We start from the raw sequence: 51,663 nt of genomic DNA, 5'->3' as shown, positions 1-51,663 counted from the left end.
GCAAAGACAGATCTTCTCTTGCGTTTGCCAAACAGCCAGCATGATCCAGAAGGCTCATTGTGCTCTGTCATCGATAGCTGGAGATCCATATACACCAGTTGTCTGCCATCAGAATTCTCGTTTACCTTTATATTTATATGGTAGTCATCCTGAAGAAATTAAGGAAAAGACTTTTGAAAGGGCTACATCATTTTATTTAATTATTAATATCATTATCATTTTTTAAAAATTTGGTTAATCAAACACTTCCCAAACCGATTTTCAGAATGATCTCTATTATTTTCAACGACAGAAATGAAATGCATGGCAATGTCGTTGCATGCTATCGCATGATAATATAAATACAAAGACCGATATACATATCTCTCTCTATAATGTATCGACATGAACTATTAGAAATATAATATTTGTCATTAAATGGTGCGTAATTACCGCTGCAAAAATGCTGAGAATGGATGTCATAGACGATAGTTGGAGGGTGAAGTCGTTGAGCTCCTGAGGCCCTCTACCTAATGCTTGTGATCAAACTCAAGTCTGATATAAACCCCTCAAATGAGCCAGAACCCCTGGGAGCCACTTGGTGGTACCCCTACAGCCCAAATTTGAGACTGGGAGATTGTAGCCCCATAGGTCCTCTACACTGCCCTGGTATTCGTTTGATGCACACTTCAAAGATAAGGTAAATAATGAACCACTTTTCACCGATGATGTGGAGATCCCTGGCGGGCTGGGGCACTGGCTGGCGTTCACCTCAACCCCGGACAGCATCGTGTTGATCTGTTTCCCGATTCCTGCCATAATTCCGGCCCAGTCCTCCGTTATTATCTGGTTCACTGTTGTACAGAGATTGTCGTACGTGCTGAAATCAGAATTGTTTAAGAAAGCTGCGTGGTCAAAAAATTATTTTACCGATCAGATCTGCCTTAAAACCTTGAAAATTATACTTTATGTCATATTAAACTATCCATAAATAAAGAAAAGAATAAAGGATAAGGGATTATTCTTTGAGTATTATAAGGATGAAATACGGTCGGTGTGACCGATTCCAATAAAGTTCGTTTCCATTTTTAATAGTATACTTGTGATTATTTATTGCATATTTTTTATTGCAAATTATGTGCCTTACTGAGGAAAGAAAATCTAAGATCTCTTTGTATGAGACTTATCTCGGTTTACATGCAGTGAGATTTTATCCTCATCACGTTCAAGCCGAATGCGAACTCAAATCGGATGTGTATTTGCCTTCTTCTAGTTAATCTCATCTAGTGTACTTGTCTATTATTTAGTACTCTAAATGCGAGTGAAAAATAAAGAGTGAGAAGGAGAAAGATATCAAATCTCATAATGATGCTCATAATGCTCAAAAAATGATTTCTTATTCTTTAAATAAATGAAATATAATGATGCGTTACAAGAATGTATGGTATTTATTTAACAAATTTGAAATAGGACTACTCAATATGACTTGTCGATTTGGTGCATTATATCAACCTGAGTGATATAATAATTTTAACAGAAGAAATAATTAAGATTTGTGTTAAAGATATTCAAGCAGTGACATAAAATTTTGAAGTTTCAGTCTTTTGCAGTGCACATTTTGAGCTTTGAAAACCACTGGCGTACTGCTCCATTACTCGTCAAGTCTTTCGTCTTCATCAATGAATTGTGAATCTGTTATTCATTTTGATTGGTGTAAAATGAATAGTACACTGGCAAATTAATATTTCATGTATTAAAAAAAATAATTTTGGGTATAAATTCCAGGAAAACATTAAATTGCAATCTATTTTAATGCATTATTTGTGATTTATTTTAATTGATGTAAATACAATGGTACATTTTGAAATGAATATTTTATAGAGAGAAACATTATTCTTTCGTCTAAAATTTAAAATGTTTTGCAACCCTATAGAAATAAGTGAGCAAACATAGCTTTGCTATTTTGCCTTATATCATTTTCTAATTGAGACTTCGACATTGAATAATTATATGTTTGAAATAAGTAATCATTTCTAATGAAATACATGTAGATGCAAAATTTGCTGTCTTTTATTTATTTTACTAATTATAAATATGAAATTAAATGTGGATTAAAAAGGAAGAATGTGTCAATTATGAGTCTTAAATTATCGGATACCTTAAATCATCTGATTCTTATATGAGAAAGCTTGTTTTAGAAGTAATGAAACATATCTTGAAGCAGACAATTAAGATGAACAATTTGTATTCTTCATATGTTTGTTAATAGCTTTGTATGTGGTGTATAATGCTTGAGACTGTTTTGTACTATGTGTGTGTGTGTGTGTGTGTGTGTGTGTGTGTGTGTGTGTGTGTGTGTGTGTGTGTGTGTGGTTTATTTTAAATAAAAGATTAAAAAATTAAATAACCCTAAAGTTTTGCCATAATTCATTGTGTTTAAAAATGCAATAGCGCAAAAAAATAATGTTTAGCATATGTTCACTTAAAACCTAACAAACAATTGATAGATTATCACATTAATTAATAAACATAGAGAAATAATGATAGTGTGTAAAACAAAATGTAGTACCAACAAATTCAACTTTAAGAGTTTAATAATACACGTTATATGTTTTTTAAACTAGATGATGTTTTAGCTCTGTCAATTAGTCTTTTTTTTACAGAATTTTAACTTACCATAAACAGGTTCTTCATGTTATCATGAATTGCAGGTATTCTTATCAATTATATATCTAAACATTTTAACAATAAATTGAATTTACCCGAAAAAGCATTATTTATGATAAAAATCGTAGATCTAACTTAAAATTCCCAAGAATATTTAAAAGTACAGTCTGCATTACTCTTAGGCGTATTACAACTTACAAGATTACGTAGTTTTTGCGTTGATCTCGATGCAAAATGTGAATGATTTTTCTGATCGATTAAAACCTAACAAAAATATATTATGATAATGTTCAATGTTTAATGTTTAAAAAAATCGTTAAAAATTCATACCAAAACGTTAGTTTGTAAATAAATAAAATTTATTTCGGAATCGTCAATCCAATACTTAAAAATGAAGTCATATTATACATACATATAACAGCACCACATCAGCGCGAAATCACTGCGCGTAAAAATAATATAACCATGTGATAAAAGTACTGCATGTTATGTACTATAATTAATGCATTCTCATGAAATCTACATCAACAAGTATTACGGTATTTCATTTTATTTGTAATTCATACATGTATATTTATTCATATTTTTCTTGGGTTTTTTCTAGCAAAACTAATGGCATTTTTTTTTTTCAAAATCAACCTTTTTAAGAGTCTGACCTTCACAAGCTTTTATGAGAAATATAGATTCACAAGGCAGTTCTAACACCTTCTGTTTTATTTTTCCGCTATATACAGAGATAAACTTGTGTGTGTGGGGGGGGGGGGGGGGGGGCAGGCAGAACTATGCAATTACAGCACACTTGTCTTGATACCAAATTTAATTAAAATTAATAAATGCACTATAACTTTGCAGTCAGTCTCTTCACATGACATGTGCACACAGTCATTTTCAGAGCCATACTATACGATGTCTCTACATAATACTTATGTAACATCGCTTCCGTGTATGACTTGCAATCAGACTTAACTATATTTTTTTCTTATTTGAGTGCATTTGCTCGAGTTTCCAATATTTTTACGGCAAAAAAACAGTTCAATCATAGCATAGCTCCATCGAGGGAACATTGTGCTATTTTTAGATCTTGGAAAACCTCCAACATTCGATAATGGCGGAGGTGTCGAAGAAGGCACATTGTTATATTAAAACAAGAAGTAATCACCCTTCTATTTATGCATTTATTACTGATTTAAAAACTCGGTTTCAATATGTCTCAATCATCAGTTCAGTCCTTTAACCGTTAACCACGTGTGCCCCTTGCTGAGATCGATGTCGATCGAAGTTAGCGAAGCTCTCTGCGGGAGCAAATGTTTTTATGAAGATTGAACGGAAAAACGACAATTTTACATCTATTTATCTCTGTTAAGATTTGAAATAATTGGAAAAAGATTTTTTGCTAATAATACATGTAAGTATGCATAACGGAAGGCATGACGGCACTTTGTGATGCATGGCGGGGGGGGGGGGCTATACCTCTTTGCAAAAAAAACATTGTATTTAATATTCATTCGCGTTATATTTCAAGTTTATCTAAATGTAGTTAATTCATATTGGTTACGATAACGTAAGTGATAATTAAGTTTTTCCTATTTCACTGAAAAAATACAAAAAAATTCGTATAAAATAACTGAAAGCCGATATTGATCTCTGTTTTGAGGAATCATGTTTCAAAAAAGATTCTCTATCGATCCATAAAATAAAATTTTGATGTGTCGAGGAACCTTAAAAAGACAATTTTAATTGACAAGTGAAGGAATCAATTACCAGAAACATGTTCTTTTGATTTAAAATTCATTTGCTGTAACATTTTGTGTTTATATTAATTGATGTTGACGCAATGGCCTATTTTGATATCAATATTTTATAGAAAAACAAAAACTTCTAAGTAAAATTCAGAAATTGTTTCTGAAAATTGCAATTTTTACGCTTTATTGCTGTACTCACAATTAAGTTCCAGGTCTGTAGCTACCGATGCAACCAAGAATATTGACTCGGGTTAAAAATGGACCGGGGTCATTTTTCAACGTTGAATATTGACTAGGATCATTTTCAACCTTGAAAATTTAGACCAAAAGTCGTGAAAGTTATACCCGGGGTTAATTTTCAACTGATTGAAATCAAAACCTCTGATAACCTCAACGCGTTGAAAATTGGCCCTTTTTTTTAGTTTTGAACTGTCTTTGAACTATAAATGGAACCTGTTCTACACGGTCTAAATGTACATGTATATGTTTGAAAGTTTCAGTTTTAAACTTTTAATTCTTTCATACATTTCGATACATATGCGGACGTTGCTGATTTGTTTTGGGTTGGTTTGTCCGATTACAATCATTAAATATTAAGAATGCAATATCGATATCCTGTCATCCAGCAGTAGTTCATTTATAAAGCTACATTTCAACCCCTGCAGAACTTTACAGCCAAACTCATTCATATCGCAACAACATAAAAATAGTTGATGGTGTTCAAAGATTTATCATACAAATCCTAAAGAACCGTATCAACATATGCTGAAATAATACTGAACTCGTCCAATCCAATATTCTGTTTGTCTCGGAAAACTTTTTTTCCCAGTGGATGCCAGGTTGCTTATTTCACTGAACTACAGATAACCATTCCATGTTACCATACTAAATCATCATTCTATAAGTTTTGAAGAGAATTTTTAGTCATTTATGGTATCTTTGTTGTTTTTTTTAATTTTGTTCTATTGTTTTTATATATGCATGCTTGACCCTATATTTGAAATTAGCCATATCGTTTCAAAACGTGTATAAAATCATGAAGGAAAACTTGATATATTTATCATTAATTTTCTGGAACTAAAATTTTCTTTTGTTATAACATAAAAATAGTTGTAATAATTTCATTGAAAATATAGTTAAAAGAAAGATAAAAGGTTTTATTCAGTATAAGTAATTAAAAACCTATCTAGGTATACCAGCTTGAATATCCGGGAGCATCACCAGCCTACCCACACACACACTTCTATACTCTGTCCCAAGAAATCTCGATTCACAATTTGCTTAATTACTTAATTACCCGAAATTTATAAATACTGTATCTCAGGGTTCAAACGATGTAATAGAATAGTGTAAGAAAATTATATAAGATTTCTTCTTTGAACACCCCCCCCCCCCTCCTCTTTAGCTTGTCGGGTTTACAAGCGACATGGAAGTGTCTAGATAACGTGAAGAAATTGTGCGAAATATTCTGAGTGACATCCATTAGAGAAAAATGTCAACATTTCCCTTTAGTGGCCATTATAACTTTCCTTAAAAACCCTATTTTCGTTTCTGTGAATTTTGAGTGTAAAACAATAATGTGTCAGTGGCGAAATCTTGGAGTTTTTCCCTTTCTTTTCGATTTTAATTGTATTTTTTTCACAGATTTATGTATCTTTATTAGAAATCGCCCAAATATGGTCAAGATGTCACGGTAACAATAATTTTGACTGATTATTGTAGATTGTATCTTAAGATTTGATTCAAAGATAAAACAATCTTTGATCCAGAAAATATTTATTGCCGGTAACATATCCTCAAACCATTCGAACAACAAAAAAAAACAGCGTTTGATTTTTCACTGTTTATGCAAAGACAGAGTCTAATACGGAGATCTTCTCTTGCGTCTGCCAAACAGCCAGCCTGATCCAAAGGGCTCCTTGTGCTCTGTCACCGATAGCTGGAGATCCATACACACCAGTTGTCTGCCATCAGAATTCTCGTTTACCTTTACATTTATATGGTAGTCACCATAAGGAAAGGATAACAAGGAAAGGATAACAAAAAGGAAAGGATTTTTTGGAAAGGTTACATTGACGGAGTGTTACTGATCAGTACCATTGAAGAATTTTTTTCTGTTGTATTTTATTATATCATTTAGTTATCAATTTCAATATCATTTTCTTTCGGTTACTAAAATACTTTCCAAACCGATTATCAGAATGATCTGTATGATTTTTAACGACAGAAATAAAATGCATAGCAAGGCTGTGGCATACTAACTCATTCCTTATTTCAAAAAGATAAAAATTCAAAGACGATATACCCATTTCTTTCTATCGTGTATCTACATGTTACTGTCAGAAACATAATATTTGTCATTAAATGGTGAGAATTTACCGCTGCAAAAAAGCTGAGAATGGATGCCATCTATAGACGGTAGTTTACGGGTGATTTGGAGGTCCCTGGTGAGCTGGGGACAATGGCTGGCGTTCACCTCAACCCTGGACAGCATCGTGTTGATCTGTTTTCCGATTCCTGCCATAAATACGGTCAAGTCTTCCGTTATTATTTGGTTCACTGTTAGACTAGCTGAAACCAGAATTGTTAAAGACAGTTGCATGGTCAACAAACTATTTACCGATCAGATCTGTCTTAAAACCTTGAAAATGATACTTTATGCCATATTAAACTATCCATAAGTAAAAAAAAAGAATGAAGTAGGAAATCATTCTTTGAGTATTATAAGGATCAAATACGGTCGGTGTGACCGATTTCAATAAAGTCCGTTTCCATTTTTAATAGTATAGCTGTGATTATATATAGAAAAAAATGTATTGCAAATTATGAGCCTAACTCGAAAAAAAAAATCCAATATCTCTTTGCATGAGACTTATCTCGGTTTACATGCACTGAGATTGCATCCTCAATCGGTTCAAGGAAAATACCAACTCAAATCGGATGGGTATTTGTTTGTTTGTTTTTCTAGTTAATGCCTCTCATCTCGTGAAATGGTACTAAACATTCAGAGTCTACCTTAGTTATTAAGTACTCTAAGAGTGGGTGAAAAATGAGAGAGAGAGAGAGAGAGAGAGAGAGAGAGCTTTTAAATCTCATAATGATGACTCAAAAAACGAATTCTTATTCTTTAAATGAATGAAATGTAATAAGACGATACAATGATGTATTGTTAGTACATGTATAAATGCAACAAATTTGAAATGAGACTACTCAGTGTGATTTGAAGATTTGATCAATCAGGATGATGTTATGATTTTAACAGAAGAAATAGTCAAGATTGGTGATAAAATATTTCAAGCTTTAATATGACATTTTGAAGTTCCAATCTTTTGCGGTGCACATTTTGAGCATAAATTCAGAGCCTTAAAAACCACCGGCTTACTGTTCCTTTACTCGTCAAGTCTTTCATTACAATCCTCCCCATTACCTAAATCTTATTTTGTGATTCATTTTGATTGATGTAAAATAAATATTACACTGCTAAATTAATATTTTATGTATAAAAAAGATAGTTTTTGATATAAATTCCAGGAAAGCATTTAATTGTAGTTTATTTTGATGCATTATTTGTGATTTATTTTAATTGATGTAAACGCAAAGGTACATTTTGAAATGAATAATTTATAGAGAGAAACATTATTCTTTCATCTAGAATTCAGAATGGTTTTGAAACCCTTTAGAGAAAAGTCATCATACATCGCTTAGCCATTTTGAAAGATTGTTGACTTATATAATTATGAATATAATATTTTGATATTGATTATATGTTTGAAACAAGGAATCATTTTTCATTGAAATAGATACGAAAACAACAGGATTAAATAATTTGCTGTCTTTTATTTATTTTACAATTTATTAACATAAATTAAATGTGATTCAAAAGGAAGATGATGTCAATTGTGAGATTTAAAATTAAGGCGAAAAACTGTCTTTGCTTAAAAAATCTAATTCTTATATAAGTTTGTTTTAGAAGTGATGAAACATATCTTGAAGCAGGCAAGTAATGTATACAATTTGTATTCTTGATATTTTTGTTAATAGCTTTGTATGTGGTGTACAATGCTTGAAACTGTTTTGTACAATTATGTATGTATGCTTTATTTTTAATTCAAGATAAAAAAAATCAAATAACACTAAGGTTTTTAGCTCACCTGAGCTGAAAGCTCAAGTGAGCTATTCTGATCACATTTTGTCCGTCGTCCGTCTGTCCGTCTGTCTGTCCGTCCGTCCGTCTGTAAACTTTTTACATTTTGAACTTCTTCTCTAAAACCGCTTATCCAATTTCAACCAAATTTGGCACAAAGCATCCTTATGGGATGGCAAATATAAATTGCAGAAATAAAAGTACGATCTGTATTCAAAGCGGAGAAAACCTTGAAACTGTAGAAAAAGGGGGGTGCATTTTTAAAAATCTTCTTCTCAAGAACTACCGAGGCAAATTCAACGTAGTTTAGCATAAATTATCCTTATGGGAAGGAAAATATAAATTGCAAAAATTAAGGTCTAATTCAGTTTCAAATCTGAGTTATTACGAAAATAATGATAAAGGAAAGGCGTGTTTCAGCTTCGGTTCGGTTCGGCATCCGGTAAAATGGGTAGGCAAGACTTGGCCTGGTCAAAACAAAAGATTGGCAGTTATTAATCTGCCAATCTCATTAAAATTTCAGGATATTTGATGGACCAGTTATATTTGTATTCGCTGTAAATATTGCCGCAAAATAATGCGTATTTGGAATTGACGATTGCCGATCTACCCCGGCTTTTATTTTGCCACGGCCCGGGTTTGCATACCCATTTTACCAAGACTCGTATTCCATACTTCTAAAACGAGGTTCTTTGTTTAAAGCAGCCATGACATTATACGAAAAAGGGTCGATCTGACTATGATGAATTTGCTTGTTTATGCAACAGTTCGTGTATGAAGGGAAATTTTTGAAACATGCAAAATATATTGGTGCCGATTTTGTGAAGTAAATTGAGGCTAAATATTTCAATGCGTTGACAGATTTCACACATGACGTTGGTGTTAGCTAGGACTGATTTTCGTTTCGTATTCATTATTTATGCTTTGTAATTTAACCTGGGAACTCTCGTATTTCGTGATTTTTACGTATCAATTCAAACAGAGACTTCGGTAGATCAAACAGTTAACTCTTTACCTGCGCAAATTAAGCAAAATCTGATGTATCAAAAAAGTACTGAAATACAATTCATTCTATCGGTAATTCGGCATTATCTTTTGCGTAATGGTAGATTAATGCAATAGGTTTTGTTGAGATCGATGCTCGGCATTTTCTCGAGTTTATTCAGTTTAAATAGAGTTTGATATCGCTGAAGGAAATATGTAGGTATATATACATGTGTATATATGATTCATTTCGAAAAAATAAATTGTGTTCTTTATTTGTTAAAGTGCATGCATGTTTCTTGTGTTTAATTGTTTACAATTTCTATTTACTAACCATATTTGAGTGTTAAGCTTCGAATTATAAGCAATTAAGATACAGAGATTTGCTCACAATTCTATGTTTGTACACAGATCTTAAAAACTAAAGATTAAAAAAGTAAAAAATTTGTCAATATTTATTAAGAAAATTTTCAAAGTCTGTTTTTCCAGAAACCAATTTTAACAACTTATTGTATTGTAAACTTAACCTTTTTTCGTCATTATTACTCCTACTGTACATGTGATCCTTGACTGTGTTTGTGTACATTTGTATAAACTGATTTTGAACCTTAAATACCAATGAACTGGTCTTGAGTGAATAAAAGAATTGAAAATCTTAGGCCATTCTTTTTTTCCATTTTAAATGCTGAAAAGGAAATACCAAGTTAAAAATCTTAAGCTGAATGTAATAAAGTCATGTCAACAAAATATGACTCAAACCTAGGGAAACTGTGAGCTCTGTATCTTGCTTATAATTCTACGATTGACGCTGAAATTTTGGTTGAACATTAGAAATTCTATATGAATTAGAGTATGTTAAATACTTGTACAAAAAAAATAAAAGAATGATATTCTGTATATACCTACTCTCTGGGGTCCCCTCATTATACAATAAATAATGTGAAATCTACATCAATTTTGATAGTTTTTCAGACACGAGTAAATAAAAACGACATCTTTAAAACAGTTTCCATAGTTTTGACACATTTCTGTTATGGGGATAAAATAATTATCGCTATTCCTAAGAAAATATCACGGCGGAAAATTATCCTGGTTTGTACGCGAGGTAAATAACAGTCATTTAATTATAATGGAAAACAAATTAAATTTTTGAATGTTTTAATTTGAGGAATTGAGCACATTGGGGTACAATTTTCTTCTTCACATCTATACGTGAAGGATTTTTTAAATAAAATACAATAACTATTATATGTTTTTTAAAAATACAATAACAAGTAAGTAGTTGATGAAACAAATGTACCTATATGCTCTCATATATTTTGATCGCTTTACAAAGTGTGTGTGTGTGGGGGGGGGTGGCAGAACGAAAATATAGGGAATTGGAAGTTAACAACTTAACAGTGTACCCCTACCAAATGTTTAGTTTTATATCTTGCGTAGGATTTTCTTATTCTGGTAAAAAACAGTATTTCATGAAGGTGCAATGTCAAAGATTACATGTATGCAAAAATGATTGTAAAATTCGAATACTTGACAATATTTATTTTTTGTTATTCTACCGAGGGACCATATGGCACAATATCTTTTGAACGCCAATTGTTGCTCAGGTGAGCGATGTGGCCCCATGGGCCTCTTGTTTGCGTTTTGCCATAATTCATTGTGTGTTAAAATACAATAGCGCAAAAAATAATTATTAGCATATGTTCACTTTAAACCGAACAAACATTTGATAGATTATCACATCAATAAACATAAAGAAATAATGATAGTGTGTTAAACAATTGCAAATGCAGTACCAACAATTTCAATTTTCAGAGTTTAATAATACACGTTACAAGTATATGCTTTTTAAAGTTGATGATATTGTAGCTCTGTCATTTAGTCTCATTTTACAGAATTTTCACTTATTTTAAACAGGTTCTTCCTGTTATCTTGAATTGCAGGTATTCTTATCAATTATACATCTGAACATTTTATCAATAAATTGAATTTACCCAAAAAAGCATTATTTATGATAGAAATCGTAGATCTAGCTTTTATTTTGTTTAAATGCTTCGAATATTTTCTATTTAAAATTCCCAAGATTATTTCAAAGTACAGTCTGCATTACTCTTAGGTGTAATACAACTAACAAATTTACGTAGTTTTTGCGTTGATCTCGATGCAAAATGTAAATAATTCTTCTGATCGATTACAACGAAACAAAATATATTATGATAATGTTCAACGAAGAATACATATTTTAACAAAATTTCCTGGAAAATTCATACCAAACGCTAGTTTGTAAAGCGACATTGATACGTTACATTAATTTTGCAATTGCTGAAATAAAATTTTGTTCGGAATCGTCAATCTTATATTTATCAGAGAGGACATATTATACATATATACATAAAAAATATATTTGAAACAAATTAAATTGTTCCACTAGTCAAATCTGAAATTTTTTTCACAAATATTGCCTTGAGACGCAGTAGCAAAGACGTCGTCCCATTTCCCGTGGTATCCAACTCTCAGTCCAATAGACAAATCATCAAGATCAGTACGACCAGGCTCCCCAGGGTACCGATAAACCTGTGTTATGGGTGTGCCATCTAAAAATTTCCATTTTCCACCAATCTTTATGCCATCGATGCGATATGCAGCTATGGAGTTTGCAACAAATAATATTGTCATTCATATGCAAGTAATTGATAAATGTGGGAAAAAAGTACAAACGAATATCTAGTAAAATCAATTACCTGTTCCTTCTAATCTTAATTTCTCGACAAGTTTCTGCTCTCTGTCTGTGTCTATTTGTAAAAGGTGCCCACCGGATTCACCACAAAACGACACAGATTCCACCAGTGTCCTTGGATCTGAATCAATTTTGTAACAAAGCGGAACGGCCTCGTTATAAATGTACCCTGGACTTTTTCCACTGCACAGGTATTGAGCATACTCTAATTGAACGAAAAATCAAATTTCTAGCATGATAAATAGACAACAATCTGCTCCAGGAAAATGATATTTAATGACAAAAATATTTCTATGAAAATTCTTGTGTGAAGCTATTGTTTTTGAAGTTGGCTGACTTGATGTATCAATAACTTCTGTTTCATCCTTTTAAAATTTTAGAAATTACAGTAACTACTGATGTTAAGACATGCGCGGACCGCCGACCTATGGGGAAGGAGAGAGGTCCGGCCTCTTAAAAGTTTAAATCAAACTAACGTAGAAAAATACCAACTATCACCCCACCCCCATGCAACCCGACAAAAATAATTATTCCTGAGAAGTCATAATATTTCCCTGACAATATAATAAATGAACAGTTGTCATGTTTTTATCTGACAGTTCGTCAACAGTTATTATTTAATTTATTCGACTAAACGATAATGCTGTGTAAACTTGCTGTATAAACTATTTTTGAAGCACCAACCAACAGTCTGCATCTGTATACAGATGATAGGTTCCAAAAAATTACAATTGATCTCTATTATTTTTGAGTTTTTGATTTCATTAACTTCATGTGGATATGAAACTTTGAAAAATCTGTAGGAAGGCATACCGCTTACTCGGACCACATCACAATATTCTTTACTCCATTTTCATGTACGATTTATTTATTTCAAAAAATCCAATTTACAATTTCATTGATAAAAAAACAATAATGATAAAAAAATTCTGTTAGCTTTATGTGATCGAAGTTATATAAAAACTACAAAAGTGATATTACGTTATTGTCATTCTGTACAGAAATTAGGTTGCTAAATTGCAACCAGAAACATTTACAGATAACTTTTAAGACACATACTTTTGACAGATCTCGTATAAAATTAACGAAATATTTATATATTAACCAACTTAGATATGGCAATCAATCGATTCCGTAGAAATCAGCAAGGGAGACCTTTAAAAAATTGTAGAATTCATATTAAAGTCGATAGCCGGATTGATGGCCTAGTGTTTTGAGTGGGATCATTAAATAAAGCAGCAGTAGTTCATTTAAAAAGCTACTTTTCAACCCCTTCAAAACTTTAAAGCGAAACTCATTCATATCGCAACAACATAAAAATAGTTGATGATGTTCAAACATTTATCATACAAATCCTAAAGAACCGTATCAACATATGCTGAATTAAAACTGAACTCGTCCAATCCAATATTCTGTTTGTCCCGGAAAACTTGTTTTTCCAGTGGATGCCAAATTGCACATTTCAGTGAACTACATATAACATTTAATGTTAACATGTTAAATCATCCTTCTTTTAGTTTTGAAGAGAATTTTTAATAATTTATGGTATCTTTGTTGTTGTTTTTTTTTATTTTGTTCTATTGTTTGTATATTTATGCTTGACCCTATCTTTGATATTGTGCATTTAGTGTCAGAACGTGCATACAATCATGAAGGAAAATTTGATATATTATTTATCATTAATTTTCTGGAACTAAAATGTTCTTTGTATAACAATAAATTAGTTGTAACAATTTTATTGAAAATATAGTTTAAAGAAAGATACACATGTAAAAGGTTATATTCAGTATAAGTAATTACAAATCTATCTAGGAATACCAGCTTGAATATTCGGGAGCATCACCCGTCTACCCACACACACACTTCTATACTCTGTCCCAAGATATCTCGATTCACATTTTGCTTAATTACTTAATAACCGAAGTTAATAAATACTGTATCTCAGGGTTCAAACGATGTAATAGAATAGTGTAAGAAAATTATAAGATTTCTTCTTTGAACACCCCCACCCCCCCCCCCTCCTCTTTAGCTCGTCGGGTTTGCAAGCGACATTAAAGTGTCCAGCGAACGTGAAGAAACTGTGCGAAATATTCTGAGTGACATTCATTAGAGAAAAATATCAACATTTCCCTTTAGTGGCCATTATAATTCTCCTTAAAAACCCTGTTTGCGTTTCTGTGAATTTTGAGTTTAAAAGGATAATGTGTCAATGAAGAAATCTTGGAGTTTTTCCATTTCATCGATTTTAATTGTATTTCTTTCACAGATATATGTATTTTTATTAGAAATCGCCCAAATATGGTCAAGATGTCACGGAAACAATAACTTTTGACTGATTATAGTATATTGTATCTTAAGATTTAATTAAAAGATAAAACAATCTTTGATCCAGAAAATATTTATTGCCGGTAACATACCTTTAAACCATTCAAACACCAAAAAAACGGCGTTTGATTTTTCACTGTTTATGCAAAGACAGACTCTAATACGGAGATCTTCTCTTGCGTCTGCCAAACAGCCAGCCTGATCCAGAGGGCTCCTTGTGCTCTGTCACCGATAGCTGGAGATCCATACAAACCAGTTGTCTGCCAGCAGAATTCTCGTTTACCTTTATATTTATAAGGTAGTCACCCGAAAGAAGTAAAGGAATGGAGTTTTGGGAAAGGTTACATTGAAGGAGTGTTACCGATCATTACCATTGAAGAATGATGTCTATGATTTTTAACGACAGAAATAAAATACATAGCAAGGCCGTTGCATACTCACTCATTCCTAGTTTAAAAAAAGAAAAAAAATACAGAGACCGATATACCCATTTCTTTCTATCGTGTATCTACATGTTACTGTCATAAACATAATATTTGTCTTTAAATGGTGAGAATTTACCGCTGCAAAAAAGCTGAGAATGGATGCCATCTATAGACGGTAGTTTACGGGTGATTTGGAGGTCCCTGGTGAGCTGGGGACAATGGCTGGCGTTCACCTCAACCCTGGACAGCATCGTGTTGATCTGTTTTCCGATTCCTGCCATAATTACGGCCAAGTCTTCCGTTATTATTTGGTTCACTGTTAGACTAGCTGAAACCAGAATTGTTAAAGACAGTTGCATGGTCAACAAACTATTTACCGATCAGATCTGTCTTAAAACCTTGAAAATGATACTTTATGCCATATTAAACTATCCATAAGTAAAAAAAAATGAATGAAGGAGTAGGAAATCATTCTTTGAGTATTATAAGGATCAAATACGGTCAGTGTGACCGATTTCAATAAAGTCCGTTTCCATTTTTAATAGTATAGCTGTGATTATATATAGAAAAAAATGTATTGCAAATTATGAACCTTACTCGAAAAAAAAATCCAATATCTCTTTGCATGAGACTTATCTCGGTTTACATGCACTGAGATTGCATCCTCAATCGGTTCAAGGAAAATACCAACTCAAATCGGATGGGTATTTGTTTGGTTTTTTTCTAGTTATTAATGCCTCTCATCTCCTGAAATGGTACTAAACATTCAGAGTCTAACCTTAGTTATTAAGTACTCTAAGAGAGAGTGAAAAACGAGAGAGAGAGAGAGAGAGAGAGAGACCTTTTAAATCTCATAATGATGCTTATAATACTCTAAAAACGAATTCTTATTCTTTAAATGAATGAAATGTAATAAGACGATACAATGATGTATAGTTAGTATAAATTCAACATTTGAAATGAGACTACTCAGTGTGATTTGATGATTTGATCAATCAGGATGATGTTATGATTTTAACAGAAGAAATAGTCAAGATTGGTGATAAAATATTTCAAGCTGTAATATGATATTTTGAAGTTCCAATCCTTTGCGGTGCACATTTTGAGCATAAATTCAGAGCCTTAAAAACCACCGGCTTACTGCTCCATTACTTGTCAAGTCTTTCATCACAATCCTACCCATTACTTAAATCTAATTTTGTGATTCATTTTGATTGATGTAAAATGAATAGTACACTGCTAAATTAATATTTTATGTATAAAAAAGATAGTTTTTGATATAAATTCCAGGAAAGCATTTAATTGTAGTTTATTTTGATGCATTATTTGTGATTTATTTTAATTGATGTAAACGCAAAGGTGCATTTTGAAATGAATATTTTATTCAGAGAAACATTATTCTTTCATCTAAAATTCAGAATGGTTTAGCAACCCTTTAGAGAAATGTCATCATACATTGCTTAGCCATTTTGAAAAATTGTTGCCTTATATAATTATGAATATGATATTTTGATATTGAATATATGTTTGAAATAAGGAATCATTTTTCATTGAAATAGATACAAAAACAACAGGATTAAATAATTTGCTGTCTTTTATTTGTTTTACAATTTATTAACATAAATGTAGATTCAAAAGGAAGATGATGTCAATTGTGAGATTTAAAATTAAGGCGAAAAACTGTCTTTGCTTAAAAAATCTAATTCTTATATAAGAAAGCTTGTTTTAGAAGTTATGAAATATATCTTGAAGCAAGCAAGCAATATATACAATTTATATTTTTGATATTTTTGGTAATAGCTTTGTACGTGGTGTATAACGCTTAAAACTGTTTTGTACAATTATGTATGTATGGTTTATTTTCAATACAAGATTCAAAAAATCAAATAACCTTAAGGTTTATTGCGTTTTGCCATAATTCATTGCGTTTTAAAATGTATTAGCGCAAAAAACAATTATTAGCATATGTTCACTTTAAATCTAAATAAACTTTGATAGATTATCATATAAAAAACATTTAGAAATAATGATAGTGTGTTAAACAAAATGTAGTACCAACAATTTTAACTTTAAGAGTACAATATATCCGCTTCTGGTATTATATAGAAATGACGTGAATTTTATGGCGAACCGTACGCGCATAATTTACGCGCATGTTACAATTCGTTGTGTTTCCCGTTTCCAAGGGTGTTGAAAACGCGGAGGGTAATAGAACAGATTATCAACTGCGTCTTAACCAATCAGATTTCAGTATTTAACATGAAAGTATAATAATAATACATGTTACTTGCTTTTTAAACTTGATGATATTGTAGATATGTCATTTAGCCTTTTTTTTTTTTTTTTTATAATTTTCACTTATCATAAACGGATTCTTCCTTTGATCATAAATGGCAAGCAATCTTAATCATTATATATCTAAACAATTTAACAATAAATTGAATTAACCCAAAAAAAGTATTATCATGATAAAAATCGTAGATCTAACTTTCATTTTGTTTAAATGCTTCGAATATTTTCTATTTAAAATTCCCAAGATTATTTCAAAGTACAGTCTGCATAACTCATAGGTGTAATACATTTTACAAATTTACGTAGTTTTTGCGTTGATCTCGATGCAAAATGTAATTAATTCTTCTGATCGATTAGAACCAAACAAAATATATTATGATAATGTTCAACAAAGAATACATATTTTAACAAAATTTCCTTGAAAAATCTTACCAGAACGCTAGTTTGTAAATCGACATTGATACGTTACATTACATTTCAATTGCTGAAATAAAATTTTGTTCGGAATCGTCAATCTACTTCTTAACAATGAAGACATATTATACATTATATCCATAAAATATATTTGAAACAAATTAGTTTGCCCAACTAGTCAAATCTGATATCTTTTTCACAAATACTGCCATGAAACGCGGAAGTAAGGACGTCGTCCCATTTCCCGTGGTGTCCAACTCTCAGTCCAATAGACAAATCATCAAGATCAGTACGACCAGGCTCCCCAGGGTACCAATAAACCTGTGTTATGGGTGTGCCATCTAAAAATTTCCATTTTCCACCAATCTTTATGCCATTGATGCGATATGCAGCTATGGAGTCTGCAACAAATAAATATTGTCATTCATATACAAATAATTGTTGATAAATGTGGGAAAAAGTACAAACGAATATTTAGTAAAATCAATTACCTGTTCCTTCTAATCTTAAGTTCTCGACAAGTCTCTGCTTTTTTTCTGTGTCTATTTGTAAAAGGTGTCCACCGGATTCACCACAAAACGATATAGCTTTCACGAGTGTTCTTGGACCAGAATCGATTTTGTAACAAAGCGGAACGGCCTCGTTATAAATGAACCCTGGACTTTTCCCACTGCACAGGTATTGAGCATACTCTAGTTAAACGAAAAATCAAATTTATAGCATAAAAATAGACAACAATCTGCTCCAGGAAAATGATATTTAATTACAAAAATATTTCTGTGAAAATACTTGTGTGAAGCTTTTGTTTTTGAAGTTGCCTGACCTGATGTATAAATAATTGCTGTTTCATCCTTTTAAAATTTTGAAATTCACTACTGATGTTAAGACATGCGCGGAATGCGAACCTATGGGGAAGGAGGGAGGTCCGGCCTCTTAAAAGTTTAAATCAAAACTAACATAGTAAAATACCAACTACCACCCCACCCCCATCCACCTCGACAAAAATAATTATATATAAAATAATAATAAGGAGCACCCTTGAAAAAATATTTCTGGGTCCGCGGATCAAAGATTCAAGTTTCCTGAAAATTACACATATTTTATGATATCGTGTAAATATCTCATTTTTTTTTAAAAGTCTGTATTTACCGATGATATCCCGATGAACCGTTTTGTTCAAGACCTGGTGATATATTTGGTTAATAGTGATTTCTTCCTCAACTGTATTTCCTTCATAGAGTGAGCACTTCAAGGTAACGGTGTCAAATACCAAGGAGTCACATGGTGGCTGAATGTGACATTTGTTGATACAGGCTTGGAAAGTGGGAACTGTGGTTGAGAACATTGGGGTAGTCCCGTTGTCATACGTAGGATTAAGACGCCTTTGATAGACCGTGTGTTGGTAGACAAGGCTAGTTACCGCTGAAAAATATATAGATACCGGTGTTTTAAGAGTGCCTTGTCCCCTATCCATCTATAACCCCCTCCACCCTAAAAAAATGGTAATATAGCAGCCTCCCCTTCCTTCGAATAATGGCTATGTCTTCCACGACAAAAGGTAACAATTATCTTGCCTCAATGTGATTGGTTAATGTCTTAATACCCAGCATGTATATCCATAAAATTTACTTCACAAAGTATTTTTCAGTTAGTCAATGATATATTTCATCAAATTCCAACTATATTTTATGTGTGTTGTACACACAGTGGGTTCATTTTTTGAAATAAATATCTTATTCTTTATTCTACTTGTTAATTTATAGTGAATGTATGTGTATGCATAAGTCCCTTATTTAAATTAAGCCTTATAAACATAATAATGTTTCTTGCCATGCTTACGTTTATGCAAGGATGAATATACATGTACCATATATGCGTCCCTGGTTTATGCTTACGTTATAAATATTACAAGTTCAGGATCATTCGGGATCGAAAAGGGTACACTATATTGATCACAGCATTTCCTACAATGTTTATTTAGAGTAATATGATAAATTAAGATGAGGTTTGCTAGTAATTTATTATTCAAATGAACGTAGCATAACGTACCGACATACTCTCGATTGTATCTGAACTAACTCGAACTACAGGATGTTTACAAAATTAGTGTATTTTATAACTTGATATTAAACAATTATGTTATATGTATTTTATCACATTGTATTACAGAGTCTAAAAATCTACATAATTAAAGAAATCTGGTAAAAGTGGTTTGTCTTTATTTTTGCCGGGAAATCCCGTTACACATGCAGGTTATGAAGGAAGCGATGATTGCATAAAAAAATTCCATATATTTTTCTGCAATGTCGCTACTTTAATATCCCACATGAATCACCAAAGAAATTTAAGGCAATTCATTGTTTAAGTGATATGCTTCTCCCAAAAATAGTAGCCGACAAATCTTGACTTAATTTTAGAGAGGGGATAAGTGAGTGAAAATGTATTACCCCCTTGATCTCCAAAGACCATAGGTTTGAAGTTTACTATTTGAATTGACGATCTATATACCTATCTACTTCTAGAATTAACGCTAGTACAGGGTGTCCCATAATATCTGATACCATTTTCACTTTAACTACTTTAGATAACTTTTGATTAACTTTATTTAACAAAATATCAAAGGCGTTTTCATAATTGTACATATGATGTAAATTTTCACTCAACAAATTTTACAAACATTCATAAGTTTTTAAGTTATTGGGCATTGTTTTTTAAACCAGAACGAAAAAATATGGCGCGAGGCAAAATGACGTCCTAGTTTATCAATTGGTTGAGTAATATTCCTCACAACAACCACTGTACGGATTACATTTTCTCTAATCTTGTCATTTTTTAAATAATCTGTTCCTTGTTGAGTTGTTTCCCCAGGGTATTTTCATTTCATGTATTGTACTACGAAATCTTGGGTCTGTGTTTTAAAAATACAGATTTATAACGGAAGATGACTGCTCTCTTGTCCGATTCATCTTGAATGAAATTATATTCAACCAAAGAAATATGATGCACTTTTGTGACATCAAAATTCAATGAAAAGCATATTTTTCTCATAAATTTTTTTGTGGGAAAAAAGTAAACTATTTAACTTTTATTTGAATCACAATTCACAAGGATTGGCTAAACACTATTTAAATCATATGCATTTCAAACGGTATCAGATATTCTTGGACACTCTGTTTCAAACGGGAGACCGGGTGCAACGATATGATGAGAAACTGAAATTGTTTACTTTGACTGTGTTTTAAATCAGGGGTAAGGGGTTACCGTTATTGATTATGTAATAAAACCGTATGTAAAGCTAGTTTTAAAATATTTACAAAAGTATTTATCAAAGTTAAGCAGGATCATGTATTTTTAAGCAAACCTTTTTTAGAAACCGAAGGTTTTATATTGTAAACGACTTTTAAGCAAATGAAAAAAGCTTTTTCACAAACAGCTTTATTTCTTAGCTGGTTACTCTGGAAAATTAGAAATATGGTCTGAACCAACCTTAGGTATGTCATCATTCCCTACATTTAACTTACTACAATTAGTGTTGATTGACTAATTAGTCATGGACACATTGATAATTTAAAAAACTGCTACATGTAACTCTGGAAATAAAAACCAAATCATTGAATATCAATCGAAAGATAACTTGATATCTCAAGTATTCACAACTTTGTTCAATTCAATGTAAATTTTTACAACTTTTTTAAATTGCGACTGAATTTATTACGAATTTTTCACATATGCACTTCATTACATTTGTTAGTCCAAACATTTAAATGAATATTAAATGAAGATTATTTCTTGCTCACTCTGACAAAAACCATTTCATAAATATGTCCTTTCAAATATATGAATATGTAAAATATATTCCATTACTTTTATCACTTTTATTATAATTATATCTCCAAATAATGGAACAAAAATACGTTTGTTATATATTTTGTACTTGACAGTTTCATTGTTCACTGATATCTATATTGTTTAAATACGAAATACTCTCTATATATTTATATGGAGGAATTATAGAAAATTTTATCTTATCATTTTAACATACATACCACAATGATATATTAGCCAAGACCAAATTATGAAACGAACGTACGACATGTTTACCCATAGTCGCAAATAATTTACTTTGTTAAATTGACTTTCCAAGGCATTTAAAACAGAACAGGCTGGCACTTTGATTTGTCATTGGTTGAAATCGCGTTGAAAATTCGATATTGCAATTAAGTAAAACGATTCAGAAAGTTTAACATGAAATTTATACTGTAGACCAATGGAATTGTATGCGATAAAGTTTACCCCATTTTGTGATAATAAACAAGCGCATACGACTGTAGAATATTAATTATGTGAACGTTAGAAATAGCGGAGATATACGTCATTATTCTCTCGAAGTCGCCAGTTTATTTTTACTCGGGCATTTACCGGTCCAGGGCTCACGATAGGATTTTGCCTATGACAACAGCAGTGTTGCAACAAGTTTAGCTTTTTTTAAAAAGCTTACCGTCTTTAGAACAAACCCTAAACAGCAATTAGTTATCAAAGACAATTTAATTCTTTTTTTTATATAAATGTCACCTTCCTCTACAAAGCATGGTGGGTGGATTTATCCGAACATTTTTGTGTCATGTGTCGTTTAAGTCTGCGCGTCTAAAATTGAGAACTGTGTACCCGAGCTTGTAAGTTGAGATCGACTATAGGGTGAAACAGATCCTAGGTAGGGTCGTAGACTCGTATTATTTTGATAAAATAAAAGTTATACCACTGCATTTATCTATCTAAGGTGCAAATAACTTTACCGATATTAGGCATACCGCATCAATTTTTTTTTTACATTTAGTCTGGTACCCGCCCCCGCCACTGCGTTTTCACTTCGTTTTGCGGGGGCGGGACCAGACTATTTTACATTTTGGTATAAATATTTAAATAAACAATGCTAAAAAAAACAAATAATTTCAATAGATATTGTAGAATGTAACTTTCAACTGGTTGGACCTGAAAACCAAAGGCTGAATTTCATTCATAGCAATTTGTATTAATTGCTTTTTCGTTTTCTCACTTTTAAAGATTTGAAATTTACGAAATTTGTTAAGTCGTACGTGAAAAAGATCATCAGAAAATTATCTCCCTTGCGCCGAACAGTATTTTAACCAATGAAATAAATGTAAATTTTCACATCATGTATTTTCAACCAATCACAAAGGAGAGGAAGTGCACAACCCGGAGACTGTAAATTATTTCAACTCTTTATACCGTCTTCCAAGGAAGACGGTAACCAGTCGAGAAAGATTCGCACTAATCTTGAATAATGACGTATATCTCCACTATTTTAAGACCCATCAACTTGATATTCGGCATGAGTGTATCTCAGACATTACTTTTCTGAAAAATACATGCATATTGCAAGTGTTTTAAAAATTAATTGATTTATTACTTATTAGGCTTTTGAAGCGAGCTGGTAGTTTTTTATCTGGGTCAGAGTTCGACCCCTTTCTTTATTTATGGTTACATTGAAATTGATGTTAAAACATGCTTGGTCTCTCTGAAGCATTGTGTTGTAAATTTTTTGTATTATTACAATCGGGTTCGTCATCGGCTTGGTCTGTTGATTCGGGGTACAGAAGACGGTAAGAAATGATATTCTGGCATAACAGTGCATTGTTTTCACAAAGAACTATATATGATATTAGTCAAATTTTGCCCCCATAATTCGCTATTTTTAAAGTGATTCGGATACAATAAATTGTTGTGTTATTTTATAAAAGAGTTGACATAAAAATGTTTTTCACCTATCTATTTGATTTATATGCTCTAACTGGCAGTATATGACATCAGAAGTGACGCTATTTTTATAATTCAATCAAAATCAGTAAAAAAAAAATTGACATTTTTCTCAACTTTTTCGAATGGGAAATATAGAGCGACTCTTTGAACAAGAACAAAATTTTTGTCACTTATAAGTACTGGGGAGATACATCTTTGTTGAAAATATTTTGTTTGTTCAAGCAGTCGCTCAATGTTTCCTTAAAGAAGAACTGCTTCAAAACAAGCCGTTTTATGCTAAAAACGCGATTTTTAAATTGATGGCTCTAAAATCAAAATCAAAATTATGAAAAAACTTCAAATGTATATTTTTACAAATAAAACAAAGAATTACAGTAAAATGGCGATGTTCATTTAAGGGTCCGTTTTAGGCTCAAACCATATATAGTCCTTTCTACCAGAAAATAATTAATGGACTTGGCGAAATTACAGGGGATCAAATAAAGAGTAATATTTTACCCATTTTTTATTTAATTTCTATATCAACTATTTATTTTGAATTTTCTATGTTCTTTTATCTCTGATTAAAACATAACATCTCGTTTATAATAGTTTTGAAATAAATGTATGCTTCGAAGCTTTCATAGAATAATACAAACCGGACGTGTATTGCTTAGCAATACTCTCAGAATGCTTGTTCATATGGCCCACGTTTGCTTAATATAATTCATACAAAACTAAGACACGCCATCGTCTGTGACCCACGTGTGATTCACATCGATTCTCTTCATCATCAGGAGGAAACTTGTGGACTCAAAACCGTGGTTTGCGACGATGAAGACACACATTTCTTTTAAATTATGATCTACGCAATATTGTTAATTCGTCTTTATGTTCTTGAGGCATTCGTGAAGACGCATTTTATTTTTCTTCATTTGTGAGAATTATTCAAATGCTAGCTATAACTTGATGTATAGATTACTAAGGTTAAATAAGTTGATTTTTATAGATACACACCTTCTACTTCGGGATGGTACTACTTTACCTAAAGAATGAAATAATTCTATTTTTTCTTATGTTCAGACGTATATTCAAGACCCCCAGGGGATTTAGTTGTTAAAAATACTTCATTAACTAACTATATATTACTTTTTATTGTGTGTATTGTGTATATTTAATGTGTAAAATTTTCAATGACATTTGTGTAATTGTTACATTTATTTACAGCTCGTAAGTTGATCGGACATGTTTCTACTCCTTTTGTATATGTTGTATACAATAAGATATGTTCCATTCAATTCAGAAAAAGGTCTTTAATTAAATTGCTTTTCATTTTTGAAAAGTGTTTTAAAATAGTACAAAGAATATGAAGTGTTTCCAGAATAAACGATTTTCTATGAACACAGAAGAAATAATTATGGTTGCCTCAATACATGTTTTTAATGAACGCAATTGAATTAATTGGCAAAATTAAAGAATGACAAATGAGTAAAATCCATATATAAATTCAACATTAAAGAATTAGTATATATACATTTTCAAGCACAGCTATGTGTAGACTTTTTTCTTTTTTTTTTTTTAAAGAAAGTAGAACTCGTGAATGAATTTCACAGATGTGTGTCCATGTATTTTTATTTGAAATCGCCCAAATGTAAGCCAAATGTGACGGAAACTATAAATAAATGTAGGACAGGCTATAGTATCTAAAATTCTAAGTCAAAGGCACGTAGCATGGGGGGGGGGGGGGGGCGTTGTCGTTTTTTATCTTTTTTTTCTTTCCTTGTCCTGATTTTTTGGATGAGTTTGGCCTCCGCTTTCAAAAAGGATGCTACGTGCCTAATTCAAAGCTAAAACAATCTTTGATCCAGAAAATATTTATTGCCAGTAATATATCTTCAAACCACTCGAACACCAAATAAAACAGCGTTCGATTTTTCACTGTTTATGCAAAGACAGACTCTAATACGGAGATCTCTTGCGTCTGCCAAACAGCCAGCCTGATCCAGAGGGCTCCTTGTGCTCTGTCACCGATAGCTGGAGATCCATACACACCAGTTGTCTGCCATCAGAATTCTCGTTTACCTTTATATTTATATGGTAGTCACCCTAAGAAAAAAAGGGGGGAATTAAAAAGGTTTTATTGAATTGAAGGAGGTTTATTGATCATTACCATTCAAGAACTTTTCTCTGTTGTATTTTCTTATTCTTAATTAATAATATTATTATCTTTTTTTTTTTGTTACTAAAACACTCTCCAAACCGATTATCAGAATGATCTCTGTTATTTTAACGACAGAAATAAAATGCATTGTAATGCCGTTGCATACTAACTCATTACTAATTTAAAAAAAAAAAAAAAATTCAAAGACCGATATACCCATTTCTTTCTTGAGTGTATCTCTACATGTAACTGTCAAAAATATACTGTTTGTCATTAGATGGTGCGTAATTACCGCTGCAAAAAAAGCTGAGAATGGATGGCATAGACGGTAGTTGGAGGGTGAAGTCGTTGATGTGAAGGTCCCTGGCGGGCTGGGGACACTGGCTGGCGTTCACCCCGACCCCGGACAGCATCGTGTTGATCTGTTTCCCCATTCCTGCCATAATTCCGGCCCAGTTCTCCGTTATCATCTGGTTCACTGTTGTACAGAGATTGTCGTACGTGCTGAAATCAGAATTGTTTAAGAAAGCTGCGTGGTCAAAAAATTATTTTACCGATCAGATCTGCTTTAAAACCTTGAAAATGATAATTTATGCCAAATTAAATTATTATAGTAAAGAAAATAATTAACGAGTAAGGAATCATTCTTTGAGTATTACATGTATAAGGATCAAATACGGTCGGTGTGATCGATTCCAATTCAGCCCGCTTCCATTTTTAAAGGGGCATTGTCACGATTTTGGTCAAATTCTATTTTATTATTTTAATTATTTACAATGCTTTAGAAATGCATTTCTAATGATTAAATGAAATTTTAGAATCTTTCATCATAAGCAAGATACAGAGCTAACAATTCTTTGTTAGGTAAACAAGGCTCGTGCCCTGTTTTTGTTTACATAGGTTCAATAAACCAATAAACAATATTTTGTTTTAGCTGATTTGTCTATCTTCTTAATTATTTAAAGCATAAAAACAGTTCCTAATGTTTAATACATTCATTTAAGGTCTAAAATTTGACTTTTCACTTCAATATTCAAAACGTAAACAAAAGCTTAGTTTTCATAGTAAAGAATTGTAAGCTCTGTAATTTGCCTATAACTCAAAGAATGACACTCAAATTTTGGTTGCATACCGTATAAAAATGCCTTACTAAAGCATTGAAAACATTAAAATCGGAAAAATAATTTTTGATCAAAATCGTGACCTTGTCTCTCTAATAGTGTACACAATGTAGTTGTGATTATTTATTGCATGTTTTATTGCAAATTATTTGCATTATTAGAGAAAAAGATCCAAGATCGATTTTTTGCATGAGACTTATCTCAGTTCACATGCACTGAGATTGCATCCCCATCACTTTCAAGCCGAATGCGAACTCAAGTCGGATGTGTATTTGCCATCTAGTTAATGCCTCTCAACTAGTGTGCTTGTACTTAACATTCAGAGTTTAACCTTGAGACAGTACTCTTAGAGCGAGTGAAAAATGAGAGAGAGAGAGAGAGAGAGAGAGAGAGAGAGAGAGAGAAATTTTAAATATCATAATGAAGCTCATAATGCTCAAAGAATGATTTTCTATTCTTTAGATAAATGAAATGTAATGATGCGCTACAAGGATGTATGGTATTTATTCAACAAATTTGAAATAAGACTACTTTATATGACTTGTCGATTTGGTGCATCAAACAGGATGATGTTATAATTCTAACAAAAGAAATAATCAAGATTGGTGATAAATGTCAAAAGTGTTGACATACATGTACATGTACTGATAAATTGGCGCCATGTAATAATGTACCTAACGAACGTACTTATACAATTCTTGCATGACTTACCAGGACCCCACGTGCGCTATACAAGGAATGGGGACCTCTAGTCCTAGGAAGGTTTTTCTTTTGATTGACAGCATCATCTTGGAGCTTCCAATGGCTCTCATCAAACTCCCGTCCACGGAGATGTGAAGGTCTCCCGGGATCTGGATTGGCATGGGGGTGATAGCCACTCGACTGATCCGCACATCGCTACTGGACCCTAACCAGATAGATATTCATATACTACTGTGGAATCATTAGATTTCGCGGTGGCTCAATTTTCGTTGAATTCGGGTACCTCTAACTCACGAATAAACATTTTCTACGAATTAATAAACTAGGGTTACATTTATAAAGTCATGGGGTTTTTTTTGTATGTATAAGAAAAAACACGAAATTACGTCCCCACGAACCTATGAAATTTCAGCAATCCACGAAAATTGGCCCACACGAAATTTAATTGTATTGCATTGTAACAGAATCTTTTATTTCGTTGATTTTTTATTTTAAAAATGAAGCTAGAACCTTTATATTTTGTTGCTAAACAAGCAATCAAACTGACAGTTTCAAGCAAACTGTTAGAAAACAATAGGGCTTGTTATAAAATGCATTTTTTCTTTTTATATTTTGCGTTTCATATTTCCTTCAATGGACAGTCTGATACCTCACAGTTAGGAAAGCAGTGAAAGCCAAAAGTAAAAGAAACGTTATTTGTCAGCTCTTTTGTCGTTCATATTCACCTGCTCTTCTTAAGCTTCTTTTTATTTCAGTTTACCGATAACAAAATTTTGATATATAAAACTAACTATAGTTTCATTATAACATAATATATAATAAAGACATATATTGACAGTAGTAAGTCGTGTCAAGCAAGATTCTCAAGGATCATATTTGTCCTTTTTGAGCGTTATACACTTGACATTCCTACCAGATAGGACGATTGACTAGCCTTCCGGATTAACGGTGGAATGGGGTCCATCAATTTCCCTAAAGTAACAGCGTATCTTTGTTACGTAGGTGAATGTTCGATAGGCAACTAGTGTACGTTGTCAACATAAGCATGCCCACAGTCAAATATCAATTTAGTACCTTTTATTTGATGCATTGAATTAAGGTACTGCTCACATCTGATTTGTAAAATCGTTTTACTTTATGTTACAGACTTTTCGGACTCTCGATCCGGATTCTTCCTAATTATATGCGTGTACTAAAAGTGTCTAATATTATATACAGTATAATTGTTAATTTTTGATTTTATAATGAAATTCAAGTTTTCTTCACCACTATTTTATATTTTGATTAAACTTTAAAAACACGTTAACATGTATGAAAATAATACCATACGTTCATTAAATCCATGCTATACCAACTGCATATTTAAGACTTTAAATAAACCAGTTTTCAATAATTTCCATATTTTTTTTCTAAAGATAAGTAATAATAACATCTCCAAATAAAGAAATTTACCACAATCGGTCATTTGAAGCTGGGTTATCTCCGCCAGAGCCACAGACAGGCTCGCCAAAACAAAGAAGATCTTGCCCACCATTTTGTCCTCTCTTCCTCTTTCTCTGTCCCTCTGTGTATGGGTTCTAACGGATTCGACGAGTGTATTTATGAGGATATCAAGGGAAATCATACAAAATTGTTTGTTTTTCTGTTCTCTGGTTATCATGGAGGATTGTCTTTACGGTCCATGGTCCTTTCTTGCTTGTCATATTCTGTTCTATTTTCATAAAGTTATCAAAGTTATGAAAAAGGAAACATTTAAAATTAATTTCTTTCAAGAAAAAAAAAACAACGCAGTGTTGCCAAATTTTGAAATTGCATCAATATGATCAATTTGATGGAAAGAAACCATTAAAAATTTATTGCACAAATCTTAAATTGCTGGTACATGTATATTACTATAATAATATTTCCCTGCACGCAAAGGGCATAAATATAAAAGGGTGCATGATGATGATGATGATGATGATGATGATGATGATCAATTTATCTTTTTCCTTACTGGTATTTGTATACAGTGTATGATAATGATGGCCTGCACACGACGGGATGGAAAGGATTATGATGAAGATGAAGATGATGATGATGATGATGATGATGATGATGATGATGATGATGATGATCAATTTATCTTTTGTTCAGTTAAATAAAAGGCTAAACTCTATATACTGAGGTTTATAGCGGATATAGATCGTCTTAATTGCTTTTAATTAAAAATACAATGACGTAAATTTTCACTATTTACTACAAAAATTAACTAAGCTTGGCCCCGGTTACCCTCTATGTGCGGAAATAATTGTAACGATGCAAATATGCCACATCTCTTTTTCATAAACTAAAAAGATAAGAACATAGGTCACCTTGTCTGGTTCTCCACGCGTTCTAGATTCCCCCACGTTAACCTATTTATGCTTACATTGTCCCCATGATGAGGACACTTCTGTATCAAGTTCGATAACCATTGCATCTCTGTCCCATATGTAAGATTACAAGAGTACTGTACTATATGTGAATTAGTATACATTTTTAACCGGACAGTACATACATGTAACCTAGTATATTATAAATATTTAGTCTTTAGCTACTTTAATCATTTTTTATCCGTGCATCGTATTGTATTGTTTATTGGTCAACAGCTGTACAGCTCATAGACATATACAATTAATATACACATGTTACAATACATATACTGGTCACTTGAAAAAGGCAAGTTAATACATGAAGTTTTCTGATAACAAAAGCATTCTTAATATATTTACCTAAAATGCACAAATCCTTTACATTTTGTGCTGACAATAATAGAATTAACTAGAGCAAAGCTCGTTGCAAAGCAACGAGTGGGTCTTCCGGTAATGTCGAAAGTAAAGCTAGAAGTTCCTGTTAAAAGCAGAGTTCTTAAACTAACATAAGAAACTAAGACGAAAAAAATCGAATTATTCTTGGTACGAATTAACAAAATCAGAATGATTCCAAGTACGAATTAACAAAGCTTATCGATTTCAAGAACGACTTAGCAAATACAAATCCGAATGTGTAAAAGTACGATTCAACAATTATCGAATAATTTTAGGTACGAATTAATTTAAGTCTGAACATAAAACTATTTTCTTAACCAAGTATGTGGAATCAAAATGTCCGGGAAAATCAATTTTTAAACCCCTATATCTCTGTATTGCATCGTCCGATTTTAGAACGGATTTCAGTTTTGAATTATGAATAATAAGCTCTTATTTTCTGTTATTATGATTAATAACAAATTATCGCAAAAAATAAGTTATTATGAAAAGTCATCGTAGCCCCTTTGGCCCCTTATTTGAGGGGTCACTCATTTTTTCCTGATATCAAATGAAAGGTCTTGTAAATATAAACATATTTTGTTCTACATGTATTCACGAATTGTTGACCGTTCTAGAGATATCCGAACAATTGTATTTTAGGGGCCGACCCTTAAACTCCTTACCAGGGCCACCAACATAAATGTTTTAGATACCATGTCGTAAAGAACATTATTTTAAGCATTTTTTGTTCTATAATGCTTATCAAAATATTTCCCCTTTTCTAGATATTAATGATCAAACTTTTGGACATATGGCCCCTTGAAAACCCTAACTACGTATCATATGACATATGTATGGTACCGTATAGATAAACAGATGTACAATGAACATTTTTGGTTCTATAATTGATAACAAATTATTTTTCAGTTAAGAGTTATTATAAGAAGAATTTACAGTCCTCTTGGCCCCTTATTTGAGGGGCCAGCCCCTTTTTCTTGATATCAAATAAAAGGTCTTGTAAATATACACGCATTTTGTTCAACAAGTGTTCAGAAATTGTTGACCGTTCTAAAGATATCTGAACAAATGTGTTTTAGGGGCCGACCCTTAAAATCCTTACTGGGACCACCAACAAAATTTTTTTAGGGAGCATATTGTTAAGAACATTATTTTAAGCATTTTTTGTTCTATAATGCTTATCAAAATATTTCTCCTTTTCTAGATATTTAAGATCAAAATTTCGGACTTTTGGCCCCTTAAAGCCCCTAATGACGTAACATATGACTTAGACATGGTACTGTTTAGATAAACAGATGTACAATGAACATTTTTAGTTCTATAATTGATAACAAATTATTTTTCAGTAAAGAGTTATTGCAAAAATACTTTAGAGCCCTTTTGGCCCCTAATTTGAGGGGCCAGCCCCTTTTTTCTGAAATCAAACGAAAAATCTAGTTAATCTAAACAACTTTTGTATAACATGTCTTAACAAAATATTTACACATTAAAAGCTAGGGCCGAAAATGTGCGAAAATTTCGTGAAAAAAATTGGTGCCAATTTTCGAGCTCGGGCGAGCTTCGTCGCCTTGCGCATTTTTCAAAATATAAAATAAATAGGATCATCTACAAACATTCATCTACTATCCCTGAAAGTTTCATATTTCTATCGCAATTAGTTTTTGAGAAGTTACGTGGACAAAATGGTCCTTAAAAATTTACTAAATCCTCAAAATCTCAAACCGGAAGTGACGTCATCAGCCAGAAATTTTGTAATATCAAGTACGTTTGATGCTTAATATGTCCTGTAAATTGCATGCAAATCGGTTGAGTAGTTCACGAGAAATAGCGTTCGAAAAAAGTCAGAAAAAAAATAAAAAATAAAATAATAATAAGGAAAAGAAACAATAGAATAACAAGAGGGTCTTCCGTCGGAAACGGAAGACCCTAATTAAAGACAGAGGGTTTAATATAATAAAACTTCTTAAGGAATTTTTCTCTTCAGTTACAGTAATAGGGACATTTCAATATAAAACGATTTTCATCTTCTATATCTAAAGTACATAGAGGACATAAACGTCTTTCTAATGGAACATTGTTATATCTGCTAGTTTCGATGGTAAGACAATGAGATGATAATCTTAATTTACATATAAGTTTCTTACACTGTAAAGGAATTGATGCCCATGCATGTTGAAAAATTGTTTTGAAAAAAAGGAAACAAAACTTCTTTTAAATACCGGTAAATGAATATTCTCATCTCAACCATTGCTCCTCCCATTGATTGCTTTGTTCCATCGATTCTTTTACCATAATGATTATATACACTTGTAATGAACAATGATAATAAACAAATACTATGAAATTCAGAATATGCTTTGACGTTGGACTATTTTTATAAATACACTTATATTCCCACTGCATGGCAACAAGCATTCACAATTATTTTTTTAAAAAGTGATTTATTTGATTTTAATTTGAAAAGAGGGTTTATGTTGACACACTTACAGATTCTTTAACATACCAGTGGAGAAATTATTTTTCGTCAGCTCTTTTTTTCATTATAACTGTACTTGATTTAAAACAAAGCGTATTTCTTTTTCAGATCTTAAATGTTTACTCCAAATTCTGAATATCATGTGTTTTGGAAGAAAAAGTGAGGGACCGGGGACCTTCTGCCTGTATTAGGTTGAATGGTGTACTCGTATATGACATGTGTCTTTGGTTAAATCCCACTTCCACCCCTCACTTCGTTCTCAAAGACGGTAAATGAGATTCACTAGTGTTCACAAACCATCATACTATCAACAAATTATATTAGAAATTCATTTCCAGAATTTGTGATTTATACGTATTTTTCGAAGTGCGTTAAGTGGTCCCAAATTAAAAGCACTTTGAAAAAAATTTCAAAATGGGTTCATTTGGTCCCAAATTTAACGCACTTTGAATTTTTTTAAAGTGGGTAATTTTTTCAGAGTGCTTTGCCACAGACGTCATAAACGTTGAACGCTAAAAACTGCAACGTCACTAGCAAAAATCAAAGTTCACGCTTGTGGCTGTTACAGTGGCTCTTCCTTTAATATTAACTTACCCTTAGGATAAAATAGGGATTTTAAAGTGTATTTTCAGAAAAGACAAGACGTTTAAAAATGTAAATATGAACATTGAATCATCATATCATTTTTTTTAAAGATACAGTCTCATAACTGCAGCAATGTGTGCATGCAAATTTTCATAAAGCGCTAACGCGCGATACTCAAATTTGTACACGTGTACACATCGCTGCAGTTATGAGATTGTATCTTTCAAAAAATAATGATTCAATGCTTAAAATAACTCTCATCGCTACTATGAGGTATACGTACATGCATTTCATTACAGGAGTCGGCAATTTTATCAGTTTGCTATAAATATTGATAAAATATTCTTTGAACGACACATGTTCGATGTGCACGCAAGTAATTAAAGCAGCACTGTCTGTTCAAGATAATGCGGATAGCTTTGTAATTCTTTCAAAGGATATACATGTATCATCTTTTTATGTGGTTTTTCTTTAAAAATATTACTACAGACTATGCAGTTTAGTTTATGCAGGCACATGTGTTCAAGTCCATGCACTCTGAATACCTCAACCTGAAAGCAACCGACTGTAACTTTCTCGACCGGTATATACATAGTATTACTCTAATATATGGTGGCATATCTCTGCCCCTTGTGTGCAAGTTATTTTTCTATCAAATATGTCGACATGCAAGATAAATATGTTGACATGCAAGATAGTTATGTCAACATGCAACATAACTATGTTAACATGCAAGAAATTGCAATCTGATATGAATTATACAAAATCTCAAAAACTCACCCACCTGTGACATCCAAGATGCTAGATGCTATCTTTCTATGTCGACATGCAACTTATTTATGTTAACATGCAAGATAAATATGCTAACATGCAACTTATTTATGTCAACATGCAACTTATTTATGTCAACATGCAACTTATTTATGTCGATATGCAAGTTATTTATGTCGACATGTTCATGTTAACATAAATAAGTTGCATGTTGACATCAATAGGTATAGCGTATCTAGCATCTTGGATGTCACATGTTGGCGATATTTGAGATTTTTTATAACTCTAATTTGATTGCAGTTTTCTTGCATGTCAACATAGTTATGTTGCATGTTGACATAACTATCTTGCATGTCAACATAATTAAGAGCAAAATAACTTGCACGCAGGGGGCAGAGATATATGCCACCATACTAATAGCAGTTGAGCAAAGAAAAAATTATACCCCGGTATGTCGATCAAATGCTTATATGATTTCATGTCATTTTTATATACATTACAGTCAAATCATTTTGCATTTTTTGTAAGAAAAGTCATGATTTTCCCCCAAAATAATGCACATTTATTTTAACATAAATGTTGGAGCATCAATATTGAGTCTTCTATTTAAAGTGTTTTCTTTATGAATACGATCATAACATGTCCTTCATACGGCAATTCCTTCATACTACCCAATATTTCTCACCTACACCCCCCCCCCCACCCCCCCCCCCCCCCCTTTTTAACATCCGTGTGCATGGTTGAGTGACTCGGAAATGGACCGGGGTCATCAAGTGATAGGCTAACGTGTGCAATACAATGTAACCAGGATGTACACGTAGACCGAGAGCGTTTTCTTAACATGCCGCAATTCTTGTAACGTGGAATATACAGTAAGTCAATGTAATATATAAAGGTAAGAAATACCCCAGCTCATGAATAAAAAATTCTAAAACTGAGTTAATTAATAGAACTTATCAAAGAGCGAACGGACCGAAATATTTTTGGAACGATTTTGAATGAAACCGTTTAACAGGTGACTGGGGAAAAAACAAAATGGACGTCGACGGACTGGGTCAGCAATATATTTAGCATGTAAAGAGTAAGTTTGTTGTATGGTTTTCATTATTTATGTAGTGTTGAAGCCTGAATGGTAAAATGGTTTTTAACGAACCCTCGTTAACGCCGACTTGCCACTTTGGTGACGGAATAGATGGTACAACAGTACTATATATACTACATGTATAGGCATATTAGTAAACAGTGTTTTGGCCAGACGATCGGGCTTCTGTGGCCCAACTCATGTTGTTTGTTATTGCTGAGCGACCTTAAAGATTGGCTGGAAATTATCGGTGCTGGGAATATTGACTTTCACTTTAGGATTTTTGGTTAACGTTATAGTTTGATTGGTAAACCGTGGGTCACATTATCCGGATTTTGCGAAAATCACCGGAATCCTTTCAAAATCTATCAGATGTGCTGAGAATTCAAATCAATGCAATTTACCAAAAAATCAAAGGACTGCAGTACTGACGGGAGTTGATTTTATTGATAATCATTATTATTATGCCCCCCTTCAAAGAAGACACAATTATTTGCAGTATCTGTTCATTTTCTTCGCATAGGATGCACATATTGAGATGAAATTTGGTATTCAGATTTATCATAATAATATTTAGGTCAAGTTTGATTTTGGGTGCAATCTATCAATTTTCGACAGGGTTATGCCCCTTGGACGTAGAAAAAATTCCAATTATTTCTAGTTTCCGTTCATTTTCTTCGCAAAGGATGCACATTTTAAAATGAAATTTGGTATACAGATTAATCATAATACTATCTATACTCTGTCCCAAGATATTTTGGATTCACGTTTGGCTTAATTGTTTGATATTTATAAATACCTCAGGATCCAATCGATGTTCATTCAAAAGTATGAAAAATTTCCAAGATTTCTCAGTCAAAACGTCCCTGTTAGCTTATCAGGTTTCAATACAATGCTAAAAAATGTGATGTCTACGGAGATTTTGCATTGCAGCAAGCCCGGATGATTACGTTGAAATATTGCGCGATGTATTCCGATTGTATTCCGAATGGAGAAAAGATGTAAACATTCCCCATTATAAATCTCCGTAAGGAATCTGTTTTCGTTCCTGTGAATTTTTCCGAGTGAAAGATGATAATGTGTCAATGAAATTATCTTGGAAAATATCCCTTTCAACTATTTCAATTGCACTTCTTTCACAGGTAAGTGTATTTTTATTAAAAATCGTCCAAACGTGAATCCAAAATATCTTGGGACAGAGTATAGGTCAAGTTCGATTTTGGGTGCAATCGATCAATTTTTGACAGAGTTATGCCCCTTGGATGTAGAAAAATTCCAATTATTTGCAGTTTCTGTTAATGTTCTTTGCAGTTCTTTCCAAGGGAGAGGGGCATAAGTGTTTTACAAACATCTCTTGTTTATTTTAAAATCAACGTTATGTAATTTAGCATGGCAAGTAGTTTCTTATCTGTATTTGAATAATCATGCATACCCCCCACCCCCCATAAGATGGAAAACCCCATGGGAAAGTTGAAGCATGTTGTGTAATTTTTAAAAATAGAATTAACGCCCTCCAACTGTATCAATCATAAAATCAGAAAAATTGTACTTGTATTTAAGAATACCTAAGACATAAGTTGTTCGTACTGTTTAAAATCTGACTAATTAATTTTCATGGTATTTAAAAATAAGTCTCCTTGGAAAAACAATGCTTAAGAATACATTGCATCAAATTTATCATTTATTTTCAAGTACTAAGTCTTGTTAGCGGTGAGGATTTTTTGCTTAGGTCCAAACACTGTTTCACTGCCGGTTTGCCAGAGTAACTGCATAGGAGTTGACTTGATTACAATCAATTCCAAATAATGTTTCCTATCTAACTCTGAAAGTATAGCTACTGGTCTGTAGTCTGTACAGAGAAAATTCAACTCGAAAGCCTGTAAAGCTACAGGTTCCCCCATGTAAAAATAAATTGCAATTTATGATGCACAAAAAAGTGCACTCAGGAGTTTTGGAATTATCAATTAAATTTTCCTAAATATATTGTACAAATATATCAAAAAATCTTGGACAATTACATGTAAGCTCTGATATTGTCCCTTAATTTACCAGTTTTCTCTTCTCTGATATTCTTGTAAAAACCATCACTAGCCCTGTGAAGTGAAAAAATTGTTGTCATGTTTAGGTGTAGAAATGGTCACTCTCCATTGCACTGGAATTCAACATAATTCATTTAATGATTTTGAGGTCAGTAAGCATGTTTAAGAGAAGTCTGACACAACACTGGGTAGATCTAGAATGGTGACATCTGTATTAAATTGTTTGAAGAAATTAATGGTACTGATTATGTCTACAGCTTGCTATTTTATAGCTGGATGATATCTGTCTAGATTTGGCAGGTGAGAGAGGTTGTCTTCACTAGTCACTCAAATTGGTTAATGTAATGGCCTGTTTTGGATATAATATTCCAAATCAAATATTTTGATATGCAAAAAGTAGAACAAATTTATTTTGTAAACAATATATATCTCAATTAAAAGAGATGAAATTTAACAACTTTGGGTAAATAAATTTTTCTGTAACCCTTTGGTCCCCCAATCAAAAACTTCAATCTGACAAACCATTGGCTTTTAGGAAAGCTAGCAAACCAACAGTTGTTGCAGTATGATAAGCATTTATGCAGATTTATTTTTCAAAATCACTAAATCAACAATTTTAATTTTTTGGACTTTAAATTTGAATCCTATTTCGGATATTATCTCCACACAAGTTATTATAACCCATTAGGGAAATTGGTCCCAATTTCTGTTCTTTCTGAAGGGAATCTTAATAATTGTGTTGAATGACTTGAATCAGGGATGTACATCTATATCTATCCCTGATTGAATAATGATGTGATTATTTTTCTGCCCCGATCGATTCAGGCTACATTGATTAGTCCACTCATGCGATGAGAGAGAACAATAGTGTTTCATTACAGTTTATTGTAAGGGTTCTGTCAATAGAAAACTTTTCAATTTGACTGCAGCTAGTTTGATAGATTTTTTTTCAACTCTGTAGACATAGTAGGCCTATATGTACTTGCCCATCTGTTCAAGAGCTTTTCTGGCTGAATGCTGAATGGAAATTGGAACATCAAAATCTTACCATTTGAAGTGGATGCATTTGACTTTGTGACTACGTGTAATTGTTTACTCTAAGTCAATTCAAGGCTACAGATTTTACTTGAAGTACTGGTAGCCACTTAAATGTGGATCAATGAATCACATAACAGTGTGAAAGCTTAAACAAATACAGTTGAAAGAATTTGCTTATAGGATTTATTATTGTCAATGGGAACATTTTTACCCAAACTTTTTCTTCTCTTACTTATTACAGAAATGTTTGTGCTATGCATGCTTGGTAGCATTTATGATCAAAATCAAGGAAACATGAGCAAAATATTGACTAAAAGTTAAAGATAATTAATCATGTGTCGATTATATTGATTTGTCAGTTATTCAATATCCAAAGACCTGGGATTCTTTTACTGAAATTTTTTTCTCATATACAAAACATGAGGTGGTGGGAGATGGTAGGATTCTACACTGAATTTTGCTAAAACAAGATAGTATTTCAGATCTTATGATATCATTTGCATCAGTTAAGTTGACATGCAGATACTGGTATTGATATATTGATAAACAAGACCTGACATGAAAGAGATTAAAAGAAATACCCTGCATAATTCAGTAAATGTGTATAGAATTGTTGAAGTACAATGTATTTCGGAACATGTGTGTGTTAATCATTACCATTATAATTATTTAAATGATATTCAATAAGCAGTGGAACTACATGTATTACATGTATTAGATGTGGATTATATCCAGAGCAATAACATTTATTCCCTTTACATTGTACAATGTACATTAAGGACTACTGTTCAATGTATCTTGAACTTAGGAGCAATGTTTTAAAAAACTTGAATGACACATTTTTAGGCAGTCTTCTTTATTTCAAACTCATAACAATTTCATCCAAACTAAACAAATACAGTACCGATCAGACCCAACCTAACAGAAAGTAAACCCCAACTAAACCCTTGGTTTACTTCGGGTTTACTAGAGTGGACCCAGAGTAAACCCAAAGTAAATCCAGGGTGGACACAGAGAGTAAACCCAGTCAGAAGTATACCCCTGAAAGCAGACGCTAACTGTATTCAGAATATACAAAGGGTAGGAATTACAGGCAGTAGGATGGTAAAATAAAATACTAGTCTGCTTCACACTTCAGTGCATACCATTGACCTCAAAAGCAATTTCAAAGTAAACCCAAATTAAACCCAGGGTAAACCCAAACTAAACCCCGAGTGGACCCAAATTTTCAAAAAGTAAACCCAGAGTAAACCCCAAGTAAACCCAAAAAATAAACCCGGGGTTTAGTTGGGGTCTGATCGGTACTGTATCAATTCTTAATCTTTTTGAAGTTTATAGTACTCTGTAATTAGATAGTGAGAAAATATTTGATATACAAATAAATCCTATTAATATTCCATGAATCTGGTGTTGAATGAATTTTGTACTTCAGATGAAGTAGTATATAACATTGTCATTGAATTTTTTTTTTTTAATTTTGTGCAGTTAAAAGAATTATATGTCACGTGTAACGAAGTATTTCTTAAAGTTTAACATGTTTAATATTTAATGCAATTTTACACATCATAACATTTGTATTTATATTGAATATATTTTGCTCTTTGTAGGTGAATGATGTTTGTGATCAGAGAAATCCTGTAAAATTTATCATGACTGAAGAGAAACGAGCCACCTGCTCAAGGCTGTGTAATACACGGACCAGTATCTACATCCTAGCAGGGCTGTCCGTTATAGTCCTGATTAACATGTTGAATGCCAATAACCATTTAACATCCATCATAGATCTGTCCAAACAAGTACGGGACGGTTTCAAAGAGTTACTAAGCTATAATGATAGTTCCATTGAGGAGATAGCTAGTCCAAATAGACCCTACATAATAGCAGCAATACAATCTGATTTGAATAGAACTGATACAAAGACTTTATCTCCGAAATCCACAACTTCAACTCCAAAACCCACGACCACAACAACTAAAGTAACTACTAAACCAACAACGAAGTCCAATCCCGCCCAGCCAACCCCTCGGCCAGATGATTGCAAAGCCTGCTTCGAACACAACTTTAAATACATAATAGACAATGAGCACATATGTGATACTGGAAATGGCAAGAGTAATGTAGATATTGCTGTGTTTATTCTCACAGTGCATGCAAATCGAAAAGCAAGGGACACCTTACGAGAAACATGGCTGACTCCCACCAAAAATAACACTGCTGAGATCAGATATGCATTTTTGCTAGGATCTACCCCAGATCAAAGTCTGCAGAAGAAAGTTGAGGAGGAAAATGCCATTTTCCATGATATCATTCAGGAAGATTTTGTAGATAAATACATGAATCTGACTTACAAGACAATTATGGCCTTTAAGTGGGCCAGTACAAAATGTAAACAGGCAAAATTTATCATGAAAACAGATGACGATATGTTTGTTAATTTGAATTCAGTGAAAAATGTGGTAGCGGTGCATGGCTCTAGCCTTCAAACTGCTGTAGGAGGGGCATGCCATATGTCTGCTGGACCAATCAGAGACAGAAACTCTAAATGGTACGCCTCAAAGATAAGTTATCCCAGGAATTCTTATCCAGGCTTTTGTTCAGGTACAGGGTATGTTACAAGTATGAATGTGGCCTCAAAGATTTATGAAGTTTCCAGACATGTTCCTTTCTTTCATCTGGAGGATGTGTATGTAGCACTGTGCATTAAACGGCTTGGTTACAAACTGAAGCCTATTGCAGGTTTTAACTCTGGTCGTACACCCCCGGGTTGCGCATACAAAACAAATAATGTAGTTACATCACATTACCTTGGTTTGGATCTGATAAGAAAGATGTGGAACTTGAAATGCTAGCTTACTCAAAATATCAACTAGATGAGTCATATTCACCAGAATTTTATCATTCCATGTATAAATAGAATATACATTTAAAAGTTTTTACCAGCATTAGTATTCTTATGCACATACATCAGGCTAAGGGCTAATTACATTGTAATGTAATGCATTACATTATCGTGATTACTTCATGAATTTTGGTTTTGAATTTCTATTACAGTTACTAAGTTTTCTCGAAATAATGCATTACATTACCATTTCATGAGTAAAGTAACACATTACCATTATTTGTGAAAAGTAAATAATAAGTTTAAAAGAAGGAAAGCTAACTAAAGAGTTCTTGCAAATGTTTAATATATGAAACAGACTTTTAAGCTGAACACCGCTTGTTAATAGGCACTGTCCACTATATTTCTCTTTCACCACCGGTATCCCAACAATTCGTACATGATAATCAGACAGCAGTAGACCTCTCAAAGTTTAAAACATTTTGCTGTAGAGGTCTCACCTGTGTGGACGTACATCTTGCCTCGCCTTGTTGCTCGGTTTCGATGAAATTTTCAAATTTTACGCACTTTTTTCAAGCCAGGAGAATACTAACTTCAAATAAACAGGTATAATCATTACATGTATTTTCAAACAGAATATGCCCATAAAACAAGAAATAAATGCATAAAATCCAAAGACTATGAAAGGAATACTACATGTCTGCCACACATTTTGGGTGTGCAATTGGATGTATTAACAAAATTGAAGGGTTTATATACCTGTGTGACAGTGCCTATTTAGGACTGGTGTTCAGCTTTAACATATTTACAGACTCATGTTCACTATAAGGTTCAATTTTAGGGATTGCTGTTGCACTTTATGCACTGATATGAATTTATAACAATACAACTAAAATATTTTTATCTGGGGAAATAATTTCTTTTATCTTTAAAATAATTTTTGATCAAGTACAATTTTAGTTCTTCAATTCACCATCATTAGTCGTAATGCTAAATTAGTGGCATCACTAGCATTACTGTATTGCAGTGCAGTACCATTACATTTAGCCTGAACATACTCACAAAATGAAATGAATTGATTCTTTGACAAATATTTCATAGTGAGAAATCCAGTTGTACCTTTTTTTTTACATTGATAAATGAAATCCACCAATTTTTTTATTTTTCAACCTTTGTTTTTCTCTCCGTTTTTCTTAACAAGGTATGCGGTTTTTATATGTTTTTTTTTCTTTTTAACTTTACTAAAAGAAACATTTTGTGAAAACTTTTGTTTTTTGTTTGAAAAGTCTTCTGGCCCAAAGAATTAAAGATCCATAATGGATTTTGATGGTTCTCAATAAGCCTCCTAAGATACAATCAGTATTTAATAAAGCATTCTACTCAAAAGATAACAGTTTCTCTGGTGTCATTATAGTCCTGGTTTTCAAAGAGAAACATTGATATCAAAGTCTTTAATGTCCTTTGTTTAACTTAAATGCCAAAACATGGAACAAAAAAATAACGTTTATGCAATCAGGCGTGTAGATATAAGTCTTTAGTTAGTTAACTTTTAAGCACTGTGCTATACTAGCAAAATGTAAAGCTTGAAATCGGTGTCTACCTAGAGTTATTGTTCTTGTCGCACAATGATATTGGTATGTGATTGTTGAAGTGGCATTATTAACAGTGCTAGCTTGGATTTAAATCTAATAACTTACAATAATTTACATCTGCTCCAATTACAGTTTTCATGAAATACACATGTATTGCATGTTTGTATTGTATGCTGAAAATGAATTTCAATTTAAGGTCCACCAACATGGAGGCAAATTTTAGGGGTCACATATCTTTTTATTTCTGATATATCTGGAAAGAAATGTTTCCTACATACGCAAGAAAAAAAAATAAGGAGCTAAGTCAGTTACATATACAGTAACATCAGAATTATTCTAAGTGTTAATTGAAAGTAACAATTTTTTTAAGACAAGAAATGCATGAATATGGGTTATATTGTATAAGATAATGTTTGATACCATATTTACAGTTCTCATAACACCTGTATTCATTATCTAACTGCAGTGTCTTTATTTAATCTGCTGTGGTGTACTGCCATTGATAAATAACATGCTGAATGAAGCAACTGAACTAAATATGTTAAGATTAAGAGCCTGTGAACGGTATTATTTATCACTTTTATTAAGTTTTACAATGTAATGGGTTTTTTACACTTGAAACTGATATTATAATATCATTTTTTCAAACACATCATGATGAATATTGCCTTTGCTGTACTATAAATAAGGGTTTTTCAGCTTTTGAAATAAAAATTGCACTTATGTTGTCATTGTAATATTTAATTGTAATTATATATAATGTTGAACAAGTTAGCTAGATGATGTAACAATACTGGTATTGAATGGAAAATTGTTTCAATCTGCATGGGCAAACCATTCCATTTTTTCTGTGATAATTTATTTTGAATAAGATCCATAAATAGTGTCTCTAAATATGTTTTTAAACAATGTCATCTAAATGACAAACTTAATTGCTGTTTTATCTCCTCTGAACTAATAAATGTTATCCTTTTTGAATTTCTGAATTGTGTTAAAGTTTTTCAAGTGAAAACTTTGATAACATTTTATTTCTTTTGAAATCTTAAGGATATAGAGTGTTAGGCAGATAAAAAGCTAAAGTTATGGAAGAGTGAATTGTATGCATGTATATACAAGTATATTTTAAAGTGAACTAGGTCATAGTTTCACTAACCAAAGTGGCTTGTGTGATTTTTTGGTAAAATAAATCCTTCAACATTTGTTTATGTACTGTATCTCTTTGTTGTGTTATCAATGTGTCCAGGTTACTTTGTAAAAATCATGTGTATGAAAGAAATTTGTCATTATTTTTGCAGTTATTTTGTGTTTGTTCATGCATATAATTTATATACATACATGTATATATTCAATTGTGAATGATATTGCACAAATCAAATTGGAAGATTCTGTTTATAAATATAATATCAGTTTAAGTAGCGAACACGTAGTTGAATATACATATCTGTACCATTTTTTAGCTCACCTGAGCTGAAAGCTCAAATGATCTTTTCTGATCACTTTTTGTCCAGCGTTCATCAGTCTGTCCGTTGGTAAACTTTTTACATTTTCGACTTCTTCTCCCGAACCATGGGGCCAATTTCAACCAAACTTGGCACAGAGAATTATTGGTTGATGGCCCAGGATTTATATTTGTTGAAATGAAGGGCCACACCCTTTTTCAAAGGGGGGGGGGGGGGGGTCATTAAAAATAATTTAAAGGACTATAGATCTTTTGAGCCTAAAATGGCCCCCTTAAATGACATTGTCATTTTACTGTAATTCTTTGGGGGGTTTTTGTACAGATATACATTTGAAGTTTTTTCATAATTTTGATTTTGAATTTAATGCCCACAATTTAAAAATATGACATCATGAAGTTTACCTTTTTCTGCCATTTTCGCATTTTTAGCATAAAACAGCTTGTTTTCAAGCAGTTTATTTTAAGGAAACATTGAGCAACAGCTGGAACGAACAAAATATTTTCGCCAAAGATGTATCTCCCCCCAGTACTTATAAATGACAAAAAGTTTGTTCTTGTTCAAAGAGTCACTCTATATTTCCCATTCGAAAAAGATAAGAATGTCAATTTTTTACTGATTTTGATTGAATTATAAAAAAGCGTCACTTCTGATGTTATATACTGCCAGTAAGCAGTAAAAATCAAATAATTAGGTGAAAAACATATTTTATGTCAACTTTTTTTGTTAAATAACACAACAAATTAATGTATCTTAATCACTTTAAAAATAGCGGGTTTACTAATATCATATATAGGTCTTTGTTTGTATTTTTCAAAAATCAATTTGCCAGACAAGCTGTAACTTGTGTGAAAGCATCCACAACACATAAGTAATGTTGATTCAAGTTTGTTCATATCAGGATCTGGGTGTAGGATAGGGCCAAAATGGGGGTGTCATATGTTTGCAAAGGATTATCTAGAGAAAAATCTTCTCAAAAAACCCATTTTGCTAAAAATCTGTATTTATTTATTTACAATTTGGGGGTGGGTCAAACTTTATATGTGAATATGTAGAAAAAAGCTTATTAAAATCTTTTTCTTTAAAATCATTTGCCAAGAGAAGTTGTTATGACTGAGTGTAACATCATCAGATAGTGTAAATTGTAGTTTGTTCAAATCATGATTCCTGGGGGTAGACATACAATGTAAAGCTCATTTAATTTAATATGGCTATTGTAGCTCAGGTGGTGATGTTGGCCTCTTGTTGACCATATTTAGTGGTGTATATACATGTATACATTTAACATGACAATCAAATTTCATTTTTTTTTTCATATTGTTATCAATAAAGACAATATTGTATCACAAATTTCATGTTTGTTTTTAACCCTTGTAATATTAAATTGGATCCGAATTAATCTACATGTAAGGCAACTACAGGTGTATTGTGTTTCTTTTAAAAAACTGTGTTCTTACCAAAAACAAGGTATGGTAATTTGTTTGCATGATACACTGTGGAGCAAAGTTTATGCGACACGGTCAGTTCTCATCAAATAAATGTCATTCAGTGTTGAAAAAGTTACGTTGTTTTGAAAATTATTTCCATAAGTCTAGAAGTTGATAAGTATAAGTATGAATTATTAGTTTTCTAGGATTCGTGTATTACAACGCATACATGTATTCTTGAAAATAGTTTTGCTTTTTTTAAGACATGTAGTAAGGACGCATGAATTCAAAGTATGGATTATTCCATTGAACACAAAATGTTTTTATCAATTTCTTATGTTTAGTGTGGAGATGATGAAATTAAATTTTATTTACTATTAATTAACTCTCTGTTACTTTGCATTCAGTTCTCTTGCATGAATAAATGTATATATATGTTTACAAGTTTTGTATTGTCTTTAAACATTTGAATAAATTCCATTCAAATTCATATATGATGTTGCATTGAATGGCAGATAAGCGGCTAAAATCTTAAATAAGTGAAGAAAAAATCCATACAATTTAATTTAAACATTTGACCGTTTTTTCTATGTCTTTATGCAGTGATCTTTTTAATAAGGAGATTTATATTGTCTAAAAATGGCCACAAGCATCCAACCTTCTTAACACAACAAGCCAGACAGAAAAATATTAATGTATGGCCTATACCAAAGAATGCGCTGCATGCATGGAGTGCATAGATTGGTGCCATCTTCTTGATTCAAATCACTGTAGAAAAAACTGAAACAGTTCACGAGAGGGCGCGTGTTACATAGCCATCATGATTTTGTGGGTACGTCATACACCCTCTGGTGATGTATTGAATGCCTGCATGTAAGTTTACCAGGAAGTCGCATTGACTGATCTGAAGACTTACTAACCGGAAAAGGGCAAAGACTCTCTACACATGTTACACGTTTCAAAATCATATCGCCAACATGTGCAAAGAGTAGCGTTAGTACATATTCATCTTGCAGAACTGAACCCTATACTGCCATTGTTAAATGATTGTTGTACGTATACGACAATTTTATGAAGACAGTGCAAAAAATTATAAAACGACCAAGGAAACAAAATGACGTCTGCTTGCTTGTGCGAAATATTTTATTTACAATGCAGAATTGCCGGAGCGAGTATCTACATGTAATGTTTCACTCACGTTTTAAAGCATTCGTTCAGCTTTTGATTAGAGGAGAATGGTTTTTATTAAGAATGAGAGTCTCATAAAACAATTCTTTCATTGATTTTTAAAGCTTCCGTTCTGCTTTTTATTGGAGATTTTTTTTCTATCAAGACATTGGCATTGCTGAAGTGGAAGAAAAAATACATGTCTGAATAAAGCCTATGTTTTTGTTGGAGGGTCTTTAAAGTGCTGCATAAGAGTCGTCACTTTTAAAATGTGGATAAAATTAGGAGGGGTTTAATCAGCCTGTGTCTTTTTAAGATAATCCGCTTTTAGAACAACGTAGGTTATTCAACGATTACATCACAATTAACGACTTCATGGACAAATGTCGCGAGACATTGTATAATAAATTAATAATGTACTGGACATATGAATAACATGTCTATCCGGTCATTATACGGGACACGATTACTCAAAGGCATTTATAATTTGTTTATTTGTTTTCGCATAAAAACACAGCTACTTTATGAAATATTGCCTTCCAGAATGAATGTTTAAAAAGGTGTATGAAGAAAACCCTGTATAAAATACCTATATTTTAAAATGCCATCCCCAAAATCATCAATACCTGATATTGGGACAGCATCCTTGAGGAAAACAAATCGACAACTAGCTTGTGAGAGGGCGCTTTGTATCAACAAATCTCATTTTGGTAAGTAAAGTATTTACCGTCTGTCATTCTCCCTTACTCGAAAAGAGTGTCACGAGCAACGTGAGACATTTCCAACAGATGGAAAAAAATCTAATAATAGTCGAAAAAAATCAACATTCTTTTAAAAAAAATTATATAAGCTTATCACATGCTGAGTATCTGGCTTTTTTATGTACATAATGAGGATACTGAAATAAATAAAAAGTTAGTTTAGGTCAAAATGTAATTCTGTTTAAATATTGCATGAATATCAAAACAGTTCTTATCTTTACATAATTTCCAACAAGTTTCTATTCCGGTTGCAGTAGATGTATTATTATACAAAAAAAAACAAGATGGCATATGCATTGCATCTACTGGTCATCTGATATGATTTAAAAAATACAGATGCTTTCAAAATTTTAAATGGCCGGTTTGTGTATGTGTTTGACTTTTTGTATAGGGGAGACAGTTCTTGGTCGAAACATGACGGAGACGAAGGTGCTGGAAGCCAAACTGGAACAGCTGGAGAAAGACAAACTTATGCTAGAAAGAGATCACTTCTGGAAACAAAGGCAGTTTTTAATTTCCAAAGCATTTGACAAAGAGCGTCGATTAAGGCGAGTAGCATGTTAAGATTTTCTGCTCGCATCATATTAATCTCAACTTTTCGGACTTTTCTGGCAGACCTCGGAAGAGCATTCCTTTTGTGGGAAAGACCCGAGAAGTTGCGAGTGACATTACATGCTTGTTGCAGGTTTACTGCATTATATGTTCTAATAATTACACACCAGTATAAGACATATTTTATGGCAAAAAGAGAGTCTGTGCCCCATTGGACTCACCCACAATAGTTCTTCATTTTTACCACAATTTTTTCAGATACTCCATGCTTTTGAATAGAATTTCTTTAAAAGACGAAGATAACAAAGAACTGAATCTAACACCCGAAGATAGCCACAAACTTCCTTCCATTACGGATGTTGACGTCAGTATGCACTCTCATCTCTTATTATTTAGTTGATCATAAATTTTATCTTCATCTTATTGGCAAAATGATATATTGGTTGATCAAATTATTTGGGGATTTTAATTTTGAGGTTTTTTAGGCTGTGTGGTTGGAGAGGTGATTTCAAATATATTTTTAATTTTAAATTTTTTTTTGGTTTATAGGGGGTGTCTTTTACAGCGATTATGTTCTCTTTCGCTTCGCTCAGCCGAACATAAATTATTTCCTATTCTAATAAAATAAAACAAACACATAATATATGATAGACGTAGTTAGCCATTTATTAAACTACAAATTGCACATAAGTCATCAGGAGGACAGGTCTACTTCCATAGAATAACCTTCGATTGGATCTTGGGTGCCGCAAAAACCATGGCAACTGTTAAAGACTGAAATTTAGTCCCAATGCTTATTTATCTGAAAATAAAACTCCATTTTAAATAATAAAATGATAAACTTAGCAACTTGTCAGTCGTGTGGCTAACTAATGTCGAATGATTACTCTGACCGATTCCTGGATTTAAATACCCTAGAGCCCAAGTACCCATAAATCGCTACGATACATGATATAGTACTTATAATATAACACACACGACTGAAACGTTTAAATACCCAGAATTATCCAGCGTGAGTGGCCGTGTGGAACATAAGACGGCTCAACAACCAAAACATCTCAGGCTCGAACCCAACAGACAACACTTATATTTTTACATTTAACCTAAAAGAAATTTATTTCCAACAGACTAATCAAAAATTACTTTTTTGCGAGCTTAAAACATATTACATAAATATATAATGTCACCGTAATAAAATTGATATCTTCAGGTATCCCTCACTCACCAATTCTTTCCGGGCAAAATAGATTCCGAGACAAGTAGCAATTATAAACTTATACTCCAAAGAAAAAGAAAACTGAAAGCTACTGTGAATGTTTTACGTGCTGCGCTGGAACTGAGTAAGAAAAACAGGGAGAGAAAAAAGATGCATGTGAAAAACGATGAGAACTCACTGGAAACATTTTCACAGGGGCCAGGCGTCCAATCTACCATCGACTCCGAAAACCTTGAATCCTCCGAGAAACACATCATGGAGGTTCGGAAAAACAATTTTCTCAAGCTTGTCGTGAAAAACTGGAAAAGTTTTAAAAGACCTAATACAGAACCAGAACCACCAAAGAAAACTTCATCCGAAATAAACCGGAAGTCGAGTTCTTCCCAACTGCCAAACCGCCTGCTAGAAGGTCGACAATCCTTGGTGAGAACAGATACAGACGATCTGTTGCTGAGACTGGCAAAGACTCTTCCCCCTCAAATCTTGAACGATACAAATAGCAACAAGTTATCCGACATCAGCTCTGTTTTGGGGTTCTCATCCCGTAATAAGGCACTCCGACAGCGTGAACTGAGCGTTCTCCGTCGACCCGTTCTCTCCGACGATCGATTCCTAAATCTCCAGAACTCTCTGATCAGATCATCAACAATTCTCTGATCAATTCGTCAACAAGTTACCTGAAGACTACTATTTATTTAAGGCAACATTGAGTTCTGTGTTGATATTACTGTTGATGACAATTGTGTTAACCATGCAGCACCTGATCGAGCTGAGATATTAACTTACAAGGACACGTTGGCATATTAATCTTTAAAAAAAATTACAAGCGTATGGTTTTAAAACATACTTCGTCCATTCATGCCTTTGGGTTTTTAAGTTTGGCCCATTTTTTGCCCCCTTTTTTATAATGGTTTTAATAAACGAAATATATGGAACCACTGATACTTTTTGTCAATACTAGTAACATATTACAATAGAATTAATTTACAGCGATGTAAACGCAAATAGTGTACAATATCAACTTTCGGCCACTCTTCAATTTATAAGCAGTAAGTTTGATATAGGCTCGTAAATACACTTCATTTTTTCTGTATCCAAAATGTCAAAAAAGAGAAAAGAGAAAGAGTCCGATACGTAAAGAAGAAATGACACGCAAGCTTCAATTTATTGAGCCTAGCAGGAAGTCCATCCACATTGTAGTAGGACCTTTATAAGCCTATACATTTGTATCTCAGTAAACCAACCACATCGTCGAAATGTATATGTACAAGCGTATATTAGCCCCTGTTGTTGAATAAAAAGGGGCAATGGACACATCAATTCTTAGCAAACCTTGAATTTTATTTATAACTTTACATGTTCTATAATGTTTCTTCCTTGAAGAACACTTAAAAGACGTGGGCATGCATAAGAGATTACAATAAGTATATAACACAAGAGTACTCTTGTTTAAAACTTTAGAGGGCTCTTACTTCTTAAAAACCGAGAGTGTAGCGATTGCATCATAAACAAAAAACTTAGCTATTAAATAGTGTAAAAAATTTGTCACTCCAATCCTTTTAAATACAATGACACAGTGTTTCACGTGTGTAAAGAAGACTGTAAAGATTTTATGCTAAAGAAATACATTGTTCCAAGATCACTGTCGATTTTGGCTAGCAAGCACTTACTATACATAAGGAATACTGTTTAAACCAACCCCAAACACCACCCAAAATTGTAGCTTCCTTTTCCTAAAGATTTCGCATACATGTACCATGGTTGAAACATGATAGTTGTAGTGCAATGTATATATGTTCACATTAACTAAAACAACTGCAATAAAGTAAAGTAACAAAAACACCGGGCGATATAACAACACAGTTTGTTGTCTAAACAGTCAAGTAGCAATAAACATTATTTGTATATCTTTCTGAAATTAAATTCGGAACATTCTTAATGGTCATAACCCGAATTTATCACTTACTTAATCAATTATTTCAACAACTCTTTTAAATATATTCTCCTTATCCACAACCGCTTCTCAAACCTAAAAATGGTTTGGATTCAATATTATTTTCGCAACCCTGTGGTTTTCGGCATGCCCGCTGCATTGACTTGCAAAGTCTTACTTATATTCAAACCCATATTATTTTAATGAACCTTTGTTCTTCTTGGCGTTTGCTCATCAATAAACAGTATTATTGACCATGCTGAAACTTATCTATATGTTGCACCCTCTTTTACTATCTGTATATAGAACACAACATTTTTCGGGAGCTGGGTTGGTTCAGATCCTCACTCCTCCATGGCACCTGATCCTATCTCTATCTTTTTAGGGGTCCGTGTTAATCTGCTTTGAATTTGTATTTCTTTTTATGGATTTTTGAGATGGTTGACAGTTTGTTATTGTAATTTTTTCATGGTTAAGAGACCTAGACATA

The 51,663-nt window shown here is 32.6% G+C and overlaps 4 protein-coding genes across 7 annotated transcripts; 2 read left to right on the top strand and 2 right to left on the bottom strand.

Moving 5' to 3' along the window:
* Positions 1 to 17,523: 17,523 nt before the first annotated feature.
* LOC128191926 (uncharacterized) lies at positions 17,524 to 21,804 on the bottom strand. The gene is made up of 4 exons (XM_052864297.1): positions 21,756 to 21,804; positions 18,859 to 19,131; positions 18,201 to 18,401; positions 17,524 to 18,110 (listed from the first exon to the last, which is right to left on the bottom strand). Exons 1-4 carry the CDS (start codon positions 21,802 to 21,804, stop codon positions 17,884 to 17,886), a joined length of 750 nt encoding a protein of 249 aa, XP_052720257.1. The 3' UTR covers positions 17,524 to 17,883.
* A 3,520-nt stretch (positions 21,805 to 25,324) lies between these two features.
* Positions 25,325 to 29,110, bottom strand: LOC128191928 (ganglioside GM2 activator-like). 2 transcript variants are annotated; one of them, XM_052864300.1, is made up of 4 exons: positions 28,903 to 29,110; positions 27,460 to 27,655; positions 25,912 to 26,131; positions 25,325 to 25,572 (listed from the first exon to the last, which is right to left on the bottom strand). In XM_052864300.1, exons 1-4 carry the CDS (start codon positions 29,108 to 29,110, stop codon positions 25,426 to 25,428), a joined length of 771 nt encoding a protein of 256 aa, XP_052720260.1. In that variant the 3' UTR covers positions 25,325 to 25,425. The 2 variants fall into 2 exon arrangements, with proteins under 2 accessions (XP_052720260.1, XP_052720258.1); XM_052864298.1 differs by having other exon boundaries at positions 25,920 to 26,131.
* A 5,719-nt stretch (positions 29,111 to 34,829) lies between these two features.
* LOC128191913 (beta-1,3-galactosyltransferase 1-like) lies at positions 34,830 to 43,946 on the top strand. Of its 3 annotated transcripts, none has more exons than XM_052864285.1 (2): positions 34,830 to 34,943; positions 39,837 to 43,946. In XM_052864285.1, exon 2 carries the CDS (start codon positions 39,879 to 39,881, stop codon positions 41,076 to 41,078), a length of 1,200 nt encoding a protein of 399 aa, XP_052720245.1. In that variant the 5' UTR covers positions 34,830 to 34,943; positions 39,837 to 39,878; the 3' UTR covers positions 41,079 to 43,946. The 3 variants fall into 3 exon arrangements, with proteins under 3 accessions (XP_052720245.1, XP_052720246.1, XP_052720244.1); XM_052864286.1 differs by having other exon boundaries at positions 34,873 to 34,966; XM_052864284.1 differs by lacking the exon at positions 34,830 to 34,943 and adding an exon at positions 35,009 to 35,152.
* A 3,309-nt stretch (positions 43,947 to 47,255) lies between these two features.
* Positions 47,256 to 49,951, top strand: LOC128191920 (uncharacterized). Its single transcript, XM_052864293.1, has 4 exons — positions 47,256 to 47,421; positions 47,864 to 48,020; positions 48,283 to 48,388; positions 49,235 to 49,951. The coding sequence occupies exons 1-4, from the start codon at positions 47,313 to 47,315 to the stop codon at positions 49,895 to 49,897; spliced, it is 1,035 nt and encodes a 344-aa protein (XP_052720253.1). The 5' UTR covers positions 47,256 to 47,312; the 3' UTR covers positions 49,898 to 49,951.
* Positions 49,952 to 51,663: the final 1,712 nt, after the last annotated feature.

Source organism: Crassostrea angulata, chromosome 7, assembly GCF_025612915.1.
Source record: "Crassostrea angulata isolate pt1a10 chromosome 7, ASM2561291v2, whole genome shotgun sequence".
NCBI lineage: Eukaryota > Metazoa > Mollusca > Bivalvia > Ostreida > Ostreidae > Magallana > Magallana angulata.
This window is presented reverse-complemented; position numbering and strand designations above follow the sequence as displayed.

Coding starts and splice junctions, on each gene's coding strand:
- LOC128191926 (XM_052864297.1), bottom strand. CDS start 21,804: ATGTCGTACGTTCGTTTCATAATTTGGTCTTGGCTAATATATCATTGT. Junction 19,132..21,755: donor TTGGCTAATATATCATTGTG/GTATGTATGTTA, acceptor TATATTTTTCAG/CGGTAACTAGCCTTGTCTAC. Junction 18,111..18,200: donor CTTAAGATTAGAAGGAACAG/GTAATTGATTTT, acceptor TATTTGTTGCAG/ACTCCATAGCTGCATATCGC.
- LOC128191928 (XM_052864300.1), bottom strand. CDS start 29,110: ATGATAACCAGAGAACAGAAAAACAAACAATTTTGTATGATTTCCCTT. Junction 27,656..28,902: donor GCTTCAAATGACCGATTGTG/GTAAATTTCTTT, acceptor CTATCTGGTTAG/GGTCCAGTAGCGATGTGCGG. Junction 25,573..25,911: donor TTTTTTGCAGCGGTAATTAC/GCACCATCTAAT, acceptor TTTTTTTCTTAG/GGTGACTACCATATAAATAT.
- LOC128191913 (XM_052864285.1), top strand. CDS start 39,879: ATGACTGAAGAGAAACGAGCCACCTGCTCAAGGCTGTGTAATACACGG.
- LOC128191920 (XM_052864293.1), top strand. CDS start 47,313: ATGCCATCCCCAAAATCATCAATACCTGATATTGGGACAGCATCCTTG. Junction 48,021..48,282: donor GACAAAGAGCGTCGATTAAG/GCGAGTAGCATG, acceptor CAATTTTTTCAG/ATACTCCATGCTTTTGAATA. Junction 48,389..49,234: donor CTTCCATTACGGATGTTGAC/GTCAGTATGCAC, acceptor TGATATCTTCAG/GTATCCCTCACTCACCAATT.